The sequence below is a fragment of the Monodelphis domestica genome, chromosome 2, assembly GCF_027887165.1.
Source record: "Monodelphis domestica isolate mMonDom1 chromosome 2, mMonDom1.pri, whole genome shotgun sequence".
NCBI lineage: Eukaryota > Metazoa > Chordata > Mammalia > Didelphimorphia > Didelphidae > Monodelphis > Monodelphis domestica.
The window spans coordinates 70,103,868-70,175,956 of NC_077228.1; the positions used below are offsets into that span (position 1 = coordinate 70,103,868).

Genomic DNA, 72,089 nt, shown 5'->3' on the forward strand with positions numbered 1-72,089 from the left:
ATCGATTGACCTCCCTGCAGAGAAGGCACTCTAAATGCTGCAAGGGACCATTTCTGTATTCCTCCAGAAGATGGTCTTTTTGAGAATGCCTTTTTGTTGTCTTGCCACAAGTTTCTTTCACCAGTGGCTGAAGGTACCATTCTTCTTCCTGTGGAAACTCTTCTTCCTGTTATTTGACTAAGGATGTAGATGTAAGTAAGGATCTACAATGATGTTTAAGGATTGATTAAGGCAAGGACCCTTTTCCCACCCTTAACTCTAAGAATGGATTCTGTGACATTGTTCAACAAGTTAATGCCGAGAAAGTCGCAATAAGATTGTCGAGATAGAAAGATGATTTTTTTTATTTAAATACTTTTTCTCTGTTTGAACTATACAGAAAATAAAATACTGATGTGCAGATATATTAGTCCATTTATACTTCTTTTCAAAAGATAAAAATAAGCCAACAAAATGAACCTATTGAACATTGGGGAAAGGTGGCTTTTGATCTGGCCCTGCTGAATTTCACTGAGCTCTCTCTGACTCCACTTGAAATCTGAAGGAGGAGAAGCCTCTGCCCCAGCTTTCCAGGCCTGTGCTGATTTAGGAATGGCACCCCTCAAGTCAGGGTTGACCCAGGCACTGTAGTCCTTACAGCTTTACATTAGTTTCATCCTCTTAAGACAGGCAATTATTGTGGCCACCCAATGGCAGTGAGGGAGTAAGTGTCACAGAGTGAATTGGTACCAGTGGTGGGTTGGGAAAGAGAGGAAGAAGCAGACCCTGAAGAGTGGTGATGGGAGAAGTGGAAAGCTTTAGAGATGGGAAAAAAGAATGAGAAATTACAGAGAGTGGCGAAGTATGTGGGTCCACCCAGTATCTCCAGGGCCATAGCTTGCCAACTCCAGAGGGGAATTAGTTTCTTCTGGAAAATTTCTGCACAGATATCCTGGGTCAAAGACACATATGAAGAGAGACCTTTGGGCTATTTCTTGCATAAAGCGAGAGAAGGAGACCAACAGACCTACTTGAACACCCAGGGAGACCTGTCCCTGCTTCAGTAGCAACCAGCCACTGCTGCCTTCAACTCGACAGAACAATCAGTTGCCATGGTGACTGGGCTACTTGTGAGGTCTGCAATCCAGGGTGATGTCTCCCCCTCTCTACCCCCACCCCCATCATGCCTGTCACTTACTATTATGTTCCATGTTTACCCTTCTGGTCATCCAATTTTGGAAGAGTGACTGGGGCTATTTGGGGGAGTGGGCAGGGCATCTTATACATGGGAGACCTTGTCAGGGCAACTACTTGTCAATTGTCTTTAACATGGCAGGTTGCTGTGGCAAATCCCCAGCAAAGGTCAGAGGGAATTCTTCTTTAAGGAGTACAGGTTCAGGGTACCAGCAAAATATTAGGGTATTTTCCAAGTTTGGGCCACTTTGCTGGGAAAAAATAAAGGATACTGTGATAGTCAGATCTATAAACACACAAACTATACTTACAAATAGCTTCAGCTGGCAGACTGTCCCCCTACTTCTTAAACTCCTGCAAGGGGCTACCATCATTGGCTTCTCCCTAAGGCAGATAGTAGCTTCCTTTCTTTCATTTTCTATCACTCACACTCTTTAGATCCACTTCTCTGCCTTCCCAACTCTCCACAAGCTGGGATAGAGAACCACACAGCTCTACCCTAGAGAGGGGAAAAAAGTCTTCCTTCAATTCTCAGTATGCTCCTGTAGAACCCTTGACACCCAGGCAGTGCTACTTTTCATGCATCAGAAAACACAGCCTGGGTGGGAGAGCAGAGGGATCAAGTCCCCATGCCCTCTGAAAGGACATTTTTTTTTGGTCTTGCAGCTTAAAGTTTGGAATATATTTTCTCAAAGAAATAATGTTCTAGTTGTATATAACTGAATGGTGAATAGGCTGTAAAGTACAGGATTGCAGTTGAACTAGAGTCCAACTTTATGGAAATTCTGTGTAATTCTAGGAAGGAAGCTAGATTTAGAGTTGTTACAGTTGAGTTTGAAATCTGATTCTGAGCGAAGTAGCCATATGACCTTGGGCAATTACTCATTCATCCTTGGGGAGCCTCAGTTTTCTCATCTACAAAAGGGATACTACATAGATTCTCTATGGTTGCTGTTAAGGTCAGCGCTTTGTAAAACTTAAAGTCCTTTAGAAACTCCCAAATTTTGGAACACATTTCCTGCAGTTCCCTTCACCAACTTTGTATGGCTTGGTATGCAAACTCTAGGGAGTCAGTCACTTGAAGAGTATAGAAGTTAAAGGACTTGTTTTGGGTCACCCAGCTAGTATCGAAGGCAGGTCTTTCCAACAAGATATTTCTGACTCCGAACTTAGCAAAGCTATCTCCTATGGTCTGTTGCCTCTGTGTTATTATAGCATGAAGGGTTAAATATGCTTTTTAAGGGTCTAGGCACTGAACGTCTATTTATAACATTGCTTCTTTGGGGAAATGGGATCCCATTTTCAAAAAAACTGATTTAGAAATCATACTTCTTTTAAATAATCTATTAACTGGGATTGCCTGTTCTTTACATTTTCCATAAGTAGAATAGCCTACCTCCCCCAAATTCTTTGGCTTTCAATGGGCTGGAAATATATTTTGAACATATGTTTACTATGGATATCTGCTTATACAAAGCCATCTTTGCAAATATCTGCACCATTCACTTGCTTCTTTCTTGTACATTACTATCCCAATCCAATATGCAACTCTTATATTCCATTAGAGAAATTGGTGGACTCACTTAGGTAGAGTAGGGACTTTCTTCTAAATGAGTGGGATATTAAAATGTCACCCCTGCAATGATCATCATTGGAAATTTACCAAGCATCGGCTATGAGCAAGGCCCTATGCTAGGTGTGGTGATAAATAGGAAGGAAGAAAAGTCTGCAGGATTCCATTCTGAGGTTTTCCAGCATAGTGGCAGAATTACTGGCCCCTTGGCAGTGTGGACCTTTAGAAAATGCATCTGAGACTTGTCCGCTGGCTTTCATTGATTTCTTTCAGGACCATAATTTCCATTCTTTTATGCCTTTACCTACAAATTCCAACATGATATGTGCCCATTCAACTGACTCCAATCAATCCTAAGGCCATTGGATTCAACATGCAAATTACAGCACTGACTCTTTAGTTCCTTTCATCTTGTATAAAATCATCCAAATTTCCATGTCTATTTGACATTGCTCTCCCTGAACAACTGAGACCACCACGTAGGTATATGACAGCAACAGTACATTCAACCTAACCATTAGTTTTCCATTGCTTCCTGGCCATTAACATCCACCTGGCTTTTGAGGCAGCTCTCTTAGTTATTGCTAGGAGAAAGGCTCTCAGCTGTGGAGCCCTGAGGGCGAGAACTAAACACTAAATGGAGTTTGGAAGTATAACACTTGTATCTCAGGTAAGAAAGACTGAAATGCAATCTGATCCATCCTGTTAACAAGTTTAGCTGTTAACCCAGTGTGAGGGTCAAGAACGCTGGGACATGGCATGTATATGTGAATCAATATTTGTATAATATCTCAGGACCCTAAGAGGCCCTGGACTGCCCAATAAGATGTGTCTTGGGCACCTTCAGGTGAAAGGTTAACTGTCCGTACAGGGATGGAGAGACATAAAAATCTTTCCCACCCCAGAATTGATTTTCTCTATACCAGTTACAACTTGACCTATGTCTAGAAGTTGGAGCAATGGAGACAGTGGTCAGCAAAGCATTCCTGACATTTTTAATATTCTTGTACACATGCACAGAATTGGGCATGTCTTTACGAGAGACTCTACAGATGTGAACTGGTGCAGATAAGTGTGTTATATCCTTGTACACCTGCCTATGTGCCTGGCTGTATGTGTGTGCACGCACTGATTTTTTTTGTCCTTTTTTTCCCTACTGTGTATTACAGCATATTTGTGCCCTTCGGTATGGTAGGATAACTATTTGTCTTTTTAATGCAAGCATGAGCATGTGAATGTACCTATTGCAATAGGTATTATTAAATATTGTTCATTTCTTGAGCACCCACAGTGGTTAAGCTGTGATCAGATTGACTAAAATACCCATTGCATGTGGGTCTCCATGTAGGTCTGTTCACTATGACGGGTCTCAGGCTGTTTTGTTTGCCAGCTTTGGAGTATCTTAGTTTAGAAGTCACTCAGGGTAGCCGCGTTGGGGATTTCTTCTTCCCTGAACAATGGTGGCTGGATCTAAGGTTCGAAGACTCAGGAAGAGGATGCCTTTGCTTCCTTCCTCCTGCTAGACAGGAAATGATGGCCTCTTCTCCAGCTGAAGAAGCTTGGGTTGAGCAGAGATCCATAGGTCCTCTTCATCCTTCTTCTTCTTCTTCTTCTTGTTCCTTTCTGAATGGCCATTGTTTTTGCCTGGCCTGCTCCAGCAGCAATGGCAGCAGATGAATAAGAGTGCTAGAAGGACGAGTACAGGAAGCCCCAAGAGTATCCCCAGGCATATGGTATTGAAGAGACCCTGCTCATGTTTGGTATAGATGAGGTTCCAGAGGGAGCTGAAGAAGGAGCTAATTTTCTCCATTGGAGGTGGCTAGATCAAGGCAGATTAAATCTTCCTGCTCACCACCTTTTCAATGGGTCAGTTTGTCTCTTCTCTCTCTCTCTCTCCCTCCCTCTCTCTCTCTTTCTCTCTCTCTGATGTGTAGTCCTGCCTCTGTCTCTTGTCTTTATGGAAGATGAGGAAGATCCAGAAATCCCAGTAGAGAGCACCTGAGGAGAGAGAAGATGACAGCTGAGGAGAATAAAGCAGTTTACAATCCTATCAAGGTGATCATGGGCTTTTACCCTGGGCAGGCTAGATCTCTTGCTTATCATTATACATTTCAGTCTGGAAAAGGAGGGAGGTTTCATAAATAAGCTCAATGGGATTGTATTGGGGAACAGCTACCATGGAGAAGGCAACTGACTACTCCATGACGGAAAATATCATCACTATAATAAGAAACAGAATGTAAACTCTCAGAGGGCAGAGTCCAATTCATTTTAGTTGTTGTAGCCCTGAACACTTAGCACAGTGACTATTGGCACTTTATAAATAAATGCTTATTGATTGAAAGGTCATTTAGGCAACCTTTATGGTGTGATGATTAAAAATTCTGAGAGACTGGGTTCTGAGTAGGAAACATCCATTTTTTTATTAGGTTAGTGATAACAAATAGATTAATTGGTCTGTGATCTCTCTCAGTGATCACAGACAATTCACCCAGAATCTTGAATAATTTAAATACAATTTTGAAAGCTCATTATTCAGTTCTTCCCTAGACCAGCCCCCAAATCTCTAATTGGTGAACACCTAATGAAGAGATGGGCTAATATGTTCCAGCCCCAATTTGATCCCCAAGCAATAAAGAGGAAAGTCACCTGACTGATCTCAAATTTCCATTATCCTTGCTGATCTAGATGGAGCAATCAAGTTAGGTTTAAGACTGGCTTCCGCTGTTCATCCTAATGGGGAATCAAGGACGCGTGCCTCCTGGACATACTCATTGGTGCCAGATCCATTTATCAGAAAAGATAACTTTTAGATTCTCGATCTTAAATGTCCCAATTTTTGAGAATATTTTAGGGAAAGGAATGCAAGTTGTATTCTCAGGTCTGTCGAGACAAAGGAATGAGGAAAAAAGGCTTGAAAAATACAATGTTACAGAGTAGTATTAGAAATCAAAATGATATTGTATTAAGAATAGAACTTCTCATTCCTCCCTCATCTTGTTGAACACATAAGATCTATTCAGTGAATCAATGGTTACATGGAAGACAGCATGGTTAGAGAGTTACACTATGATCCTTTGATAAGGGGTAAACTAACCCTCACCTTGTTTTCTATTTCTTATTATATTAACTCATTTTTGATTAATGGCACAAGATTGACTGAATCTCACTATTACTGGCTATTCCCCATAATCATTTCCAAATTCTTGGCCCTAGATCCAAGAAGACCTAGATTTAAGTCCTATCTCTAAACACACAATAGTAGCTATGTGTGGTCCTGGACAAGTCATTTAACCTCTGCCATCCCAAGAAGTTCTCCAAAATTATAAATTGTAGATAAGATTCTGAGCTGCACTGTTAGAGGGAATTTCTTCCTCCAGGAATTCTGTTCTTTATCTATGGTTATAAAGAGCTTCACAAACATTATCTCACTTCATTTTTTTTGAAAATAACCCAGATTCCAAGGATGACTCTCAATCTACTATGCCAGGTTACCTATTATACAAATAATTATGAGTTACCAAAACAAGCCCAAATGAATAAATTTAAATAAAAACTGAATAAACAGACAAATAATAATTAAATAAATGTGAGTGTATACATATGTGTATGAGCATGCAAACTCTAATGACCTTGGGTTTCATCAGGGTGGGGTCTGCTAATCAGGTTACATTTCTTTGTGAGTTAGTATTAGACACAGAGTAATTAAGACACTGGCCCAAGGATTCACAGAGAGCACTGAAACCTTCAATTTCTCTGTTCAGGCTGCTTTCTTGAGATCCCACAGGCAGCGACTGGCTCTTCTAGCTCTGAATGATGCCATGATTCTGTGATAGGGGGTGGGTTGGCCCCCACCTTACTTTCTACCCCTTGTGATTATATTTAATTCATTTTTGGATAGGAGCACAAGATTTATAGAATTTCACTATTTCTGACTGTTCCCCATAATCACTTCAAAATTCACACAAGTGTCATGGAAAAGAGGCCAGGAAAAGATTTATTTCCCATCACTCTCCTAGATTCTAAGCATTATAGCAATAGATGCCTCAAAAATGCCCAGAGACACATAAAATAAACAGCAACCCAAGCCCTATTTGAGCATAAGTTTATAAAAACTACGTGACTACTCTAACTTAAAATCAGATTCATCATTCAACAGAGAAAAAAGGTTGTGAAAATCTAACTGCCAAGCTCAGGAGACTCCGTGTGAACACCCTTGGGCCTGGGAAAGAGCAAACACACAAAAGCATCACACAGCCTCTCTTTGCCTTCAACGACTTCTGTTGACTTTAAGGGGGCTCTGATAGTATGTGCAATCTTCTTTCTTTTTTCCCTTCTTTAAAAAAACCCTTTACCTTCCACCTTAGAATTAATAATGTATATTGGTTCCAAGGGGCTAGTAAGGGCTAGACAACAGGAGTTAAGTGACTTGCCCAGGGTCACACAGCTAGGAAGTGTCTGAGGTCAGACTTGAACTCAAGACCTTCCAACTCTAGGCCTAGCACTCTATCCATTGAGCCACCTTACTGTCCCCTCTAAACTTCTTTCAAAGGAAACTCAATACTTACCTTTTCCCAATTAACTCTGTTTCTTCAGAGGCAATGTGGCATAATGGATAGAGAGCTAGCCTAGAAAATCTGGGTTATGTTTTATCTTTGACAGATTCTGGCTGTGGGTCCTTGAGCAATCATTTAACCTCTCTGTGTTTTGGAAAACTCTTTAAAACTATAGAAAACTTTCAGAGAAGATACTGATGGGCATTGGTAGGGGAAATCCTCTCTCTCTCTCTCTCTCTCTTTCTCTCCCCCTACATCCTTCTCTCTCTTTCTCTCTCTCTCTGAAATCACATACTCAGATCTTATCTCATCTTCAAAAGTGAGCAGCACTTCCTTTCTTCTTTCTCATTCATTCGTTTATTCAATTAATTATTTGGCAATACTGATCTATTAAAGTCCTGTTGTGTGCCCTCAAAGTTCAATGATAGATAAGTTCCTAGATCTGCCCCAAGGATCTTACATTTTCAAGCAACTACCATACAACATAAATATAAGATCTAGAGGTGGAAGAAACTTTGAGACCATGTAGTTCAACTTCTCCATGTGACAGATGGAAGACTGAGCCCCAGAGATACATAAGATGGTGCCACATAGATGGGAAGGGGTTAAGTTCAGAGGCAGACCTATCTCTTTAGACCAATCTGCAGCCTTATCACTCTGGAGTCTGGCATCCAGTAACATGGATTAAAGATTCCATCTTGGTGAAGGTTTCTTATTGAATTGGTTGGAATCTTCATGCATGGCAGGAGGCAGCTGAGAATGCAATGGTCTGACCCAGGGAGGAGGCAGGAGATGCAGTTGCTCAGTGGTATGTTATTAAACCCAGTAGCTAACAGTCTTTCTTCCCAGGTCTCCTGAATATAAATCCAGTATATGCCTCTGATTTTTCTTTGTGCCTTTTTTCCTTCTCTCCTGCCAATTTTGCTTCTCACCTAAACCTAAAGTTATTATTTAGCCTGTCTAGTGGCTAAAAGGTCTGTATTCAGGACTGGTCTATCAACATGAGAACTAACTTCTCTCTAAGCTGGCCTCTTCCCAGATATTCTGAGGGTCTCAAAATTCCTCCCCAAGTATTTTAAGTAGGAGGAGATATAAAATCAATTTGATCATACCTTTAAAGGCGCTGCCCAAATAAAAGCAATTATTATCTCAACGGGCAAAGTTCCATGTCAGGGCAAAGAGTTATAAAGTCGATAGCATCAGGAAGACCAAGTTCACATCCTGGCTCTGACACAGATTGATTATATAACTGGGTAAGTTGTTTGATCTCTAAGTATCCTCAGAAAACTCTCTAAGACTAGAAGCGGCAAAGCAGCTGGTGAAGGAAGTGTCCTAAGAGCTCCCTACATAGATGAATTCATAGTTTCATGTGATAAAATGCTCACTTTAAAATGAAAGGAAATTTAAAAGTTAGGATGAAGTTCGGCCGCTCAATAAACTTAAACAGATGAGTGCACCATTGGCATATCCCTGCTTCAATACCTCCCAACCTTGGTCACCAAACATAAGCCCCTTCTTTCTCTTATTTCGAAGATGGCCTTCGTATAAACGCATTTCTTTTTGAGATCACAATGAGTCAATAATTCACTTCGAAGCCAGTGAAGTTACTTATTTGACTGCAAATAGAGCATGCATTAGCATTTATGGGAAAGGTGGCCTATATTTTTATTAGGGCTAATTATTTTCCTTCAGGTCTCTTAAGACCTCTGCTAATCTATAGAACCTCATCACCATTTATAGGCTGCTGCACTATTCTTTCAAGAAAAACACATGAATATCTCCCTAGTGGCACCTGTGAAAATTCCAGGATTTTTCCCAAGAAAGATTTAGCCCAGGGACCTCCCTTCAGTCCAGTGACCCCAAAATGCACCTTGGAACAGGGGGATCTTTCCTGTGGTGACTGATCCAAGGTTGCAGGCTGCTATAAATCTGTGCTGTGACCACAACAGAAGGGAGGCAATTATAGAGAAGTGAATTTATTTTAGATTGATGACAGTAGCAGGTATTAGCTTAAGACTGCTCTCCAAGAGATAGGGGAAGACTGCAGTAGCAAATTTCTACTTTTTACATTTATTTTCCACTTCCTATTTCCACGTTATCTCTTTTTCTGCTTACTCTTGTTCTTTTCTCCATCCCCTCCCTCCAAATAACAAAAAAAAAATCACAGGTCACCTACCTAGTTAAGATGAATTATGACTCCCAAGGGATCTGGCCCTTTAAGAGTAGTCAGCACCCATATGACAGTGACTCTGGATTCTGGCATCCAGTAACACCAACTGAGAATTTCAGCTTGGTGAAGGCTTCTTGCAGAAGATGTTTGGAATCTTGGGGGGGGGGCAGCTAAGAATGCCATGGTCTCACCCAGGGAAGGGAGGGAAGGAGATGCAGTTGCTCAGTGAAAAGTTATTAAGCCTGGCAGCTAAAAGGCTTCCTTCCTTCCTTCCTAGATAAGCCTCTCCTCATCCCCCCCTTGATTTGTCCCAAGTCACAGAATTAATATGCACTGGGATCTGGATTCAGACTCAGGTCTTCTGACTGTGGGACTGCTCTTTAGCATTCAATCCTGGGGGCTTCCAAAGAATACATTCTCTCAGCAGCCCTGGTCCTTCCAGGAGTCACTGCTTGATCTTAGGGGGTTCAGCACAGAGATGTCTAGTCACACACAAATCAGTCTTTTCCTCAGATGTGTATGTGTGTATGTGAATTTCAAAAATCTTATTCAGAAGTAGCCTAGCTAGAAGCTCATCACCAGGAGGCTCTCTGGTAAATTCTTCTGCCATGGCAACCCATGAGACAAAGAAAAATATAAAACAGCTCCCCATACACTTTGGCAGGGACAGGGACAGAATGGTGGCAAAGAGGGCGATGGGGCTAAGAATCACACCATCTTTAAGCCATTTAGAAACATTAGCTTAGCTGATGATGTTCTAAATGTAAGAGATTTATATAGCTGTGAGTCATGAAACACTATAGTTTCTAAAGAACGGACATTGAGGATTCCTCAAAATTCCAGAAGGAGGCATGAGACAGACATGAACAAGCTGCAAGACATTACACATGTAATAGGGGTTTGAGAACTGAATTTTTGGCACACTGTGATTTGTAGTTCCAAGGGTCAAGCATTCCCATTTAGCTCTGAGAGTGATTTGGAACTCTTTTCATCTTTAGAGTGGAAGGCAGCCTTGAGTCACTCATAGGAGTTCTTAAAGTCACAAACACACACACACACACATACAAAACTATCTTTGATGAACAGTCCAAGAGTCCATGAGGACTTCAGAGGCTGAGAAGTTTAAACAGTGAAGATACAACATTAGCAGCCCCACTCAGATACCAGACTGCATAGAATTAAATGCGCAGGGACAAAAATCCGAAAGAGAAAGAAGTACCAAGCTTAAGCAGAAAAGAGCCAGAAAGGAGTGGTCCATTGGAACCTCTAAGCATCTCCGATCAAGACACTTCAATAAAAAACTATTGCTCATACTTGCCTCTTCAAGGACTAAGGAAGTTCCTCAAAATTTTTATTTTTTCCCTAACTTCCCCTTTCCATGCCTATCTAATAATAAACACTATAAAACTCTTTTCACTTTTTTTATCTAAATACTTCCTATACTCTGATTTTGACTCAAACAGAGATGCCAGGAATTATCTAGAGATACCTCAAACTTTCACTAGAACACACAGATAAACTTCTCAGTGGATGTCAAGAATTTTCCCAATTGGGGGCTCTGAGCTAATTGCATTAATTGATTGCAGTAATAACTTTTTTGTCTGATGTAACTCATAAAACTGCAGAGAAAGGTGATCTGAGAGCCACTATATTGGTTTTAAGTTAAAAGTGAGCTATATATTATAATAGTGTATAACTAATAAATTTCCATTCTTACATGTGAGAAAGGAAAGGGGTCAAGTTGGAAACAGGACAGGCCCAAATGAGATGTCTAGGTAAGATTCGACTCTGTCTCTTCTGGAAGAGAGGAGGGAGAAGAATGGATTGAATATTTTCTGCAAGACCTGGCGTTACACAAAGAATTATAAAGAATAAATAGTATAAAGAATGTAATGAAAAAGACATAGGACTGAAAAAAGGAGATGAACTGGCCACAAAGTAAGAATGAGGAATAACTGAAGGAGAGTCTCTGTGTTCCATTAGTGTCTTCTTGATTTCTTATCCATTTTCTATTTTTGATTTCAAAAAGACTTGAGGTCAAACAACTAGCACACTGGGTGGATCCCCATGTGGTGACTTTTGGGAAGACATGAACCGGAGTTGCACAGTATGGACAGACATGGTTAGATTGTTCTAGAGGGAATACCAAAATCAATGAAATCACAGTTTTACTGGAGAACTGGAATATTGGATGTCAGCCCTCTCCACTCTGGGTGCTCAAACCTCACTTCATCTACTGAACTATAGTAGTACAGTGTTAGAAACATCTCTCTGGTTACTAAAATATTCCATAATTTGAAAGCTATGTGTTACTGGAAAGGAGGGCACAGGATAGAACCTGGTTATTAATGGCACTGCACAAGCTACATATTTCTTGATGGTTTTCCCTTTGCTAACATGATATGCTCAGATGCCCTCTAAGAGATATGCAAGTGCTGTCCTGTACATATTGTTAAACCACCAGCAAATATTCGGCTTGTGGAGGATTTCATTGCAATTTAAACATGGCTCAGCTATAATGAAATACTCAACTGCATTTTCCCAAGTTGGTCTATTCATCTATTATTTCATATCTATGGCCTTTATTGTAAAATCCTTATACAACATAAACATTCTGTTTTACTCTGTCCTGGGAAAGACAGGTATATAGGATCCTGAAGCCTACTCCTGAGATCTGGATCACAAAGCCAATTGTGTTTCTATAGAGCACAGAATCTCAGGACTATAAGGAAACTCAAAAGGCCAATTCATGCCTGAATTATTATCCCCTTGATTACTTATCCTTGACTGAAAATATCCTGTAAGGGGAAAATACACTCCTTCCCAGTTGAGGGAGTTCATTCTACTTTTAGATAGGTTAAAGTAAGAGTTTTTCCATATATAAATTCTAAAATTGTTTTTCTACAACCAATCATCATATGTCTTGTGCTGTGCTAGGTGCTGAAATAAAAGGGCAATATATGACGCCTCTCATTGCTCCTACTTCTGTCCTGTGGGGTCAACCACAATGAGTTTAATCCCTCTTCCACATGGCAGTGTTTTAAATACTTGAAGATAGCAGTGTTTTCTGCACAAGTGTTTTCTTCTCCAGACTACCCAACCTCAATTCCACCAGCTGATTCTCATGTCACATGTTTTCTTGGCCCTTCACCATTACAGTTGTCTCTCTTTGGACACTCTAGATTCTCAATGTCTTTTAAAAAATGTGTCCTGAACTCAGTCAGTCATTCAATAAGTATTTATGAAGTACCATGTGCCAAACATAGCACAACAAGCTAGCGATAAAATATAAAGAAAGACAAAACCATTGTCCCTACTTTGGAGGCTTTCTGAATTGAATAAATACTCCAGGTGTTATTACTCCATTTTAGAGAAGAGGAAACTGGGCTAAAAGAAATGAAGCCTCTTGCCCACAAATAGTTAGTATGGAAGATAGAATAGAATTCAGGTCTCTCCTGATTTTTGATCCAACATTCTTTTAAAAAAAAACCCTTATCTGTTATAGAATTGATCTTAAATATTAGTTGTAAGGCAAAAGAGTGGTAAGGGCTAGGCAATTGGGTTAAGTGAATTGATCAGAGTCACACAACTAGGATGTGTCTGAGATCAGATTTGAACCCAAGTCTTTCTGACTCCAGGCCTGGCTCTCTGTCCACTGAACCATCTAGCTGTCCCTCTGCCCAACATTCTTTTCACTATTCCATGTTATGATTTATATATTGATTAGTTTTTGTAGATACTACCTTGGGAAGTGAAGCATGGGATTTTATACACACATGTATATATGTATATGTAAATATATATATATTCTACATATGATTCAATTTACTATATTACATATAATTTATTATATTTTTATAATATGGCACTACATACTATTTCTATAGATTAGATTATTATAATTATATATAATTTATATTTATTATTTGTATACTTTTACTAGATCTATGATCTCATTGGTATAGGCAATCTACCAATGAAGCACTTCCTCTACCACAGAAGATAAGGATCTTCTTTGCAACTTATAGTCCAGGACATTGAGAGGTATCAGATTTGGGACATGAGCCTAGATCTTTGCCTCAAGGTCAGCTTTCTATCCACTAACCTGTTGCCTTTGGGTAGGGATGGTAATTAAATAGTTTTAAATTAGCAAATTAAATTCGAAGCCTCCAAAATCAAGACTTGCTCATATATATCTATATATTTATATATCTATATATATATCTATATCTCAACTTAAATAAATTGAGCATAGGACTAAACAAAATGGATAGCATTCATGCTATGTGGTGATATGCATAATGATGAAATTAAAGCTTCTCTACAGGATTAAGAGGTCCTTGAGGTCAAGAACTATGTTATTTATTTGTATTTCTATTAGAGGTTAGGGTAGTACATACAACATAGTAGGCTCTTAAGAAATGTTTGTTGAATGACATTTATAAAATGCTTTACATGCATTATTTCATTGGAGTTCAAAATGACCCTATGAGGTAAATTACTAGAATATTATATTTTAAATATTTTAAATTTAAATTTACTAATGAGGAAATTGGTTTCAAAGAGCTTTAATCTACATAGCTTGTAATTCAAAGGTGGGAGTTGAACCAAATGAATTCTGACCCATGTTTGGCACTCTATCCTATATATCACTCATATGGAAAAGAGAGGTCATCAAATCATGTATAAGGATCTCTGTGGATCAATCATTTACTAAGAAAACCACATATTAAAATTATCTATGTTTTATTGTATTTTTATACATTTTGTTAGATATCTCCTAATTACATATACTTAATCTTGATTCAGGTTGAAGTCCAGAGGATGGTGGCCTGAGTTTTGACTCCTCTGCATTACATCATGTGGCCTCCAGTAAACAAAGAGGGAATGACTAGAACTGAAAAACTAAGGAGTATTGTTAATAATTCAATGTCCCTGTGGGAGGAAGTCTCCAATGGAGTTTCCTAGGGATCTATATTTGTCTCAATGTTGGTTTCTATTTTTATCAGTTACTTAGAGAATTGTTTTGCAGCATATTTCAGTATGCTGCATGTACCACATAAACCATGTACCACAACATGTTCTGCACACTTTTTTTACCTAACTATTTTTTGTGTTCTGCCAATGACATATACCTGGGAGGGGCAGCTAAAGCACAGGATGATAGGGTTAGGATTTCAGAAGATCTGGACAGACTAGAGCACTGGGCTAAACCTAATAATAGGAATTTGATAGGGATAAATGTTAGGTACAACCTCCCCCTCCCCCCAGTATAAGATAAGGAGATGGTTGGACAGCATCCGTTCTGATCAAGATCTGAGGTTTTTAGTGGACTAGAAGCTGAGTCAGAAGTGTAATGTGGCTGCTAAAAAAGCGAATGGCATCTTTTGTTATTTAGTTGCTTCAGTCACATCTGACTACATTTGGGGTTTTCTTGGCAAAGATCCTGGAGTAGTTTGCCATTTTCCTCTCCAGTTCATTTTACAAATAAGGAATAGAAACAGAGTTAAATGACTTGTCCAAGGTCAGATAGCTAGTAAATGTTTGAGGTCAGTTTTGAACTGAGGAGCATAAGTAGTCTTCCTGACTTTAGACCCGGGACTCTATCTACTAGAAACTGGTGCTGAGATCCAGGGCAGTATCAAGAGAAGTATAGCTTCCTAGGAAACTGGGTAACTATCTTACTTTATTTTGCCCTCGCCAGACCTTTTTCAGAATCCTGTATTCATTTCTGGTTGTCAGAGTTTAAGAAGGGCATTATTAAGCTGGATGATGGCTAGAGAAGGACAAGTAGGAAGGTGAGAGGCCTTGAGTCCATGTCCAATGGGCACTGACTGACAGAATGGAGAATGTTTAGCCTAGACAAGGGAATTAGTGGGGTGGGGGGAGATCTGATAATTGTCTTCAAGTATTTGAAGGACCCTCATATGAAGAATGTATTAGACTTATATTTGACCCCAGAGGACAGAAAAAGGAATAGTGGGGTAGTTCTGTTCTACGTGCAAATTTAAGGTTTATGTCAGGAAAAACAAAAACAAAAACAAAACAAAACACCAAACTTTTTAACAACTAAAGCTGTTCAAAAGTCAAAGCACTATGCTTAGCACTGATGAAATAGAGAAAAGCAAAAGACAGTTGGTCCCTGCCTTCAAAGAGATCACAATGGAATGGGAGGTGGGTGAGTTCCTCCTCCTTGGAGGACTTCAAGCAGAGACCAGAGAATCACTTGTTCATTATATTACGGTAGAGATTCCTTTTGTGTATCTGTTGGACTAGAGACTTGGTAAGGTCTTGTCAAACTTTCAGTTTTCAAATATCATGATTTTGACAGAATACTAGAGCTGGAAAGGACCATAAAGAGTCTTAAACTCAGCTCTGTTTCTTGGCTCAGCCCTATCACTTTCTATATCTCCAGCAGCTAGCTAGTACAATGGATAAACCATTGGACTCATGAAGTTCACAATTCTGCCTCTGACACTTACTTGCTATATGACCCTAAGGAAGGAAGGAAGTCCTCTGATCTTTCTCAGTCTTGGTTTCCTCATCAGCAAGATGGGTTAGTAGATAGAATGTTGGACTTGGAGTCAGGAAGACTTCTTTTCCCAAGTTTAAATGTAACTTTAGACAGTTACTAGCTGTGTGACCCTGGTCAAGTCACTTAACCCTGTTTGCCTTGGTTTTCTCATCTACAAATGAGTTGGAGACGGAAACAGCAAACTGCTTTGCCATCTTTGTCAAGAAAACTTCAAATGGGGTCACAAAGAGACAGACAAAATTGAAAATGACTAAAGGACAAATAAGGATAATAATAGCACTTACCTCCTATGGTGTAAAACATTTTTCAAGTTTTGAAGCAGTATATAAATGAAAGCTATCCTTATTATTGTTTTACAAAACTGCCAGATGAATCTGGCATAAGATTTGCATAGACTTGATTGTGCTAATTTTTTGCTCAGAAATCTATCAGTGGCTTCTCAGTGTCAATAGAATAAAGCTCAGACTCAACCTGACATTTGAGGTCCTCTGCAATCTACCTTCATCTTCATCTTCTCCAAGGGAAGGCGATATGTATTTATATACCACCTACGATGTGCTCTGCACTGTGCTAAGCAGAAATTATAGATAGTATCACCTTTGACCCAAGCTCCAGGCAAACAAAACTACTTGCTGTTCTCTGAATATAGTCTTCACTTTCTCACCTCCATTACTCTTCTTGTCTCTTTGTTCCTCCCAATTTTTTCCTCCAGGTGACAATGAATCCCATTTATAGAGCATTTTGTAGTTTTACAAAGGACTTCTTCACGACAGTCCTATGTAGTGAAAAGTGCAAATACTATCATTCCCATTTTATTGATGAGAAAACTCAAGATCAGTGACTGTAGGTGATAGTCCAGACTTTGACACTGACCAAATGTATCACCTTCAGTGCTTTTAGCAAGAAGCATCACATCTCCCTAAAATCCTCCTAGTCCCTCAAAATCTAACTCAAATTTGACATTGTAGGAGAAACTTGTCACAACTGATCACAACCCTCCTCCTTGTCCTTCTTCCTTTTGCCTCTTTCTGTTTCCTTTCTCTTCTGCTCTTCTATCTATTCATTCCTTTTTGGTCTCTGGTTCTAATAATGGAGCAATTTATTGTCAACAAACTCCTAGCCATTTGTATAAAAATTTCTTTCCTTGACTATCAGAGATTTTAAAGGAACAAACCAGAACTAAGCCAATTTCTCAGATTTATTAATAAATTAGAAAGTTCTCTCTGCTTTGACCTTGTTTGGGAAACTTCATTATATTTGGTAGGATTAACTGGAAACATAAGTTTACATATTCACTGTCCCAAACTAATTGATTAAAACTAGAAAAATTCAGTTGGCCAAGGATTGTTCTGTTCTATACAAAGCTTTTGTCTGAATTTTAACATAATGGAAGCCACAGATTGACTTAACAACTAAAATGACCCAGTGTTTGGGTTCTCTGAAGATACAGTCTCCTTCCTCATACTTTAAAAATTATGTAACTTTTTCCTCTATATCTACTTCTCCTTCATTTACCTGGCCAGGAGTGGAAAGTCAGACTACCCTTACGGAGAATTTAATATTGTTCCCTTCATTTTGTTGTTTAAAAATCTTTTTGTCATTTGCTTTTATATAACCTTCATTTCCAAATAGAATTCTTTTCCTCTTTCTTTCATGACCCAGAGAGCCATCCTTTATCACAAAGGACAAAAAAGAAAGAGGAAAAAAACCAACCTAGCAAGACTAACCAGTGTATCAATCGTATTTGGCAGTACATGAAATATTTTATATTCATGGTCATAGGACCATAGATAAAAATTTGGAAGGGACTTCAGAGGTCATCTAGTATCAACATTCATTTTATAGATGAGGAAACTGATGCACAGAGAAACTTGCCAATGAGCCCATAGGCAATAAGTTTCAAAAGTAGGCTTTGAATCTAGGTGTCTAGAACTGCTGGATGGCACAGTAGAGGGCTGGAATCAGGAAGACTTATCTCCCTGAGTTCAAATCTGACCTCAGACACTGACTAGCTATGTGACCCTGGGTAAGTCACTTAACCCTATTGGCCTGTTTCCTCATCTGTAAAATGAGATGGAGAAGGAAATGGGAAATCACTCCAGTATCTTTGCCAAGAAAATGCCAAATGGGGTCATCAAGAGTTGGATGCAACCAATTAACAAAACAAGTCTAACTCTAAAGCCAGTACTGTTTTCAGTGTACCATAGTTCAGGTTCCTCTGAGAACCTCTCATCATTTTGCCTGAAATATTTATTTTCTTTCCCTCTTGGTTCGGCTACCTCTAGTTGAATTACTTCAGGTATTCACAGTTCCAAAACTGAGAACTTAAGGTCTGCCTGGTTGCTCTTCATAGACAATGGGAAGGAGAAAGTGAAGGAAGGTGACTGGTTTATCTATCTCAGCTCAATGGGATTTTCAGTGGCAATATTATTTGAAGTGGTAGGTTATAAGTTTTGTTGGGGCAGAATTTACATTGGTCTTTTCTATGTACTATAAAATGTCTCTGATATTGCCATGTACCATGTGGGAACTCCATAAATATGATTTGAGGAGTGAAGGAAATAATTGTTTTCCAGCTATCATCTCTGCCTTGATGGATTTCCCCCCGATCCTTTGTTGGTCAGCCTAACTGTACGAATGAAAGATGTTTGTAGGAGGAATTAATATAGGTAAAAATGCCATGAAACACACTCAATCATACTGAATTAGGGCTGGATTTGAAACACCTAAGGCATAGGACATAGACATATAAGCACAAAAAAGTTGCTCCATGATGAATCATAGCCATCTGAATCCCCTGCTTGTCAGAGCTGGGGAACTCTGGGTTTCTACACTCCCACACTGGTTCTCTGTGGCATCATTCAACTATAAAAGCCTGCTTTTCTCTGAACTTTGAATTTATTTATACATAGATACATATGTATATATATATATAATTTACATGAAGAACATTTCCTGGTATTAGTGCTAATAAATGTTGTAGCCAAGACCACAGCTCAAGCTGTTGCTTATAAAGCCTTCATTTTTTACTTTCTTAAACCTTTATGGGGGCCAAATATTTTTAGGTGTGGCTACATAACCAAGGTGAAGTTTTATTTTTGGAAAGTTTGAACTAAGTCTCTTAAGTCATCTGTGAGTTAGAGGAGACGAGGGAAAATGTGCTTTTTCAGCTCTAAAAATAATTGTGAGACTACTCTTGGCTAGCTTTAATAGCTGATGCTTAGAATTTCAAATGTTACATCCTTTAGATGAAAAAAAAGTCCATGATTTGTGTATTTGTGTGTGTGTGTGTGTGTGTGTGTGTGTGTGTGTGTGTGTGTGTGTGTGTGTAAAGATAGAAGACAATTTAAAATGAAGGAGTTTGATGTGATTCAGGTTTTCCATACAGGTGGTGATTTCTCCTTTTCTTTTACTGAATTTCAAGTGGCTTTGTTCTCTTTTGCTCTAGACAAAGGAACCTAGAGTTCTGCAGAATTCTCCAGAGTAATGGAATGATTTCTTTCTTGTTTTTCCCTTTGTTTTTTGATAGTCTAGTCTACTTTAAAACTAATGGACTGGCACAAGAATACAATTATGCAACTCCGAAGCAAAATAGATAAGGACTCTTTTTTTCCCCGTCTTCCTTCTTACTGTTTCCCTCCTCTTTTAGTGTTAACTTAAGCTCAGGGCAATTAAATTCCCAAAGCTACCTCAATGCAACATTAAGGTTTACAATTTAATGGCCAGATTATTGGAGAATGAAAAGCATAGGTCTCCCACACATGCTAACCCAAGCCTTTAGAATGTTCAGCTTAGAATATCTGAAATGAGCCTGGCATTTCACTGCCTGCTTCATCATAACAGAAGGGCTGAATGGGAGAGTTAATGTTGCTAGAAGATGAGATTCTGCTTTCCCACAGTGTATGTGTATATGTGTTTACATTTGTATCCTTAATATTGCATGAGGTTTGGTTCTTACAGTTAAAAAAATGGTAGGCAAGAAACACAGAACTGACTTGTGTTTTAGCAGACTTTTGCCAACCAAATGACTTTTTTACATAGACCACTTGAGGCTCTGGTTCTTGTGACTAATCCTAGAAAACCAGAACCTGCCAGGATGTAGCATTTTGTAACGTCCAACAGATAGATGTTCGTTTTGAAGCTGCTCTCAGCAGCGGTACTGACCTTAGTCCCAGGTCAAATAAGCTTGGGTGGTGTCAGTAGAAATTGCTAAAAGACTCCATTTGATACCCAATATTTCCATCAAAGCCTTCCATGGCACCTGAAATAATCATTAGTCTTTCTTTTTTGGGAACACTTATTGAAGACTCCCATTAAATTCAAAGATGTTATTTGGGAGCAGGGCTAATGCCATATGGAAAAGACCGAGGCTCTCTAATTGTGGCTTCCTCAGCTCTTCTACTCATCAAAACTCAGTATCATCACCCAAATGTCTTGTTATTTTTTTGGAGGATTTTTGTTCTTTCTAAAAATTATTCCAAATGTTTACAAATTCAAACAAAGCACGCATTTCCAAAAGAAAAAGAAGATATTATACAAATGAAAACATAAGTGTCCTATATGTTTAACTTACTTTTCTTCATATCCATATAATAGACCCTATCCACTAGTGTCCCAACCCTTCCCCTCCCTTCCCAGATCACGAAGGATATCATCATTGAGGTCAACGTGTTCATATAAATTGCATCTTTCATGTTTTATATTTCTGTTTGCTTTCTGGAGGTAACATTCTCTGTTTATTCTTCTAGTATTAGTTCTGTGGCTGTGTATAATGTTCTCCTGGTTCTACTCATTTCACTGTTCATTATTTCATATAGTTCTTTCTAGGTTTTTCTAAATGTTTGTTCATTGTTTCTTATAGCATAGAAGTATTCTGTCACAATCATATAACACAATTGATGGGTATTCCCTCAGTTTTCAATTCTTTGCCACCACAAAGAAATCTGCTATGAATATTTTGGAAGACATGAGTTCTTTTCCTCTTTCCCTAATATCCTCGAGAAACAGACCCAATAATGATCTTGCTGGGTCTAAAGATATATACCATTATATAACTTTCTGGATATAATTCCAAATTGTTCTTCAAAATGAAAACTTCTTTAAAAGTAGTCTAAACCTGATACCTCTGTTTTCCGATTCTCCTCAGATACTTGCTATCTTATTTCTCAGAGGGCTCCTGGGACCCTCTTAATAAACAAATCCAAGGTCAGTTTTCAATCATCTTCCTTGACCTTTGATACTGTTCACCATTCCATCATTCTGAATCCTGATTCTTCCCTTACCTTCAGAGACACCATATTCTCCTGGTTATCCTACTACTTCTCCATCGCCCTCTCTGTCTTCTTCACCAGATCCTAGACCTTTTTCTAATTCCTTACAAGACATTTTCTCCAAGATTCTGTCCTTGTTCATATTCCTATTCTATACTTGACAATCTCATCAACCTCCATGCTACCAATATATAGATAATTCCCAAAACTGTATCTCTAGCCTCAAACCTTTCTCCTGAGCTTCAAATCCAGTACCTAGAGGATATTTTCTCTTGATTGTTCCATCACCATTTCAGATTTAACACTGATGGCAGCATGGTCAAAACAGAAAGAGTGGTGGCTGTGGATTTGGATAACCTGGGCTCAAATCCTGTTTTCAAAGTATACCATCCATAAGTTATTTATTCTCTCTGGTCTTTAGTTTCCTTATCTGTTAAAAGAGGGTGGTTAGGGTAGGGTTGGACAGGATACCTTATAGCTTTAGAGGTAAGATCTTATGTCTAAAACTGTGTTTATTATTTCTTCTCTAAATTAGATTCTCTTTTTGTTTTCATTATTTTTGTCTTTGACAGCACTATTCAGGTTCCAAAACTCAACACCTTCATGATATCTATTCTCTCTCTCTCTCTCTCTCTCTCTCTCTCTCTCTCTCTCTCTCTCTCTCTCTCTCTCTCTCTCTCTCTCTCTCTCTCTCGTTTTACTCAGTAGTTACTGAGGTTATTCAATTCAACCTCTGAAATCTTGCTCATCTCTCTTTCTTTCTCTCTATTCGGACTACAAATACTCTTTCTACTTTCATTTCTCTCTTCTTTCCTCCTTGCTTTTCTTCAAGCTATTCACTAAACCTAGAGCATCATCTTTTTTTCTCTTCACCTTTTGATTACCTTTCTTTTAAAAGCCAACTTGATGATGCCTTCTTCATTAAATCTTCCTTCATTCCTGCCTCCTAGTTGGTAGTGACTTTCCTCTATGAAAAGGTGAGGCTTTAATTTAGCCTTGAAGCTCTATTTGAGATCAAGTTTTGGTTGGAAGACAAATTCAAGTTAGGTCAATGAGCATCATTTAAGGATTTATTTTGTGTCAGGCACTGCGCTAAACCTTAGGAACATAAATACATACAGAAAAAAAGAACAAAATAAGGAATTTCTGGTATTTGAGGAATTAGATTTATTCTGTTTAACCACAGAGATCAAGCATAGAAGTAAATGGGTGATTGTTACAAGAGGATGATTTTAGTTCAATATAAGGAAGACCATGCTAGCATTGTCCAATTTTTTGGGCTGTCTAATGACCACTTTTCAGTGATGTGATATGGTTTGGACTAGATGAACTTTCCAAAGTCCCATCCAACCTTGAAAATTTATAAATTTTTAGGTTTCATGAAGACAGCATGGGTATCTTATTTTTCTTTGTGTCTCTTACAGTGCTATGTGCTCCATATGTAGAAAACACTTAATTAATGTTGACTTAAAGAATGATTTAATGATTCTGTGGGAAGGGAGAGATGGCATATTACCAATGGTAGTGAAGAACGAAGAAGCTGGTATACTTATTTGTTAAAATGTAGTTCTTTCATTGGGGTGGGAAAAGTTAGTGGATGATGATAAAGATATAACCAAAAAAGAAATAAAAGACCATCAACCGACATTAAAAATTCATCAGAAACAAACCAAAAGGAAGCTCAGAAGGGAACAACAAACAAGGCAATTTTGTTACCTCCTTGTTAAATTTAATGTTCACTATATACTTTAATAAGGTGATGAACTTAAAATGCAGAAAGAGACATACATTTTTGGACATGACCAATGTGGGAATTTGTTTTGCAGTGCTATGCATGTATATATCAAGGGCTTTATTTTTTAAGGGTTTTTTTTTCATTTGTTCAATTGGGAAGCTAGAAAATAATAAAATAAAATTTAAAAAAATCTATCCAAGTAGGAAAAAACAAAACCTTCCTGCACTATGAAGGTTCACACTTTAACATACAATCTTTTTTTGTTCTTTGTCTGTTGAAAATATCAGTGATTGATTAATTAATGATTTTTTAAAAATAGTGTAATCCTTAAAAAAAAAAAAGGACTGGAAAGTGAGTTGAGCTAGGAGACTAATTTTCTGCCTCTTTTACACAATTTTGAATAGGCTTGAGCTGACAAGGAGAGACCCATTAGCAATCCAGCAGAAATTAATTCATCAGACAAGTTTTGGCAGAGAATTAGGGCTTGGGGGACTCAGATATGGGGTAGAAGAGGTGAGTTACTTGCAGAGGGATGGGAATATCTGGAGGGAGGGCCCTATCCTTATTTAATGAGGCAGTATCAAAGCACATTATTGGATGGGGATAAAAATGGGGCCATGGCACCAAAATAAAGAAGCAAAATCCTCATATTGGGAAGGGAGAGCAGTTCTAAAGGGCAAATTCCACCTACTTCAAAATATTGCTGAAGCCTGGACCTGCTGACTGTTAAAGAAGCCTGAGTACCTGTGGAATTTCCCCTCACTTTGAGGATTTCTTTCCCTTTCTCCTTGTGCCCTCCATCTACAATGCATCAGGGTCTGTCCTCTTCACCTTGCTGAAGCAGGGCAGTCTGGTTAGGGATCCAATCATCTGGATCCTGTCTGCCCCAGTGACCTCACTTGGTTTTTCAAGGGTTGGCCAAGCATGTCTGTCCTGCTGGGCAAGTTCTGAAAAGCACATTCCTCCCATTGTTAGGAGGCAGTGGGGCCAGGCCACAGGCTGGTTAGAGTTAGGGGCCATTATCCCCTCAGTGACCTAGAATGGGCTGTTGACAGCATGCAGGTATCTGCTCTAGGCTGTTTTCTGAATTACAAAAATAAAAAAGTCGCTCAAATAATATGGTGTCCTTCATATATAAAGGGGGCATTCCTGAGCCACCAGCAAAAGAACCTTCAGTTTAATATTAATACTGGAGTGGTGGGGGGAGATGTAAGAATAGATTTGAGGCCATTAGAATGAGAACTTTGGTTCCCCCATTAAAATATTCATTCCTTGAAGGCAGAGACAGTTTTTTTCCCCTTTGTATTTCCAATGCTTGGCACTACCTAGCACAGAGTGACTGCTTTTATAAATGCCCTTTGAGTGCCTGGGCATCATATTTCCCTTCTAGACTGTGAACCCCTTGAAGATAAGGAACCATGTTTTATATAAAATTTGTATTTTCCTGAGCAGGTACCATGCTCTCTTCTTTAGGGAAAGGACTTTGTAACTAAATTTCCTAAACTGAAAATGGAATTGAACTCAGGTAAAAATATGCATGGAATGTTTCAGAGGTCAGAGAGCCTGCCTAAACAAGGGGTGTGTGCTGTAGAAATCCTATCCTTTCTTTCAGGTTCAGTTTAAATCAGGGAATCTTTCTAAATGCTCCCACAGAGACTTGATACCAAGGATTCAATTATCACCTCCATGCCGAAGATTCTCAGATTTACTTAACCTTTCTGCTGACCTGCACTTTGCAAGACCTACATATTGGACATCTTGAAATGTGAGGCGACACCTTAAGCTCAACATGTCCTAAACTGAACTGATCATCTTTCCCTCCAAACTCTCCTTTCTTCCTAGCTTCCCTTTTACTTTCAAGCATCCCACTATTCTTTCAGTCACCAAGACTCCCAACAGAGGTGTCACCCTTGACTCTTCATTCTGTCTCATCATCTCCTTCTATATCCAATCTATGGCCAAGAACTATGGGTTTTCCTTTGTAAAAAGTCTTTTAACTTCTCTCCTCTCTACTTTGACATGGCCACCACTATAGAAGTATGTCCTTATCACCTCACATACAAACTATTAAAATAGCCTGATGGTTGGTCTCCTCTCAAGTGCCCCCATTCTGGTGCATCTTCCACTCAGCTGTCAAACTCATAAAAAGCAGACCTGACCATTTCAACTCCCCCAAACTCTAGTAAACTCCAGTGCTTGTCTATCATCTCTAGGATCAAATATAAAATCTTCTTGATGTTCAAAGACATTTGTAATCTTCCTCCCTCCCCTAATCTTTGTGGTCTTCTTATATCTTATATCTACCCTCCAACTAATTTATGCTTTGGTGACATTGGGCTCTTCATGCAAGATCCTCTATCTTTGAACTCTGGACTTGTTACTGGTATTTCCCATTTCTAGAATACCCTCCTTCTTCATCTCTGCCTCTAGGCTTCCTCAAATCCAGCTAAAATCCCACTTTCTCCAGGAAGTCTTTCCTGATACACCTTAGTGTTCAATTTATCCTGTACATAAATTGTTTGTTCATAGCTGTTTACATGTTGTCTACCATTAGAATAATGGACTGTCATTTGTCTTTCTTTGTATTCATGTCACTTGGCATAGTGTTTGGCACTTAAATGTTTATTGATTGACTGGTCTTTCTCTAATCTTAGAAAAGTGGAAAGAGGAACATTTCTGGAGTCAGAACATCTGAGTTCTAATCCTGCCTTTTATTTACTGTCTTCATGGCCTTGGAAAGATCACTGAATTTCTGGACCTCAGTTTCTACATCTGTAAACTGATGGGATTGGACTAGATAGCCTCTACAGTTCTATTCCTATGATTTCAAAACACTGTGTTTATGCCTCTCATGTCATTTATCATTTTTTGCATTGTATTTTGCTCAATACTCAACCTGAATCCCAGAGAAATGATTTCTTGATCTCTCTCTCTCTCTCTCTCTCTCTCTCTCTCTCTCTCTCTCTCTCTCTCTCTCTCTCTCTCTCTCTCTCTCCTTTTTCTGGTGCAGAAAGAATGTCTATCTTAATATCAAATATTCTACTTTATAGAATTTTATTTTCATAGGACTTTCTGATGCATGATCTCATTAGATGAAGGATAAAGACAAATTATATAAGGGAGGTTGGATCCGTATTGACCAGTATTTTTTCATTACTGCTTCTAACTAGTGGGATGACTTTGGGCAAATTGATGGCATAAGCCCTCAGAGCCTCAGTTTACAAATTCATAAAATGAGGAAGATCATCTCTACAGTTCTTCCTAAGCATAAAATTTCATGATCTATTTCAATTGTCACTTTTTAGATGGAAAAAATGGGAAACCAGAGAAGTTTAAGTAGATTATTCCTAGTCACTTGACTAATTATAAGCAGAGTCATTCCTAGAAATCCAGTCTCCTAGACTACTTTTCTATCCACTATACTGTCTCCTAAAATGACTTCTTACTTTGTGTAAGTGCAGGACATATTATGGAAATTATTTGACATAGAGGGGCAGAGTATGTAGGCATTGACCATAAGAAGGAGGGCAAATGAGGGGAAGTCTACTTTAATTCCTTGAATTGCAGGACATTGAAAAATCTTCTTGTATCATATGTCCAATGGTGATTTGAAAACTGATCCATTGCCATTCTGTTTAGGCAGCATGCTTTTCCTAGTATGAGAGAACTAGATAATTATGGATTTATAGCTAGAAGAGGACTTAGAGATCATCTAGACCAAACTCTTTGATTTACTGATGAGGAAATGAAAGTTAAGAAGGAAATAAATAAGCATTTATTAAGCAACTACTATATGCCAGGTACTATGTACAGTACTTGCAAAATTTTATCTCATTTGATCCTCATAGAAAACCCAAGGGGCATGTGCTATTATTTTTATTATTCCTTCTTTACAGTTGAGGTAAGACTGAAGTGAAGTGACTTGTTCAAGGCCACACAGCTAGTATTTAATGTTGGATTTGAATTCAGATCTTTCTGACTATAGGCCCAGTGCCACCTAAGGTCTCAGTTAAAAAGTGGCAGAACTGGGATTTAAGCTTAGTTCTCTTTAATTTCAAGTTCAGCATCATTTCTGCTCTACTATGCAAGATGTCATCTTTGACTTGGTGTACCTAGCTACAGTGAGAGTGGGAATTGGGTCTTGGGTTCCTGCCCATCTACATGCATGTTTGAGGTTCTCTAGAGCTTTGATCTCCCTTGGGAGAATGGGATTAGGGAATGTCCTTAGCTGTATCTGTCGGGGCTGCAGGACTGATTGGTCAGCACACAGATTGCAGTAGTAAAATCAATAGAAGAAATGTTAGTCCTGGAATTAGGTATCTTCAGGCTCAGCCACACATTGTATTCCTGATTGATACCATTGAGGCCACCTCCCTCGCTAAGGGAAAAAAAAAAAAGAAATGTGAGCCTATAGCTTCTGACAGAAACTCCCAATAATAAGATAATAAAATCTTAGGCAAGACCTTAAAAGAGTCTCTTTTCTTGTATAACAATGGAAAGACCCTGGGGAAGTATGGACAAGATCTTTGGTGTTTTAAAGCATAATTTCTTATAACATAGAATAAAGTACAACACATTCTCCTGCATGAGCTATGGTGGTGGGATAGACAAATGGTACCACTGGCCAAAAATAGAGCACTGAATGAGGGACATGTTGGCTTAAAGATGATCTCATCTTGGGTCAACATTTTGACTTGGAAGCCCAAGAGGCTGATACTATCCTCAGCTACACAGTGTCAAAAAAAGGGGGAAGTGATAGTCTTGCTCCATTCTGTCCTAGTCACTTCCCCTGTTTCAATTTTGGGCAACACATTTTAGGAAAGAAAAGCTATGGTATGTATGGAAGAAGATGCCCAAGATGGCAAAAGGACCAAAGAACATGCCTTATAAGGACTGGATAAAGGAACTGAAGAAGAATAACTTGAAGAAGAGAACTCCCAATTGGGGGCAGTAGGGAATATGATAACTGTATACATCTTTTTTTAATGGTGGCCACATGGACTAAAGATTAGTCTTGTTTTGGTTGTTCCCAATGGGCAGATTAGGAGCAGTGGATGAGTGGGAGTTGTATTGTATTGAGTCAGATTTCACCTTGATATAAAGAAAAACATTCTTGGCCATTAGAGTTAGTCAGAGGAAGTATAGGCTGCCACTGGAGGAATTGGGCCCATCACTGGAAGTCATTAAGTAGAGAATGGATAACCAGTTGTGGAAAATGTTACTGTGCTGAGGGATTCTTGATCAGGTACTGGTTGGAGTCAATGGCCTCATTGGTGCCTTCCAGCTTTTAGATTCTGTTCTTCCAGAATAAATATGAGTGACCATCTCTCAGGATGAAAACATGAAGGCTATTTTCACCTTACAAGACATATGTCACCACAATATAAAACCCTGATTAACCATGAGGAGAAATAGCCCTAAAACTTTACTTATGCTGAAGCTGTTTCATTTCAGCAACCTGCAGACTGAGTTTAGCATTTATGCATGTGGTACCTAATATCCCACTAGCCAATTGTCATTGTTAGAAAATTTCATGAAAGAAATCTCTCTTTTTTTAATAAGGTAGAAGATTTCTGCACTGAGAAGGCCACTTTCTCCTTTTTGCTCTTTCACAGGCTTGGGTCACACATGCCAAAGGAATGGAGGTTTGGGAGTCTTGTGGTTCACAGGACAGTCCTGGGTTTTCAAAAAGGTCTAGTTGGCTAGAGGAGAAGTTGACCCAGCCTGGTCTTTAAATCCCATGGCTTCCAACCTCACGCAGTTACTAAGCAGACAAGATTTACAGTTGTCTTAGCAACATTCAAATAAATTACACAACCTCATCTCTCAGCCTTCTTCCTCTCAGAGTACAGCTGTTCTAATCTCTGCTGCATTCCAATGAAGAGCCCTTCACAATGGCAGGAATTCACTTGAGGTTATGGCCTAGAGGAAGGCAGTTACATGTGAAAATGTGATCTCATTCCCAGTCCTACTGTCTCTGCTTTCCACACTTCTAACCAAATCAAACTATGGCAGTATGACCTGAGTGATGGGGTACCGGCCATGAAGGCAACATTCCCAAACTATAGACTTGGTTGTGGGGTAACTGATGTTATCAGAGAGCCCAGGATACTGGGTGATGTGTTTAATGTCTGACTCCATCCAACATGGTGGAGCTAATGGTAGAGTTTTGTGGATCCAATAGGGTTTCTTACAAGACATCTCATTCTTCACCTGGTTAAACAATTTTGTGACTTCTCTGACTGACTTTCCCATCATGCCCAGAAAGCTCATTATAAGGTGAACCTCAATATCCTGTAAGATCTCATCAGCTTTGGTAATCCATCTCATTACTACCTTCTCCTGTCTGATTGGAAAATGGGGCCATGAATTCCAAATCTCCTTTTAAGGAGAGAGTTCAACTTGGATATCTCCTCATTTCTCAACTGGATGAACTCCTTTGGGACCTCTCTGACTGATTTCTCCATGATGCCCCAAGGCCATACTTTCTCTTTCTCCTCCTCTTTTCCTATTTCCTCAGTTTCCTTTCATGCACTGTTTTCTCCCATTAGATTGGAAGCTCCTTTTGGGAATAGATTTTCTATTTGTATCCCCAGTTTAGCACAGTGCCTTGAACTTACCAGGCTCTTAATAAATGTTTATTGATTGACTGACTGCTTGACTCTCAATGCAGAGGGAATGAATGGGCCAGGATTATTGGAGTGGATGATCAAGGTCAAAATGAGGAAGAGTATTGCTTAAGATTTGTTTTACCAGGGTGTTCATCCAGAGAATCAGTACTTCTATTTTGTAACATAGCCTCACAAGTTACTAGGGTTCGGAAGCTGGAAGCCAATGATAGTATTTTAAGTAGACAAATGTGTACAGGCAAGCCCACTTGTTTTACTCCTATCCGAAGGCAATTAACTTCTTACTGGAACTTGGGAGGGCAGTATGGAGTAGTGGAAAAAGTACTAAATTTGGGGTCAGAGGACTTGACTTAATATCCCCATTCTGCTAATTACTACCTGTGTGACTTCGGGGAGGGAAGGAAGGAAAGAAGGAAAGAGGAAGAAAAAGGAAAATGGAAGGAAAGAATGAAGGACGAAAACAAGTATTATTAAGCATTTTAAACAAACATAATTAATAATAATAATTACAGTTATTACTCTGTGCTGGGCACTTAAGCTCTCTAAACTTTTTCCATGTATAAAATGAGGAAGTCAGAATAGATGATCTCTAAAATCCCTTCCAATACTAAATCAATAATTCTTTGACTAAAAGAAACAACAAACATCCAATAAATAAGGCAGGCAATGTAGAGCTGGGGATGGAGAACCATCCTCTGAGTAGGAAGGTCTGACTTCAGATCCTGCCCTGAGATCATCTGTTCAGGCTTTAGTCACACTGAGGCACAGCTTGTCCAGGGCAGTGTTAGGTGAATGGAGGAAGATCAGGAGAATGGCTAGGCACAAAAGATTTTGTCACAGGGCAGGCAGGCAATAGGAAGGCAGGAATGTTAACTGATCACTGATGAAGGGTGAGACAGGCAAGGTCTAAAGTTTTGAGACCTGAAGTATTGACAGCAGCAAGCTTGAAGAACCCAAACTGTTTGATCTCTCTATGTGGGGAGTGGGGGAGGCTGGGGCTTGCAGGTGTCGGCTTGAAACAAGCCTCCCAATGGCCCATGTTGGTTCTGACTAAGGCAGGGGCAGGGAAAGTGTGAGGCTTCTCAAAAGGCTTTCTATAGCCTTCTTGGTTCCTTTTGCAGATGGGAATCAAAACTTATCAAATAAGAGGTAAATAGGTAAATGATCCAATCTAGGACATACAATCTTTAGAGGAGTTAAGAACTCAAGCCATTAAGATTTTGGTGTTTTCCTTGAAGCTCCATTTCTTCTTGGACCTGCCACAAATACTGTATAATCATAAGCTAAGAGGCATCGAGGTATCTATCTGGAGGAGAGCTAGGAAAAATTCTTTGCCACTGGATGCCCTGTTAGTGCTCTTTCTTCTTTAAGGTCTCTTCTTATTCTAAAATGCTAGGATCCTCTGAGTCTGAGGATGTGAAAGTCACCCCAGATTCCCCATAGGCCAAATGAATGATTTTTAGAGAGTGCTTCAAAGTTTGCAAATTACTTTATACAATCTTAGCAAAGCTTTCAGTTTTAGTAGCTTAAAGACTACACTGAGACTTTGGGGACACCATTATATGCTATTTCATTTAAGCCTCCCAATAAGTGAAGCAGGCACTATAAATATTATAAGTCCCATTTTATGGACAATTGAGGTCCACAAAAGTTAATTGATTTGCCTGTGGTCATGCAATAAGTGCCAGAGGCAGGGCTTGAACTCAGGTCTTTCTTATTTTAAGCCTAAAGCTTTTTCTGTTTCTTTTTATTTTCCCTTTCATATTCTGGGAGGGGACTTAGAGGTAGAGAGGAATAAAATAACCATTCCATTTCTTCCCCTCCTACCCATCTTTTCCCTACCGAGGCCATCAACATTAATTGAATTATCTTGCTAGAGAAATATGTGTGAGATGATTTGCAAATGTTAGAGCATTATATAAATGCCAGCTATATTATTATTATTATTATGGGAAAATCTGTGGCTTCTCCAAGATTGAGGTCAGTTTTTAGGAAGAGATTCAGAAGGTCAGTCTACTGAGAATCACATGGCTATTAACTGGAAACGAAATCTGGCTTGATAGTTTTCTCATGTCTTCCAAAAGGATGTGATTTCCTCTTTCCCCCCTTCTCTTGGAATCAGAACTTTTAAGTTCCAGAAATCTTATTCCTAGAAAATATTGGTCAGCGCCATCGGACCTTTCCCTCCTCATATCATGGCTCACTGACACATGTAGAATGACTCAATATCTCCTTTTTCTCAGATGGCTCTTGAGAAAACGGCAAAGTGTCTGCTGTCTCCTCCTGATTCTGATTTGGAAAATGAGAAATTCTCTCCACTGATTGTTTTGGGTAATCTCATTCCCATAATTCATTGAAAAAATGCTTTCCTTATAATAACTATCCAAGGCAAGGAATAAAAACATTCTTATACTCATTTGTAGGAAAATGCAGCTCCAGGCTTGGAAAGATGGCTGGTTTCCTGAGGTCATTGTCTAGCTAGAACTACAGTTGGAAATCAACTAGTCTACAAGCATCCAGAACCATTTGGTCCTTTATTGCTTTTATTTATTACTCCCCCCACCCCTAGAATCTATCACAACCCCAGGCAACATCCAACAGCCCTGAGGATTATATTTGAGTTTCTAGCCAGGAATTGCAGAAGGCTGGAGAGTGAATAAAGTGTAGGTGTATATAAAGAAACTCACCTTTCACTCTGTAGGTTTCATGTTGAAATGGTTGGGTCATGAATGAAACTGGACATTTTAATCCAAGCCACCAGCTCTTTCTGACCACTTCTGCCCCTCAGAAATCCAGCAGGCAGAAAGGACTCTAGTAAGAAGGCAAGGAGATGGCCAGGGAAGAAGAACCTGAAAGGAAGATTAATGGTTGGGTCAGGAATCTGGGAAGCTGTGTTCTCTTCCCTGTCTTGTCTGCTTCTCTGATAATTTTGCAAAGTCTATCAATTTCTAGCATGACATAGTGGAAAGGACTTGGAGGAAGCAGACTATCTCTTTGAACCATATTTTTTTTGATTTAAAAATTTTTATTTTTATTTTATTCCAGTAACAAATTTACCCATGACATTTACTAGCTGTTTGACCTTTGATTTCCAACACTAATCAGCTGTATGGCCTTGGGTGAGTCATTTAAACTCCGGTTGCCTCAATTTCCTCAATTGTAAAATGGGGATGCTAATAATAATAATATAAAAGTATCTATCTCCCAAGGTTCTATGAGGATTAAATGGGATCCTAGTTGTAAAGTGCTTAGCACAGAGCCTGGCACATAGCAGGCATTATATAAATAAATGCAATTGTTATTGTGATTACATTATATAAACCTCTCTGAGCCTTAGTTTTTTTCTGTAAAATAGGAATAATAATTCTTTCATTCTCTCTTTTTTTTGTTTTGTTGTAAGAAAAGTGTCTTATAAAACCTAAAGTTCTCTATAAATGCAAATTGCTATTGCTATCAATCTGTGTTTGTAAGCTTGGTGGGGAGTGAGGGGGAGCATAGACCATGCCTTTGTGATGATGATGATGATGATGATGATGATAATAACAATAGCTAGAATTTTCGTAGCTTGCTAAGATTTATGCAGAGTGCTCTCTCTATATATTATATCATTTAGTATTCATACAGCCAAGGGAGGCAGGTGCTATTATTGTCCTCATTTTTTCAGATGAAGAATCTGAGGCAGCCAGGGATGCAGTCACATAGCTATGGAGCATCTGAGGCAGGACTGGAACTCAGGTCTTCTGACTCTGAGTCTAGCACTCTTTCCATGGAGCCACCTATATGATTCATCTTTCATAGTGCTGGCCTTGATAGCAAGAGTAGCAACTCATTTAGGTAAGGATAAATATATATATATATATATATATATATTTAAAACCCTTATCTACCATCTTGGAATCAATATTGTATATTAGTCCCAAGGCAGAAGAGCATTAAGAGCTAGGCAAAGGGGGCTAAGTGACTTGTCCAGGGTCACACAACTACGAAGTATCTGAGACTAGATTCGAACCCAGGCACCTCCGGTCTCTAGATTTGGTTCTCAATCCACAGAGCTGCCCAGCTACCCCCAAGTAAGTGATTTCTATACTAATAATGAAGTATGGGTTGGTGGATAGAGAGGTAGACTTGCAGTTTCCTCATTTGTAAAATGAAGATGACTTCTCAGGTTCCATTCCAGCTTTAAATCTATTCTTCATGCTATGAGCTACTTCTATGATCATTAATACAAGCTTCTCTAAAAGTCTTATAGCAATTTAATAATAATATAATATATAAAATATCATAATATATGATTATATATCATAATATAATAAGTAACCTATACAAGTATACAGAATTATATATTTACTTATGTAACATATAATAAATGACAATTTAAAAGTGGGTATAATAAATAAAAATGTAAATATAAAAAGTATAAATATGTAAAAAATAGCAATTTTAAGCGATTAAGGTATAAGACTAATACTTGTACTAGGAATGAAAGACCATCACTCAGTCAACAACAAGTGTTTTTTAACACCTACTATACGGTCCAGGTCTGGGCAGCTAGGTGGTACAATGGATAGAGTGCCAGACTTGGAGTCAAGAAGGCTCATCTTTGTGAGTTCAAATCTATCCTCAGCCACTTACTAGGTAAATGATCTGGGAGAAATCACTTAACCCTGTTTGCCTCAATTTCCTCATCTGTAAAATAAGTTGGAGAAGGAAATGGCAAACTGCTCCAAGATCTTTGCCAAGAAAACCCTAAAAGGGGTCCCAAAGGGTTGGGCATAACTGAACAAAAACAACATGGGCTAAGTCCTATGTTAACTTCCTTGCTTGTATTCCCCAGTACCTAAACAAGTAGAATGTAGAATCTCTTTAATAAACTAATTATGTTGTTAATATTAATATTAAAATATATTAATAGTGATTATATGATATATAATATATATTATTTATTAATCCCTTCTCTTGATCTAAGTCCTACAGTCACCCCCATTTTATAGAGGAGAAAACTAAGGCTCAGAGATCTTAAGTGACTACACCACAATCCCATATCTGATAAATCCAGGTCTCTTGGCTCTAGCCAGCAAGATGGTGCCTTCCTAGGTACATTGGGTTTGCAAATGGAATTAGGTCTGAGCTGGATAGATGGGGAGCTCCTAGGGCTCAGGGATGTCTACTGAAGTAACCCTGGTTGGTTATAAGGACAAGTCTGGTGACCCACAAACCCCAAGTGTCCTTTCGGTTTTGTATTGGTCAGGCTATTATTCTGCCTCTCCTTTTGCTTCTGACTAACTCTGCAAAGCAGCCTGCTCCATTGTGAGGGCATCCATTTAACTGAGACTCTCCAGAGTGACTCCAGGGTCCTCTGAGAATTGCCCCTGGAGAAAGGAATCTCTTGTTTGTGCATGGTTCATTTTGGAGTTCAGCTACTCTTTCTGTACTGAGCATTCCCACACTGATGTTGCATTTTAATGGGTCAAATGCTATATTTGTGTTGTTGTTCGGTCATTTTAGTGGCGTCCAATTCTTTATGACTCCACATGAGGTTTTCTTGCAGAGATACTGGAGTGGTTTTCCGTTTTCTTCTGCAGCTCATTTTCCCAGCATCACCCAGCTAGTAAGTGTGTCTGAGGCTGGATTTGAACTCATGAAAATGAGTCTTCCTGACTTCAGACCCAACCTTCTATTGACTGCTCCATCCTAGCTGCCAGGGGATGAAACAATAAGCTTATAAATGAAAGAAGAGTGAAATGGGGGGTGTAATCCTGGGGACTGTCCTTCAGAGAATGTTGCTGGTAGGTTTCCTCCTCTGCCTAGAAGGAAGGGGGAAAAACTCCCATTTTTCACACTCTTTATCACCCTCCCTGTGCCGTGGATGAACATGATGATTCTATGATTCACCTGGTGCCCTTTGGGTTCATCAGGAGAGTTATGCATCAATATTGCATGGATCCTCCTGACAGTTTCCCTGGTCTGGAACACACATTGAGACCTCTCGAGGGGTATCTCTAAAGCCAGGAGTTTTCATGGCAGAAATGATGAAGCAGAAAAAAGTCTTCATTCAATTAAGTCTCCTAGTGCTTCCCTTGTTTTGGGCTCCTTGGGAGTCCTGTTTGCAGAAAGCAGTTTAAGGGTCAGGGTTAAGGAAAGAGACTTGGTGATTGTATAACATGCATCTCAGCAGGGTTTTTCCCCCGAGTGTCACTCATGATTTAGAAAACTGCCTCGGAGAGCCTTAGCGTTGTAAGGGTCCAGAGAGGTCATCCAATTCAACCCCCTCATTTTAGTTTATTTTATTTTTTGGAATGAGAAACTGAATCCTAGAGGAGAAGGATTTATCCAGGATCTGAATTGATTTCTGAATTTCAGCTTAGTTCTCTTTCCACTAGGCTGACCTCTTCAACATAGTAGAATTTTATAGGGGCAGCTGGGTAGCTCAGTGGATTAAGAGTCAGACCCAGAGATGGGAGGTCCTGGGTTCAAATTTGACCTCAGACACTTCCCAGCTGTGTGACCCTAGGCAAGTCACTTAACCCCAATTACCTAGCCCTTACCACTCTTCTACCTTAGAACCAATACACAGTATTGATTCTAAGAGGGAAGGTAAGGGTTTTTTTAAAAAAAAAAAAGAATTTTATAGTGAGCATATTTTCATTTGTTCCACATAAAAGGATATATGGACCAAAGGCCCTTTGCTAGCCTAAAAAGCCTTATTAACCCCCCCCCCCTCCTCCTTGACTTCTTGCCTCTTTTTTTGGATAGATTCACAGATTTGCCTCACTGATATGTGCAGAGATCTTAAGTGACTGGATACTGGACACCATTGATAACCTCCTGGGGCTACTTCTGGTAAATTACCAGAAAGGGGTACCAAGTGAATGCTGGGAAGTCCAGGCTGACCCAGAAGACTCAGAAGGCCAGGTCTCAAAAACACCGATGAAAAGCAACTGCTTGACTACAGGGGTTGAGGGAATATGACTGAGGAGACTCTAAATGAACACTCTAATGCAAATACCAACAACATGGAAATGGGTTTGAATCAAGAACACATGTGATACCCAGTGGAATCATGCGTCAGCTATGGGAGAGGTGGTGGGAGGGAGGGGAGGGAGGAAAAGAAAATTATCTTTGTTTCCAATGAATAATGTTTGGAAATGACCAAATAAAAAGTAAAAAAAAAAAGAGAGATAAAAAAAAAGAAGGCCAGGTCTCTCTGAGTTTGGGCTAGGGTAATGGTCACTTGGGCTATAAGGGCTGGGAGTAGTGGAGAAACACTCTAAAATCCTCACTGAGGGGATTTCAAAGAAGTAACCAAATGCCCAAAGCCTGTGTAAATGTCTTTTGGTTCTAGTTTTATTGAAAAGGTCAAGGAAGAGAGAATGGAAAAGAAATACTCATCAGATATGAAAGGAATGGTCTCCTCTGCCTAATTCAATCCAATAAATGTATTAAAATATTTATTAAATTAAAATAAATTTAATTTAAATAAAATTAAAATATTTATTAAAATGCCTACTATATATAAGACATGGTGCTAGGTACCTGGAGACAAGGACAAAATAATATCTGTTTTCAAGGCACTTACTTCTACTAGAATAAAAGGAGTATAAGAAAGCACTCCTAGTCTCAACAATTTAAAATTATTTCAAACCATTAAAAATCTATACTAATATATTTAAGATGCTGCCTCTTCTTACATCTCTGATTCCCTTAATATTGGGGGCAATACCATTTTTCATCTTAGTCAGTGCTCCAACATATTGTCCTTGACCCAGGAGATTTTTAATAAATATTTTAAAATTTTATTTAATTTAATAATTTTACTGGTCTCAGGTTGCAAAATTTTAGTTCACAAATTAGCAGCTTCCACCAAAGGATTAACCCTTTAGGTTCTAGGTATTGCTTGAACTAGATCTGTCTTCTTGATTCAATAAAGGTAGGATTCTCTGCCTGGAGCACTATAACTAATGCCAGAGTTGTATTGAGTAAGGGATAGATGTCTTGGTGTGTTTTATTACTTTACTAAAGTATTTATTGATTTCTGACATCGAAGCATGTGCCTCATAATTTCTAGGCCTTCACGAGGTTCCCCTTCAGCTGAGACCCACTTTTAGTGTCTTGGGTAATGGCTTTATAAATTTAGATAAAAGATTCTCAACTTTTGTGTGTGTGATGGACCCTTTTGGCAGTCTGGTAAACCTTAAAAGACCCCTTCTCAGGCCTATAAATTGCTTTTTTAGGTATAAAATGAAATATATAGAATTTCAAATGAAACCAAATATACTGAAATACAATGATCACATATATCTATTTAAATGAAACCAGGTTCACAAATCCTAGTAATTCTGACATTTATTTAGCACCTACTCTATGGCAGGCAGTGTATTAAGTGTCTTACAAATATTATCTCATTTGGTTGTCACAACAACCCTGAAAGATTGGTACTATTATTACCCCCATTCTACAGATGAGGAAACTGAGCTAAACAGAGGTTAAATGATTTGCCCAAGGTCACGTAGATAGTAACTGTCTGAGATTTGATTTGAACTCAGGACTTCATGACTGCATGCTGAGCCCTCTGTTCACTGTGCCACCAAAGTTACTAATTAATTTATGGGAAGACATTGAGAGCTGGGGGGGAAGGGAAGTTAGGTAGCTCAATGTGGGACCTGTGTGGGACCTGAAGTCAAGAGAATTCATCTTCCTGAGTTAAAATCTGACCCCAGATATTAGTGGTGTGACCCTGTGCAAGTCATTTAACTGTATTTCAGTTTCTTTATCTGTAAAATGAGCTGGAAAAGGAAATGTCAAACCACCCAAGTATGTTTGCCAAAAAAAATCCCAAATGGGGTCACACAGAATTGGACACAACTGAAATAACTGAACAACAATTAGGAAGTAGGGGATGGTGGGTGAGCAAGCCCAGGAATGTCCTCCTGCCATAGGTACTACTTAAACTGAGTCTAGATGACCGGGAATTCTAAGATGCAGAGAGGTGGGAAGGCAATGGGCTTGTGCAAAGGCATGGAGATGATAGACTGCCATGTAGGAGGAAGGACAAGGAAGTCTGTTTAGGAGAACATGGTGGAACCCATGGAACAAGGCTGGAAAGACAGAAAGGGCAGAAGGTTGTAAAAATGTCAAGCAGAGGAGTTTTATGCAATTCTAGAGGGAATAGGGAGTCACTGGAACTTACCTAGTGGTGGGATGGCAGAGAATTACCCTGAAGGCAAATCACTTTGCAGCTATTTGGAGGATTGTTTGAATGGGGAAAGGTGAGCTAGAGCTGGAGGTTACTGAGGTAATGCAGGTGGTTGTGTGAGTGAAGAGAAAGGGAGAGAACTATTGTGAGGGCAAGGTGACAAGATATCATGACTGATTGGATATGGGCACAGACAATTCAAGAATCTTCTCAGTTACCCCCAAATATTTATAGAATCTTATCATATAACTGTAAAGTTGAATAAAGATTAGTTTATAGACATTTGCCAGGTGAGCTAAACTCTAAATCTGCCAAAGGTACTCACTTGCCAAAGATGAGCTATTCATTCTTTTATTATCTTGAATATGAGGGGATAGGGCAAAAATTCTCCTTATTTTAGTTCCAGAAGCTAAATGTATCAATTTATTTTTCAAAATGTGGATGGGTAAGAGTATTTTTGAACTTTTTAATTTTGGAGATAAATTTTGGACCCAAAACTTCTAGGGAGAAATCAGCAATTAGGTTTAACAAGAGTCTCCTTCACTGAACAGATTTTTATTGCTCTTTCCTAGTAAGAGTATGGATAATAATATAATAATATCATTGTTATTAAGTAATAAGTAAAAGTAAGGTATATACACATTGAATTAACTCATATTGCTGTTGTTCAGTTATGTCCACCTATTTGTGACCTCATTTGGAGTTTTCTTGGCAGAAATACTGGAGTCATTTGCCATTTCTTCACCAGATCATCTTACAGATGAGGAAACTAAGGCAAACAGGGTTAAATGACTTGGCTAGAGTCATATAGCTAGTAAGTGTCTGAGGTCAGATTTGAACTCAGTAAGATGAGTCTCCCTTACTTACTCTGTCCTCTGTGCCATCTAGCTGCCACTTAAGTTATATTAAATATAGACTAAAATAGGTTGTTGTCAGAAGGCAGGTGGCATCCTAGATAAATTCATGATATGTGTATGTGTGTGACCCAGAGACTATTAATGAAAAGATATAGTTAAAATGTTTATTAAATTATTAATTAAAGCCACCTTGTTTTCTAATCCTTCAAAAATGGTTTGGCTTAAAAACAGTTAACCTTTTCCAGTGTTCAGATAATTGTGCTAAGTTTAACCAGGTGAATGAGAAGCAGCAACTTTGGAGAGGGAGATAATGCTTCTAAGAGTCTAAGGTGACCTCTCTTCTCCTCCCTTGACCTCTTCCATTCAATAAAATAATAGCCACAGTACCAGGATTCAATTTTCTGCCAATTTGCACTGCAAAATTAGGGCAAGTGTCTGTCTCTGTTTCAGTTTCTCTATTTGTAAAACAGGAGTGCTATTTGCACTAACTACTGTATTCATCATGGTCATTACAGACTCAGTGACTCAATGATGCTCTGTGCTTTGTGCTAGGCAGATAGATCCTGGCTCCATCCATTACAATCCCACCCCCACCAGTGAAGGGTTGCGGGGAAGAGGCTGAAGGAAAACAAAAGATGTCCCCAAAAGCTCAGAGAAGTTTGGAAACAGTCTGGGTCCCAGGGTATCCCTAGGTGGTGTAGGCAAAAGAAAAGAAAACTCCTTCTTGTTCCCTTCTATCTTTTGGCCACATTCCTGCTTCAGAAAGTCTATTAATTCCAGCGCAAAGTTTGTTTCATCCACAGTGACCCGGGACATCCAAGCCAATGGCATTTTATGGAGGACCTCAGTGCTTGAATTCCAAAGCAAATAGAATCTCCATCTGTTTCCTTGAGAGCCTAGGATGGTGGGAGTGGGGGTAGGGCAGGGGGAACGCAGCTACTGGCGATTGGAGTAAGCAATTCTGTGTCCCCATCTCCCAAGTATCCCACGTGCGCCTTCCGCACACCTTAGAATGTCAGCGCTAGAAGGGATCATGGAGATCCTCTAATTTGCCTTTCACTTTTACAGGTGAGGAAACGGAGGTTTAGAAGAGTCGAGTCACTTGCGCCAGGAGGTCGAGCTGTCTCAGATGCTGATATAGGGAAGGACAGACTCAGAACCCACCTAAAGGGAGAATAACGTGTGTTTGTGTGTTGGCGGGGGTTGGGGGGGGGGGAAGGAGAGGCGCGGAAAATTAAAAGTCATTATACCCCACTTTAATTGAGTACTCACTTTCATTCCTCAAAGGTACGAAATAGATCAGAGAGTCTTTTCTCATCTTATTAACTTTACACAGCTTAGAAAGTTCACAAAAAAACAAACAAGGTAACACCACTAGCCCTTCAAAACTCACCTCCAAGTCCACGAGTCGGCTTTCTTAGGTTCCCTCCACGATCTCAATAGAACTCAAGCCCAGCTGCGTCACCACAGCTTAATGTTTTGAAAGGAAGTTCATAGTTTCTTTTCTTCTTTCTTTCCCCCTCCCTCAGTTTGCCCCCACCCAAGTTGATATGTTTTAAGCATCTAAAGGAAATGGTGAGAAACTGTTTTTTCTGGTCTTAGGCTGTCAGATAAGTAACACAAAGTCCTTCCTCCCTCTGCCTCCTCCCCTCCCCTCCCTTCTCCCCCCGCCCCTTCCCCCAAACTCCTCCCTCTTCTCTTTTTCTTGTGTACCTGGACAGTTCATTTCGGAGTCTGGGCTGCCTTGTCTGCACTCTGTAAGAAAAGCTCCCTCTGTTTTCCCTCCCCTCAAGCTGGCTCACGCCCTGCATTTTTGAGGTTTCACTCTAACAGTCACTGATGTCAGAGACACGACTTCCTGAATTGGTGAATTGGACTCTCTCTCTCTCTCTCTCTCTCTCTCTCTCTCTCTCTCTCTCTCTCTCTCTCTCTCTCTCTCTCTCTCTCTCTCTCTCTCTCTCTCTCTCTCTCTCTCTCTCTCTCTCTCTCTCTCTCTCTCTCTCTCTCTCTCTCTCTCTCCCTCCCTCCCTCCCTCCCTCCCTCCTTTCTCTCTGTCTCCTTCGTCTCTGTCTCATTCTATCTCTTGCCCTCCTCTCTCTTTCAGTCTGTCTTCTTTCTCTCTTTTTCTGGTGTTGATCCATCCTTAACTTTTTGTGCTAAGGGAAACAAGAGCTACTAGCGGCGCCTCCCCTTCCCTCTCCCCCTTCCCCCCCCCCCCCCCCAGTTTCTCTAGATCCGTTACTATTCCTCGGTTGCTTTGGCAGTTGTGTACATACACACACACACTTACACACACGCACGCATACCCAGAGCCACCCCTCACCCCTCTTTTGGTAGGTACACTGCCTCGTACATAATAACTTCTCTTCAACACCCAGCTTCGTCTCTCATTCCTATAGGAGAGTGCCAACAGTTTCTTTCATGCCCCTGGTTCCCGAGAACAAAACATTCACTCTGGGGAAACCCAACTTCACTGAAAATAGCCCGGTTCCGCTTAATAGAGCAAACTTCCTGGACCTAGGAGGGGAGGTGGGACTGGAGGCGGGGCGGGGCGGGGCGGGGTCGGGCGAGGCTTCCCAATGCCTTATCAGGACAAACACAAACCCCAAGCGGCTACGCTAAGGCTGACTTGGCGTGCCCTGTCCGATCCTAAATATATATTTTAATTAAAATCGTTGCGTTTCAGAGCTTCATTAATTAATGAAAACTACGCATCTAAATGGTGAGTTTTCAGAAGCAGAGATAGAAAAGGACAGCTTTCCCCAAAATCAAAACAAAAAACGAGACCCCAGTAACCTTTCAGGAAAAAAAAAAGTTACACATTTATCCCGACCAGGAATCCCTCCCTCTTCCCTATCTACTATTCGTTTTTGCCACAAGAGACTCTAGATACACGGAATCCCAGAGATAAATCTTGATCTAAAGGGCTGGCACTGTGTAGATTAAGGACCAAATCAAGTGTCAGGCTTCAGGATCTTGGAACAGCCAGTTCTGAGAAATCCAAGGAAGGAAGCTTTTTTAAAGGGGGTGTGGTGGGTGGGAGAGTAACCTAACAACTGACATTTATATAACATTTTATGGTTACCAAGCACTTTATATACATTATCTCATTTTCCCTCAAAACAACTCTTTGGGGACAGGACTACTCTAAGGGTCTATTTTTTCTTCTGGTCTAGACTCTAGACCTATGATTTCATTGGGATAAGCAATTTGACTATATTGGAATATTCCCAGTGAGGAAACATTTTGTATCCATGCAGAATATCACCTGCTTTTCAATTTAGTTTCATTTGACAGCCTCTACTCCTAGATGCTTTCACTTGTATGGGTTTTTGTGATACAGTTCACTCTTGGTTCTCTTGCTAGTTCCAGTCACTCTTGCCTCCTCTCATCCATGTTATTATCCCCTGAACTTAAGACTTTGACCTTATTCACTTTTCTCACTCTACATTCACTGACTGATCTCATAAACTGAAACGGACTCTATTAACATCTTTCTACAGCATCACCAAGTATTTGATGTTCCAAAGTGGATGTCCCATAGGCCACTCAAACTCAACTTGCCAAGAAAAAATGGATTATCTTGGAAAAAATGGATGTCCCCTCCATCACTTCCGAGCTTTTCAATCATATCAACGACCCTACCATTCTCCTTGTCATTCAATGATATCCTTTTTAATTTTAAATTTTACACACTCTCATCCCACAGATCCAATCAGTAGTGAAATCTGCTCATACTGGTCTCCACAACATTTTCCCCATTTCTCCCCCACATCTAGCTACCATCTTTGTTCAGCTATTCATGATTTCTCACCAGGTTTTTCATAATAGTTTCATTTTTAGTTGCTCTGTCTTAAGCATTTCTCTACTCTTATCTAATCTTCACACAGTTGCCAAAATCATTTAGAGATCATTTTCATACTTGGGGGAGCTGGGGAAAACATCATAGGGGAAATTTGAAGGAAGGCAAGACTTCAACAGATGGGGAAGAGGGTGGAGTGATAGGCTGAGAGTGGAAGAAGTATGTGACTCAGGAGGAGAATATAAGCTTTTTTGGGGAGGAGAATATAAGCTTTTTGGGAAAGCCAGCAAAAGAGAATTTGAGGTAGGGTGTTTGGATGTAAGTGCCTAGAAGGAGGTATGTTAGAGTGAGGGATCTTAGTTTGACATCTTAGAAGGGCCAAAGCTGAACTCTGTAACAATGTTCAACACTACCATCCCTGGTTCATCTCATTTCCTGTTTATAGTTAAGTAGTTTTAAAAAAAATGCTATATTTATTTAGCACCCACCATTGTGCACTGAGCTAAGTGCTTTATAGATATCCCATTTTATCATCATAACAACCCTGGGAGGTTGGTGCTATTTTTTTACACTTGTAGAAATTGAGGCAGAAATTAAGCAACCTGTCCAGGATCACATACATAGCTAACAAGTCTGAAGCCAGATTTGAAATAAGATCTTCCTGACTCCAGACAAAGCCCTGTATGCATCGTGATGCCTAGCTTCTCAGGAACACTGGTTTGACAGTGGGTTCCTGCCATAATTATTTCTAAATCAAGTCAACCAATATTTATTAAGTCCCTATTATGTAGCAGGCAGTATAAGTGCTGAGCTTTGAATGGTGGTCTAAGTCATTCCAATCTGATAATAACTGTTCAAATCTAGTAAAGTAGTCATTTTTATTATCTGATCAAGAAATAAATAACTGTTCCATGGAAGGAATATTAATTTGGTCATGGCCTAGTTTTTTTCCCCTTTAATTTTTGCTCATACTTATTTAGGGGTTTGACTGGTATTTAATAAGAGGAATACTATAGAAAATCTTTCCCTGAATGTGATTAATAGCATGACAGAATCTTACCAGGATGAGTTTAGGTTTGTTTCTGCCTGGCAGTCAGGGCCTGTACCAGATTATAGGAATACCAGAAATCTATAAAGGCAACATGATTTAGTAGAAATGGTATCAGAATTTGAGCTAGAAAGCCCATATTTGAATCCTAGTTTTTGCCCATTTCTAATTATGTGATCAGGAAAAAGTCATTTAGCCTCCTTAAGACTCAGTGTGCTCATTTGTAAAATAGAAATAATACTCCAGTTACAGGGTTGCTGGGGGGAATTGCTTTTTAAATAATAATAATTATTCTTATGCTACAGTTTGAGCTTACATCTCTATGTTGGGCTTCAATAACACTATAAAATGGATGTCACATCTAGAAACAAGATGCACAGTGCCAAGCTAAGAGATGTTGCCCAAACGATAGCTTCATTGCTTACCTTTAGAGAAAGAGTAAAAATATTTTACAACAACTTTTTTGGCAGAGCCACCAATGACTTCTTTGTAGCTAACATGAAATCTCCATAGGATGCTAAAGTCTTGGGAAAGAATAAAACAGGGGGGAAGATTCCATCTTGGCTGAAAGAGAGTGAGTGGGTCTTTTGCTATGGACAGGAATGAATAAAGAGCTAGGGAAGAAGTCTACAAAAGATAGACTTTGATTTAGTGGAAAAACTTTTGAATGGTCAAAATGATCCCAAAGAATGTGTTGCCTTGGGAGCTCATAGGCTCCTCCTGATCTGAGGTCTTTAAGCAGAGGCTAGATGACCAGTTATTGGGGAAACCAAATAAAATAACATTAGTAAAGTGCTTTGCAAACTTTAAAGCAATAGACATAGGTCAACTATCAATATTGACTTTTCTAGAGGGAATTTCTAAATAGGTTTCACTAGAAGGCTTCAGGTGGCCTTGCCAACTCTGAGATTCTGGGATTCTTTGATATATTTTCTATAAAAAAGCAAGATGGAAAACCCAATTCCTTTTCCTTCTTTCAAGTTATCTATTCTACTGAGAATTATTTATATTTCAAGGACATGGCAAATCACCAGGATGGTGAAGGGCTTGGACATTTCATTCTGTGTGGGATCTATTGAAAGGAACCAATACATTTACCCCAGAGAAGTGAAGTTTTAGTGGATATGGGGAGAAGGCACAACAGTAGGCTTGAATGATTATAAGGTTTACCTGTGGAAGAAGGAAAATTTATTCCGCTTGGCCTCAGAGAGTGAAATTGGCAGGTAAATACAAGTTGCAAAGAGGCAAATTTAGCCTTGATTTACAAACTTCCTAACAATTTTGAGTGTCTAAAAGCATAATAGAAGGCAGTGGTTTTGCCAAGTTCAAATCCTAGCTCAGTAACTTACTGTTTTGTGACCTTGAATAAGTCAAGTTAAATCAAGTATTTATTAGGAGCTTACTATGTGCCTGATTCTGGGCTAAGCATTGAGGATATAAATCAGAGCAAAACTGTCCCTGTCCTCAAGGAGTTCAAAATTTGATGGGGCGAGGGGAAGACATTAAAACAACCAAATGGGTAAATAAGACATATACAAGTCAAATGAGAAATACTCTTAGAGGGAAGGCTTTAATATTAAGAAAGACCAGGAAAGTCTTCTTGCAGAATGAAGAATTTTAGCTTTTACTTGAAGGAATCCAGGGAAGCCAAGAGGAGGGAGAGAATTCTAGGAACAGGAGCATCCCAGAGGAAAATCATGGAATTCAGAGATAGTTGAAAGAGGAACATCAAAGAAGTCAGTGTTGCTGGATTACTGAGTGAATGGATGAGAATAAGGTGTAAGAAAACTGGAAAGGCAGAAAGGAGTCATGTTATGAAGGGCTTTAAAATACAAGCAAAAGGTGTCCTATTTAATCCTGGAGATTATAGGAAACCACTGGGGTTTATTAAGTAAATACTTGATGTTAACTCCAACTTGGTCAAAGATGTGATGTAGGAAGACCACTTTGACAGAATAGAGAATGGAACATTATTGTAATGGTCCAAATCTGAGATGATGATGCCTGGCCCCAAGATGATGGTAGTGTCAGAGAAGAAAAGTGGACATATTTGAAAGATATCGAGGAGGCAGAATTGCCAGGGCTTGAAAATAAATTAAATATGGCAAGTGAGAGTGAGGAGTTGAGGATGATAACTAAGTTTGGAACCAAGAGGAAGATGGTACCCCTCAACAGTACTAGGGAGATTAGAGGAGAGGAGGACTTGGTGGGGAAAGATAATACGTTTGGTTTTGGACATGTTGAATTTAAGATATCTATGAGTTATGATCCAAGTTTGAGATCTTCAATAGGCAGTTGGAGGTACAAACTTGAAGGATCTGGAGAGACATTAGGGTTGGGTAAGCAGATATGGTTCATTTGTATAGAAATGATCATTAAATCCAAGGGAGTTGATTAGAGAGAAGAGGACCCAGGGTAGAGTCTTGGAGGACAACTATGGTTAATGGTAATGGATTGGATAAAGACCCAGTAAAGGAGAATGAAGAACTGCTAGATAAGGAAAATAACTTAATCTCTCTGGGTCTTAATATCTTCATGTGTAAACTGAGGATGTTGTACTAGATAGTTCTAATTGTTTTTCCTATAGATCTTTGCTGCTACAATCTCAATGGAGATTTTTGAGCAGAACTTAGATGACCACTTTGCTGGTGTGCTGTAGAGGGGAGACCCTTTTCAGTCATGGATTGGGGTAGATGGGCTCTGTGGTCTCCTTAAATACTGAAATTCTGGGGATTCTAGGTTTTTCAACTAGTGTCAACTTTTTTGTGGCTGGGTGAATCTTTGTCTCTTCATTAGTACTGTTGTCTGTGGCTGGAATTCTGCTCACCTTTACTTCTAATCATCTCCTTCTGTCCCAAAATCTAGTTTTAAAATCTTATTTATACTTTAAGACCTAGTTCGAATTCTACCTCTTTCATGAAAGTCTTCCTTGAGCCCTGTAGTCAAAAAAATGTCTTTCATTCCTTATATTCCAGAACAACGCTTTGTAGGTCTCGAGACTTGTCATTTTCCTATTATAGTAATTCTGTGTAATTGTCTTAATTCTATTACCAAATTTTGACTTTTCCCTTCTTGTCATGCACAGTGGAATGAACACTGAATCAGCTATCAGGAGATGTGTGTTCTAGTTCCTATCTAACAGTACCTGGATGACTTTGGATAAAGCCACTTCTCAGTTTCCTCCACCATAAAATGAGGAAGTTGGACTAGGTGACCTTAAAAGCCCTTTCTATCTCTAAAAGGCCATGATACCAAGAAATATTTATTGACTTAGTTGCAAATATTCCTAGTAGTTGGAGCTGGAAGAGACATATAACAGTGGGGTCCTCTGAGTGTTCATGGGTATGGAGGCAAACTTTTGTATATTGTTAGGAATCCAGTTATCAGTCTATTGCAGCTAGACACAGAACACATCCAATGGCCAACCTCTCCAGAGTAAACTAACAAAAGGTTTTTTGAACCTAATAGAAAAAAAATGGAAAGTTGTTATAGTCACCCCACCACTCTCCACTTCCAAGTCCTAGCTTATTAATGGCTAATGTTTGTTGCAAACAATTTACGCACATTATCACATTTAGTAGCTTGCATTCATATTGTGCTCTTAAGTCTGCAGAATATTTTTACATATATTATCTTATTTGATTGTTACAATAACACTGAGAAGTTGATGCTATTATCTGTAATAATAATAATAATAACTAACATTTATAATAATGCTTACTGTGTGCCAGGCATTGTGCTAAATGCTTTACAATTATGCTCTCATCTGATCCTCACAATAAATCTGGGAGGTAGTTACAATTATTGTCTTGAACAAAGGCAACAGCACTAATAACTAACATTTATATGACATGTACTTTGTGCCAGCTAAGTGCTTTATAACAACTCAGGGAGATAGGTACTATTATTAACCCCATTTTACAGATGAGAAAACTGAGGCATCAGAAACTAAGTGACTTGTCCATGGTCCCACAGCTAGTAAGTGTGTAAGGCAAGATTTGTACGCAGGTCTTCCTGACTCTAAATTCAGCATTCTAACCCCTATGGCAGCTGTGTCCTTTTCTGTGCTGTATTTTTTTAAGGTGGTTTGTTTTTCTTTACTGTTGATGGAATGTGGGATATTTGAGGTGAATAAGAGGACAGGAGTGAAAGAGTGACCCCTGGAGTTACTTGGAGGTGACATTTGAAGGCAGCTAGTGAGCCATCGCACAGAACACTGGAATCAGTAAGACCTGAGTTCATATCTGGCCTTAGACACTAGCTGTGTGACTTTGAGCAAAGTCACTTAACCTCTCGTTTTTTTCAATTGCAAAGATGGAGATAATAGCCCCTTCTTTGCAGGGTTATTATGAGGATAAAATAAGAAAATTTGTAAAGCACTTAGTAGCATGCCTGGCACATAGTGGGTGTTATATAAATGTTTATTCCCTTCCCTTTTCCCCTTCCCCTTCCTGCCAAATGGCAAGTAAAAACTCTTCTCTCTTCACCTTGTTATCATTGGGCACTTTTGAGTAATTGATGCATTTGAGATATCTATTACTTGGGTTTTTTATTCTAGAGTAATATATCAACAATGGAATGTTATAATGGGCTATTTGCCAAAATAGGTAAATGAATTTCAACAGACAAAACATTTTGTTGTTATGATAATGTTCTGTATGATAGGATTTTATTTGTTGTGACAATTATGTAAAAATACAACAATTATAAAACCAACTAGTCCATATAATTAAGGTGGTACCACCTCAATACAATTTCAGAAATTGGCAAAAATGATCAAGATACAAGTAATCATGGATCTGGGATTATGGATAGAAACTGAGACCTGGGTTCTAGTCCCATTTGGCTGTGTGACCTTAACTCAATTTAGGAATTGATCGTTGAAGGAATAGCAAAGGAAATGGTGGTTTACAAAGAGCCAACATATGGTGGATCCCTTGAATTCCAGAGTTCTTAGCTGACAATGATAAGGCTGACACTGATTTAGCAATATGGTGGCCCTCTAGGTGCAAGAGGACACCAGACTACCTAAGAAGGAGTGAACCACTCCATTTCAGGAATGGAGAGTCTTTCTGATCTATCAGTAGTGGAATTGGACCTATGAGTGGCCATTTCACTTCCATCTTGGGGGAAAAAGGGAGACAGTCTCAAAAAGAAAAGAATAAAAGCCTTAAAACAAAAACAAAGATCCAGCATTAGTTTGTCAAAGAAGGCTATTATAGATCAAGAGAATGCTGTGCATGTAATTTAACTAGACTTTAGCAAAACATTTGATAAAATATCTTAATTTTTCAGGTGAGGGGAAAGATGTAAAGATGTGAATGAGGAGTTAGATGGATTCAATGAGATGGATTCAAAATTGACTGAATATTTGGAGACAAAGAGTTATTGTTAATAGTTCAGTGTCAACTTGGCAGGAGTTCTTCCATGCAGTGCCCCAGGGTTATGTGCTTGGCTCTTGGCTGTTTAACATTTTTATCAATGTCTTGGATGAAGGTTTGTTTGACACACTCAGCAAGTTTGCAGATGAGACAATGTGGTGAAGAATAACTAACAAACTGGGTGACACTGATGTGTCAGGATTCAGAAAGACCTTGACAGGGCAGAGCATTGAGTCAAATCAAATAAGATGAAATTCAAAAGGGAAAATTTTAAAGTCTTAGACATGTATTTTTAAAAATTGCAGATAAAAATTTGTATTTCACATGAAGGTAGAATGGCAGAGGCAAGGTCATCAAGAAGTTTTGCCTAATAAAGACCTTGATATTTTAGTGTGCTGTAAGCTCAACACAAATCATGTCAGTGGGATGTGGTCACCAAAAGAGCTTGTGGACCTTGGGTTGTGTTGAGAGTCATAACTTCCTGAAATGAGGGGTGATAATCCTTCTGTACTCTGCTATGGTCATACTGTATTTGGAGTCTTATTTTCTGTTTTGGACATCATCATTTAAAAAGGAAACAAATAAGAGGGAAAATGCCTAGAGGTTTATATCCAGGATGGTGAAGGGACTTGAATCCATTTCATATGAAAATCAGTTAACGAAACTGGGAGAGTTTTGTCTAGAGAAGAGAACACTGATGGGGGAATATGAAAGTAGTTTCCATGTGTCTGAAGGGCTGCCCTTTAGAAAGGGGGATTAAGACTTGTTTTATTTGGTCCCAGAGAAAAACCAAGAGCCAGGAATGGAACCTGAAAAGAGGTCAATTTGATATTATGTCAGGAATGTCAGGAAAAAAACTTCCTAACAATTAGGGCTGTGTTGAACCAGCTAGGTGACACAATGGGTAGATTGCCAGGCTTGGAGTCAGGAAACCCCATCTTTTTGAGTTCAAATCTGGCTCAAGACACTAGCTGTGTGACCTTGGACAAATCACTTAATCCTGTTTGTCTCAGTTTCCTCATTTGTAAAATAAGCTGAAGAAGGAAATGGAAAACCAGTTCAATATTCTTGCCCTCAAAACTCCCCAAATGGAGTCATAAAGAGTTGGACAACTGAACAGCAAAAATGGATGCTTTGGGAGGTGTGGTCTCCTTCATTGGACATCTTCAAGTAGAGGCTAGATATCCAGGCCACTTGTTAGACATGCTATAGTAGAAATTCCTTTTAGATACTGCTTGGACTAGACAGCCACTGAGACACTAGACAGCCTTTCTAACTTTAAAATTCTATGAATCTGTGACAGGGTTGTTTGAACTTACTATGTTTTTCTAAAGCAATGAGACCTCCAGGTTGATTATAGGAATTCCCAGAGGTATTTCCTATTTCCTGCCACCCTCATTCCCTCACCCTGAAACCCTCAGCCACCAGCACCAATTTAAATTCATTGCTTTTCAATTTTGGCTTCCTACTTGTAAACAAATTGTGTCAGCCTCTATGCTAGCTATTATATTTATTCTCTAACTATTAGATTTCTGTTTAGACTTTCCTTTCTTAAACTTTCCATTCCTACAGAAATCACTCTAATTATGAAAACATCCTTTACTTGAAATAAAAGCAGGAATAACTTACCCTTCTCAGAAACAGTTTTTAATGTAACTTTCACAATGTCTTCTGGCAGTATCCATGATGCTACTAAATTGTTATTTTTATGGATGAAAGTCTAAAATATGAAAGAGGTGACAGTGGAGTCTCAGAAATCCTTAGACTTCTGGTTAAGTAATCAACATGCTTCTTTTCCTCTTTCTTTCTGTCCTCATCACAAATGTACTAACCCTGTCTTTAGAACTTTTGTAAGTTTCAGAGACCCAATAAGCAAACTCCAAAGCAGCTTAATATTAAAGCAAACACATCTTTGAGAACTAGTTGGTAAGAGATGGAAGGAAGTCTGGGTAGGTACTCTTTATACCATCTGAGAAAGAAATGTCTCAGTTTTCAGTCTTTCTGTTTGGCTAACATCCAGTTCCAAATTTTGCTCTTAAAGCCTTTTTTTCTTCTGTGATATCAATAGCAATTATAAACTGAGGAGTTTTAATGTTCAGGGTGCCTTAGGGGTTCTTCCACTATTGGCTCTGCTCTCTTGTAAACAATGAATCTGGATTCCATTTTTTTCTGGCATAGTTTTGTGGGCAGGAGGCACCTCAGTGGTTTCAGTTGTCTGCTTGGATGGGGATGGGCTTATAGAACAAGTCTATTGCATACACCTCATTGTACAGTCACATCGAATATGGAAGTGCATATTTTGACACTTTGTAAGTGGAACTCCCGGGAAATGCCAGATCATCCCACTTAGCATATCCACCCTTGGCAAAAAACCTCTGTGAATAATGTAGGTGGTTCATGTCTCATGCCCTGAATGTCCACACACTAACTCTGAAGTGTTTCCTCTACCAGTTCAATGAGTCAGAACACCATCTCTGCCACAATTTCCTAAGCCCCAGGTAAACAACACCTTCCTGGGGAAAGAAGGCTCCTGCCAAAATTTGATGATGATGATACAAAGAGGACTACTAACCTGAGATCCTTATGTGTGTATCCTAGGACACTCTCTAATAGACTAGGAAATTGCAAATTGTCTTTTATCTCCTATCTTTTTGGCATGGGGTCAGCTGCTTTTTTTTCCATTTCAGACCTTCAGATATCTAATTTCCAGTGGAGGAAATGGGACCTGGAAGGTAATTATGAATTGGATAGGTGGAGGGGAGCTGGGAAGACATGCCAGGTTGAGGAATGATAGGCAAAACCCACAGATTTACACTATAAAGACAGAGTACAGACTGGTCTGTCCAAAAAAGAGGTTTCAAGTTGAGGGAGATTTTTTTGGGGGGGGGCAGTGGTGATGGACTGGACTAATGATTTCATTGGTCTGGTCCAGATGAGGAAACTCCCTGTACTTGTGCAGAAGGGCATTCATCCTGCTACTTGTACAGGGTGAAAAAATCAGTATGTTTCAGAGGCAGGACTTAAACACATGTTCCTGATTCCCAGGATAGTTCCCAAGCCTCTATGGTGAAACTAACTGCCTCTCTGGAGGAATAATGGGAAATAACTTAGGACAGGCAAGAGGATATCAGTTATGGAAAGTCATAGAAGCCAAGAAGACAGATTTAGATGGATCATTTTGGGCAATTCCAGGTGTTTAAGTTTAGCGAAGTTGTGCTAGATAAAATTTTGAAGGAGAAGAGACTAGAGTCAAAGAAGAAATATAAAAGAACACAACAAAAAACAGTAAGCATATGAAAAAATGTTCTAGATCATTATTTATTAGACATGAAAATCAGAACAACTCTGAGATTGGCTAAAATGATAAAAAGACAAAATGACAAATTTTGGAGATGTGGAAAAAGAGGGACATTAATACATTGTTGGTGGAACTGTGAACTGATCTAACCATGAAGAGTTCCAGCCTCTCTAAAGATCTGCATGGGTACTACTGACCTAGGAGGGTACCATATTAGAGTTATAAAACTGTATATAATTTTTGGCCCAGTTTATTTCCTAAGGAAATCAAGGAAAAAGGAAAAGGAATTATATATTCTAAAATATTTATGGCAGCTCTTTTTGTGGTGGCAAAGAACTGGAAAATGAAAGGATGTCCATCAATTTGGGAATAGCTGAACAAGTTGTGGTATATTGTTGTAATGGCATTCTATTATGCCATATGAAATGACAAACAAGATGATCACAAAAGACTTATATGAAGTGATACAAAGTGAAGTGAGAGGAAGCAGGAGAATGTCATACAGTTACAATAATAACATATGATCAACTATGAATAGCTTAACTATTATTAAGGCAAGAATCCATAACAACTCCAAGGGACTCATGACCAAAAAGGATATCGACCATATAGGATTGAAGGATTGAAACACACCATTCTTAACTTTATTTCCTCTGTGAATTGTTCTCTAATGTAAGCAACATGTATCTTGTTTCACAACATGATGAATAGGGGAATATGTATTATATAATAATATATATACAACCCATGTTATATTATCTATTCTATATATTTATCTATATATTATCCTTCTTGTGGAGGAGCAAAGGGAAGGGGAGAAAATTTTTTGGCAGAGCTAATGTGAGAGTTTTAAAATTTATTTATTATATTTATTCATTAAGCATATTTATTATAATTTATTACATTTAAGCATAAGCATATTTATTATAATTTATTTTATATTTATAACAAATCATATATTATATTATATTATATAATGTGTTATAAATACATAAATGAATAGTAATTAAAAATAAAGGTGTAAAGAGTTGAAGGGGACATCCAGAAAGCTGTTGCAATAAACAGTGTGAATGAACATATCTTCCTAAGCCCTCTTTTCTTTCCTTTCTATACTCTCAATGATCTCATCTACTTCAATCAATTCAGTGATCATCTCAAAGTAGATTACTCCTTGATCTATATATATATATACAGTCCTAAAGTGTTTCCTGAGCTCTACTACTCCACAATTGATGATCTTCTATATACCGTCACTTGAATGCTTCATTGTAATCTCAGTTTGGCCAAAACAGACTTTCTTAGCATTCTTCATCATTCCATCTGACTGCTAAAAGTCTTTATTTCATTTCTTCATTATCATTCATCCAAGATTCACAACCCTGAAGTCACTCTTGACTCCTCACTCTCCATTGCTCTCTATAGCTATACAGATGCCAAGTCCTGTGGATACAAACCTTGCAACACCTCTTGACTCTATAGCCTCTCCATCTACCCACATAGCTGCTACCCTTATTCCAGTCCTTACCCCCTCTCACCTGGATTATTGCAATGGTTTTCTAATTGGTATTCCAGTTTCAAGTGTCTCTCCTCCCTAATCTATTCATGAAATTCCCAAGGTAGGGATCTGACTATGTCCCTCCATTGCTCAAGAAGGTTAAATAATTTCCTTTAGCCTCTAAGAAAAAAAATATAAACTCCTTTTTATTTTTTTGACTTTTCAAGAGCACCACAGTCTATCTACAGTCTGTTTTTCCAGATTTATTTCATATGCTTCCCTGAAGCCACTCTATATGCTAGCCAAATTGGCTTACTTCCTATTTTAAGAAGAACATTTATAATGTGGAGAACAGTGATAGAATCAGAGTTCTAGAATTAGAAGAGACTTTTATTTTTAATACAAAAAACTGAGTTTAAGTGACTTGCTCAAGGTCACAAAGGCAGTTAGCTTCAGAGGAGATTTGGAGAGACACCATTCTTTCTCCTATACCAATTTGCCTTCCCACCAGAGGAGAGTAACAATGATACTGGTATATGAGGATTGGTTAAAGAAACTGGGGCTTTTTAAACTGAAAATGGTAGACAGTATTTGAAGGGCTCTTCAAATGGAAGAAGGATCAAACTTTTGGTTTGCCCTAGAAGGTAGAAGCAGGAACAATATTTAGAAGTGGAAAGAGCCAAATTTAGATTGTTGTAGAATTATTTATCTGCTCTCTTGTTCTATACCTCTGACTGCATTCCATGAGACATCCTCTTGATCCTTTCAGGTCTTCCCCACAAATCCAACATGCCTCAAAACTAATTCATTATTGTCCCCTCTTGTATAGGTTTTCATTCAAACTTCTTGTCTGTCAACAGTACTAATAGAATTCTCAAGAAGTGAAAAGGGTTTGCTACAAGAGGATTTAGTAAAAAAAAAAACATTTAGTTCCTGTTAAGTGCTGGATGCTGTGCCAAGTGCTGGAATGGGGGGGTTGGCATAAAGAAAGGTAAAAGTAGTCCCTACTCTCAAGGAACTTACTGTCTAATGAGGGAAATAACATCTTCACAAACAACTGTGTTGAAACAAGATATATACAGGATAAATTGGAGATAATCAACAGAGGAAGGGGACTGACATTAAGGAGTACTGAGAAAGTCTTTTTGCAGAAAGCATTGTTCTGGTTGAGATTTACAGTAAGCCCAGGAAGCTGAGATGTGGAGAGAAAAAATAATTCTAGATATGGGAGACAGCCAGTGAAAGTACCTGGTGGTAGGAGATAGAGTGTCTTGTCTGAGGAAGCCAGTATCACTGGATTAAAGATTTCATGGAGGAGGTGAGAGTAGTGTGATAGTAAGAGAGCGCCTAGCACATCTTGATGAATTCAAGTTATCTGGCCAGGAAATTCCAACTCTGAGTACTTAGAGAACTGGCAGATTATTTGAAAGATCATGGAAAACATTAAGGAAAGATAAAAGAAATTAGGCAAAATTAAAGAAAGATAAATGTCTAAATTTAAAAAAAAAAGGAAGAGTAGTCATCAAATGATAAGCCATCAAGGTTAATTTTGGTTCCTAGGAAAATTCATGAATCCTGAAGAGAAGGCTGATAAATATTAGGAAGGAATGCAGGAATTATTATTGTTGTTGTGTAAATTCCTTACCCTCCATCTTAGAATTAATATTGTGTTTTGGTTACAAGATAGAAGAGCAGTAAGGGTTATGCAATAGGGGTTAAGTGGCTTTCCCAAGTATTTGAGTCCAAATTTGAATCCAGGACCTACTGTTTCTAGGCCTGGTTTTTTATTCTCTGAGTCACCTCACTGTCCCTCCAAAGCAGCAATTAAGAGCCATTTTGAACAAGTCATGCCAAGCCCTCACCTGATTTCCTATTCTGACAGAATTATTTAATTAGCAGACAAGGGTAATGCTGTGCATAGAGTTCACCTCGATTTTTGTAGAGCTTTTGATAAAGTACATCTTACTATTCTTTTGGAGATAGATGTAGATTAGGCAATAATATAATTACATATATTCAGAAATAGTTGGATTGTCAGACTCAAAAAATAGTTGCTAATGGTTCAGAGTCAGCATAGCAGGAGGTTGTCAGTGGAGTACAACAGGAATTTGTGTTTGATCCTGAACTTTTTTCAAAAAAATTAAGTTCATCTATTTAATTTATTAATATAGAGTATTTTTCCATAGTTACATTATTCATGTTATTTGCCTCCCTTCTTCCTATCCCCTCCCGTAGCCAATGAGCAATTTCACTGGGCTTTATGTGTGTCATTGATCAAGACCTATTTCTAGGTTGTTGATGTTTACACTGGGTGATCCCTTAGAGTCAATATCCCCAATCATATCCCCATCGAACCATGTGACCAAGCAGTTGTTTTTCTTCTGTGTTTCTGCTCCCACAGTACTTTCTCTGGATATGGATAACATTCTCTCTCCCAAGTCCCTCAGAATTGTCCTGTGATCCTGAGCTTTTAAAAGCACTTTAAAAAGGTCTTGGGCAGCAAGGAGGGGTGAGGGGACATAGATGGCATGCTCATCAAATTTACAGATTACACAAAACTGGGAAGAAGACCTATCACAATGGATGACAGAATTACCTTCCCAAAAAAGTTTTCACAGGTTAAGACATTGGGCTGAACCTACTAAAATGAAATTCATTATGGGATAAATGTAAAGTCTTATACTTAGCCATTCAGTCAGTAAATATGTATTAGTCTCCTACTATGTGTCATATATTAAATGCTCTTTATACAAAGGCAAAAAACAACCCTGGTTCTCAAGGGTCTTACAGTCTAAGGGGGGGATCATATGCAAAAAGCTGTGTTCAACAAGCTCATTATAGGATAATTAAAAAAATAATCAATAGAAGGAAGGACCTAGAATTAAGGGGGATAGAGAAAGGTGTCTTGGAGAAGGTAAGATTTTAGCTGGAATTTGAAAAAAATCCAGAGAAGTCAGGAGACAGAGATGAAGAGGGGGAAGATTCCAGACATGGGGGAACAGCCAGAGAATATGCCCAGAGTTGGAGATGATGTATCTTGTGTGAAGAATGAGGAGGCCAGGGTCATTGGACTGCAGAGGACATGGGAGACCAGGGAGGCATGGAAGGAGTGAGAAATCTGGAAAGATTGAAAAGGGCAGTTTAAGGAGGGCTTTGAATGCCAAATAGTGGCTTTTATATTTGATCCTGGAGGTAATAAGGAGCCACTGGAAGATCACTGAGAGCTGAGTGACTGATATGGAGAGAGACTTGTGGCAGGGGGACCTACCAGAAGGCTATTGCCATAGTCCAGGCATGAATAGATGGGGTCTTGAACCAAGATGGTGGCAGTTTTAGAGACTGGAAGAGGATGTATCTGAGAAATGTCATGAAGGTAAAATTGATAGTCCCTTGGTAATAGATTATTTAAATATAGGGAATAAGAGTGAGAAGTAGAGGATGACACTTAGGTTTTTAGCTTGGGTGACTGAGAGGATGCTAATGCCCTCAAAAGTTACAAAAAGTCACCATTACAAGTATAAGATTGAGGAGATAGAGTTGGATAGTTCTAAAAATAACAACAACAAAATCTGGGTTTTTTTAGTAAACTAAATACTCTATAAATCAGTAATAATAAATAAATCATTAATATGGCAGCTAAAAAAGCACATAGGATTATGAGTTATAGGGAGAAGGGCATAGTTCTCAGGAATATAGTATAGAGATTAGATTTCTACTATATTCTGCCCTTAGATTTTGTCTAGAGTTTTGTGTTTAAAGAGCTAGGTGGCACAATGGATAGTGCTGGTCTTCGAAAGAGGAAGACTTGTATTCAATTCCTGCTATAAACACTTAGTAGCTATATGATCCTAGGTGAATCACTCAAGCCCTCTTAGCCTCAGTTCCTTCATCTGTATAATTAATATATTCACTTACCTCAGTAGCTACTTTACTGGGTTATTAAGAAAAGCAAATTGAATATGTATGTAAAGCATTTTGCAAACCGTAAAAACTTATACAAATGCTCAATTATTTTTCTGGGAACTGAAAAGCTGGAGAACATTTGTAGGTGGGCAGGGAGGATGGTAAATGGTCTTGAGTTCATATCACAAGAGGATTGGTTGGAACTGGAGATGCTTAGCTTGGAGAATAGAAGATGGGCATGAGAGCTATTATCAAGAATTTTAAGCGCTTTCACTTGGAGGAGAGATTAGAATTATCCTCTTTGGTCCCAGTAGTCAGAATCATGAGCAATGGGTGGAATTTGTATTGAGACTAATTTAAGTTTGCTGTCAAGAGAAGTTTCCTAATGATAAGAATTCTCTAAAGTGGAATTGTGACTTGGAGAATTGGTTGATTTCATTTCCAGGATGTGTTCAAGGAGAAAAGAGATGACCACTCAATGGGAATTTTATGGAGGGGATTCCTTCCCATATGGCTTAGGTTAGATGGATGCCAAGGTTCTTTCTAACTCAGATTAGGTGCTTCTGTGACCTTTGAGGTCCCTTCCCACTCAAAGATTCTGTTCAAAGTAGAACCGAGACAACAGTTTTCAATCCATTCTTGGACCTTGGCCATGTCATAGGTTTCATTATTGATTACCTTAGTAGCCTCCAGTGGCATGTGCCTATTGTTAGACTTTACTAGTGCTCTGTAATTGGGTCTGTTCCAGGAGAATTTTTATAAAGTTTTAAAACTCATTATCAGATAATTGGAAAACATCTACTAATCCTCTGCCCATTGTTTGACAAAGGGCATGTTAATATTTCTGTAGCTACTAAGGGTCATTATTACCAGACATTACAGAAAGACCATCCCTAATGAGTCTAGATTTATTGTCCAATGCAGATTTGGCAAAGAATCAATAGAAACAGCACAACAGTTCACTGCAATTTGCAAAAATTTAGCACCTACTTTTAATGCCCAGAAAGACACAGCCAAGGAGCTGGAACTGTACACAAGAAGCTTGATATAATTTCAAAAACTCCATTCTTATTATCCCTAGATGATCTAAATGGGGATAGTGGGCTGGAGCAAGGCAGATTTAGACTCAAAGTGAGGAAAATCTAAGAATTTAGAATTATCCTCAATAGGCAGCTAGATGGTGCAATGGATGGAGCAATAGGCTTGAAATTAGAAAGACTCATCTTCCTGAGTTCAAATCTGGCCTCAGATGCTTATTGGCTGTGTGACTCTAGGCAGGTCATTGCACCCTGTTTGCCTCAGTTTCCTTATCTGTAAAATGAGCTGGGGAAGGAAATGTCAACTCATTCCAGTATCTTTGCTGAGAAAACCTCATATGAGGTTAGGAAGAGTCAGGTGTGATTAAAATGACTGAACAACAACAGCCTCAGAAAGCTGTGACTTCCTTATCAAGAAACATCTTCAAGTGGAAAGCAATTAGCCAGAAGTTGGGGGTTTTTGCTTCAGTTTTGCATCAAACTGGATATTCTTTGAGGGCCTGTCTAATTCTGAATTCCAAGAAAGCAGGGACTGAAGACAAATAAGCCATGTGGGCAAGGGGCACCGTAGAGGCTACTGTGATGTGTTTTTAGTTGCTAATGTGCTATAGGGAGTCTTCATGGAAGGCTCTCCTTTAAGAAGGGTCCCTAGAAACCCAAATGACTGATGGTTCCCATTTCATCCTAGTCTTTTCTCCTGCTGAAGTCTTGGGTCTGCAATTCTCCTTCCTTCTTATGATGCGAACGCTCGCTATTGCTCTTGTAAGTTGAGTGTTAAACACTTGGCAGTTGCATAAACATTTCTGGAAACAGGTCAAGAGAATAAATAGCTTGGGGCCTGAAGTCCTGAGAGATTCTGCCCAAATTTCAACCTGGAATAAAGTTGAGAGTGAAGGAGAGAAAGAGAAGAACCCCCCACCCCCAACAACAATTAAAAAACCAAACCAACCTTGCTGACTATCTCCCAGTGCTTCAGTGTGGCAGAGTGCCATACACTGATGGGCAGCATTCTAACATTTTGCACACGATCTGATTTGGGGAATATATTATCTACTTCTATATATGGCAAAAAAAGAGCTCGGCTCTAGGCGAGAATCCTAGTGGCTATTTTTTTTCCCCAGACCTGTAGACTCCTGAGACTCTCAGGCCGGACGCTGCTTTCTGTGGCCTGTCGGTGATTCAGCTCAGCGATGGAAAATCGGCCTCCAGCTGGGCAGTCCCCTGGTTTTACTTATTGATGTCCTCTTGCACCCGCCTCTCCTTCCCCTCCTTCTAGAGCTGTATCCAAAGAGCAGAGATCCCAGGGCCCAGCAGCTGCAGCCTGGGCTAAAAATAGAAGTTTGTTTATTTTTATGTGAGTATGAGCCTTTTTCCTGCTGCTGCTGCTGTCTGTGAGTTTTAACTCTATCGGGATGGGTGACTGGTAGGAGAAATCCTCACACCCACATCAGGGAGCCCAGATGAGGCACATCAGGACTCAGAATTGTTAGCCTGCCTAATTTTTCCTTCCTTATATTTCTCAGGTGACACCTGCTCCGTAGAATTTCAGAAAAACTTAGATTCGATAGAGTAAGATAATCTTGTACCTGGAATCAACTTCAAGGTTGTCTTTGTTCAATCTCCTACCCAGATTGTGAATATTATCCCCCAAATTCCTGGGGATGGGGGTCATTTGCCTCCTCTTCTCTAGAACCTTTCCAGGGATGGGGATCTGACTACCATCTGAAACATTCTGGGGCATTTCTGGGCACTCTCAGGGCTTAGGAAATTTTTCCTTATGCAGCTCTGAAATATACTCTTCTGTAATTTCTGCTCCCAGTTCTGCCCTCTGAGACCAAATAGAGTAAGTTTTATCCCTTTAAGCTCTTCAAATATTTGAAGACAGGAGTCATGTCCTGCCAAAGTCTCCTTTCGCCATTAAAAACACCCCCCCAATCTTTTAAAACCACTCCTCCTTTCTACACTCTAAAACCCTATATAAATGTCATGGTTATTATTGATATTATTTTATTTCAAACTTTATATTTGATGGAACTCATCTAGAAACAATTCTAGGATAAGTTTCTTCCCTTCTATTTTTAGAATGCTTAGCAAAGTTCTGACACATAGTGGGAGCTTATTGCATATTGATTGATTGATAGTGCCCAGGCAAATAAAATGAATGATTTTTATATTTAAATAAAAGCCTTGGGATGTGATGCAAGCTCATATTCATTAAATCTGAAACAAGTATATTGAGGACTATTCCATTAGGTAATAGGACAATAGGGAACATATGTACTTCCTCCTGATTCCATGTGGTTTTGATTTTTTTTCCCAGCTAGAGCTTCCTATTTGGAGAACATTGAATTCCACATAGCTTGGAGGTTATTGAGTATTCAGTAAGGCAACATTTATTAAAAATGCTGTTCATAAATTTTTGTGGGTTGGTATTGTGTCTGGGCAATTATGGGAGATAATTTTATCTGCGATGATGTTCTAGTTGGTTGGATTCTCAAGGATATTTTAAGGCTTGTGTTTCTAACATGAGGATTTGTTTTTTCAGTTCATAAAGAAAAGCAAGATTCTGGTGTATAATTTTGGCCACTTAATTTTGTCTTAATAATATTAGATAGGTGCTAAATTTTTGCAACCCACAGTGACCCATGGAACAATTCCTATTTTTTCCTTGAAATTCTTCATTGGACTATAAGTCTGGGCTCCTTGTAAAAATTATTTGTTGTAGCTGATCACTTGGTCTTACATTATTAGCATAAACTCCAGAATTTCTGTAAACAGTTCCTCATTATTTAGTCACTTGTGCAATGTTTCTTTGTCAAGAGAATATCATTGGAGTCTGTGTTGAGATTGCCTTTGGAGGACCTTTCTGATTCCATTCTGGGATCGGAGCCATTTTATAGGCTCTATCTGGAGATAAACCAACATTGGTTACATTCAATAACTTCAGTAGTGTGAGGCAGTTAGGTAATCCAGTGGGTAGAGCAGTGGACCTGAAGTCAGGAAGACTGGAGTCTAAATCTTGCCTCAGACACTAATTAGTTGTGTGACTCTGGGCAAGTCACTGCTAAGACTGTGATGATAACATGATTTTGAGTCTCTTCACCATCTTGGTCACCCTCCTATGGTGTCTTCTAGTTTGTCAGTGTCTGTAGTTCAGAACTGAACCCAATTCTCCAGGTTGTCCTAGTCAGTGTGAGTATGGACGGACTACTTCCTCTTTTCTCTCTGTACAGCCTGAAATTGTCTATTTTTTAGATTGTCACAAAACACTGACTCATACTGAGGATATAGTTCATCATGAGTACCGAGTAGATTTCACATCCACCAGTGTGTAGCAATATCTCCACTATCCTCTAGATTTCAAGTCAATTTTTAAAATTTCAAGTGTAGGATTTTATATTTATTCCCATTTGCTCACATTGGCTTCAAACTTGTTGAAATTCTTCTGATTCTCATTTCTTTCATCTAAATGCATTCACTATTTCCCAAAATTTATAGTCAAAGATCAATGCAATCCCATTTGTATAAATATTCCATTCAATTGCATCTCATCCACACTTGCCTATCCTATGTGAAGCCTGTTAATCTCTTGTAAGTTTGCCAAAGGCTGACCATCTATTCTATCAGGGACTTTCCTGACTTTCTTTGGACATCAGGAGGATGGTAGTGGAACAAACAGGCTACCCGGTGGTTGCCCTTTCCTCTTGATTTATGATATATTTTTTAATGCCATATTGTTTTGCAGTTCATCCTCCATTTTGAAAGATGACCAATGGCATTATGAGGTGTTGTCTTGACTTAGTAGTGAGTTGGATTTAAATGAGAGTTGTACAAAGTGGTCAGTCTTACTTTTTCTTACAGAATCATGATATCCAATGGTAAGACAAAAGTTGGGATGACTGACAATGGTCTGAGATGCAATGGATGACTTCAGTGTCTTCAATGTTTTATCAAACTCTAAGCACTCCACAGCACCTGCTTCAGCTGCATTCATGATTGTTGGAACAAATTACTCTTATTAGCCCATTGTGCTGGGGAAAGTCTTCACGGGTTTGGGGTAGACATTCCCCCTACTTCACTGATGAATTTGAGGTTTGTCAGTTAGTTCCCCTCACCCTGGTTTAGCCCATCTGCAATGATGGTTGTTCTGGAGTATGGCCACTGTGCAACTTACAGCTTCTCAGAGTCCAAGTGGGAGTTGGGTGAGAGGTGGGCACCAAACGTGGATGAGTAGCCTTGAAAAGGACTTGGCGAGCCCTCACATCACAGGGGCTAATTTTCCCCAAGCATTCCATACACAACATTACATTTCTTTAGTTATATCCTCAACTCCTATATACTTTGCTGTGTGTTCACTCCAACACCCTTGGTTGCAACTATGATAATAAAAAAAATTCTGAGAGGCAGAGTTCCAGGTATTTAATTTATTAATAGACCAGTTAATACAAAGTAATTTAGTCAAATGATTCTCTTGGTAACCATAGATAAATCAATTTAGTCTCATGGATTATTAAATACAATTTTAAAAGCTCATTATTTAGTCCTCCTTTTGACATCCCAAGACATTTCTCATTGGTGAATAGCCAATGAGGAGGTGGTCCATCATTCTCTCAGGGCCTTCCCGATTTCTTGGTTGATGGTAGAAAATTAAGAGTGACATTTTCCATTCTCCTCAGTGGAGTCAAAGACTCTGTCTTATTGCTTGCAGACACACCTGACCTAAGCTTGTTTTTATTTAAGAGGCAAGATAGGGCCCATAATTTCACTTTTCTATCACCGTAAAATGGGAAATTTTCTAGGGTGGGAGCATTCCTTGAATTTATTAGGAACAAAGAAATGAGTTAAAAAGATGTGAGGGATAAACCTGAGCCTCAATTCAGAACCCAGAAATAGAAATAATTCAATACATGAGAAATAAATTTCATAATAGCACAAGAGTTGCCCTTCTATAGTCTAGAAATGGAATTCCTCTCTCTACTCATCACCTCTTGTTTTTTCCTTTCCCCCTGTTTTCCCCTTCCTAAACCCATGTATTTTTGATTTTCAATCCAATCTCTGTTCACTCCACACTTTTTCCTCACTATTTTTTTCTCCTATGAAATCTTGGCCCTGTAATGAACAAGTGCCACCTTATACTGTTGTCTACCTTTGGTTCCCTTGTTCTCTTGCCGCTCTCATCTCCTTTAAGCCCTGATTCTGAATTTATAGCATTTGCCCTAGTACTCACATGCAGTTGAGTGATGATGGAGACTGACTGCATCTACTACAAAGGTATGGAAGCTAGTCTCTACTGGTCCCTCCCTGCTACATTCCAAACCTTTTACTCTTGCCTGACTGAACTTTCTATTATTCTTTCATAGCATCTATTCTTAACCTCTTTCCTCATCAAACCACCTACACCACTTCCCCTCACCTTCCTTTCAACAGATGACATCACCTCATACTTTACTGAAAAAAAACTTACAGTCCCCCCTTCCCTTCTACACTTTACACTTCCTCAACATTATCTTCTTCCTCCCATTCTCTATTCCATTGCTACCATAAAGCTGCCAAACTGACATTCTAAAAGCATTCTTTTGACCCTATTGGCTCTACTGAGCCCCAAGATCTTCAATAGCTCCCTATTTCTTCTGTGATAAGAAACACTTAGAAACTCTGCTTGGTATTTAATGACCTTCATGAACAGTCTGCCTCCAGACCACCTTTCTTTCTTTCTTTTAAAACTTATTTTAAGTATTTGCTAATTACATGTAAAAAAATAATTCATTTTTTAAAAAAAGTTATATTTTCTCTCTCTTTCCATTCCTTTATTTCTTCTTGAGAAGGCAAGTAATTTGATATACCTATGAAATATATTAATTTGATTATTTATGTGACATCATACAAACATATTTCCTTATTGTTGTTCAGTCATATCCAACTCTTTGTGTTCCCATTTGGTTTTTCTTGGCAAAGATACTAGAATAGTTCACCATTTCCTTCTCAACTCATTTAACAGATAAAGAAATCGAGGCAAACAGGGTTAAGTGATTTGCTCAGAGTCACACAACTAAGTGTTGGAGGCTAGATTTGAACTCCAGTCTTCCTGATTCCTGGCCAGAATTCTATCCATTGTTCCACCTACCTGCCCCCGACTATTGATTAGAGAAATACAAATTAAGGCAATGCTGAGGTACTACCTCTCATCCATCAGATTGGCTAACTTGACAGAAAAAGAAAATGGCAAATGTTGGAAGGGATGTGGAAAAGTAAGGATAGTAATGCATTGTTGGGCAGCTAGGTAGCACAGTGGATAAATCATGGTCCTAGAGCCAGGAAGATGAGTTCAAGTCCAGTTTCAGACACTTACTAGATATGGGACCCTGGGTAAGTCACTTCACTCCATTTGCTTCAGTTTCCTCATCTGTAAAATAAACCACTCTAGTTTCTTTTCCAAGAAAACTCAAATGGGGTTACAAAGAGTTGGACATAACTGAAAAGACTGATCAATAACAATGTACTGTTGGTGGATCTGTGAACTTATTTAACCATACAGGGGAAATATTTGGAACTATGCCCAAAGGGCTATAAAACAATGCATATCCCTTGACCCCATAATACCATTACTAGGTCCATTTCCCCCAAAAAATCAAAGAAAAAGAAAAAGGATACACATGTAATTATATATATATATATATTATATTTTATAGTAACTGTGGAGGTAAAATTTTTTGGAAATTGTGGGGATGCTCAGCAATTGGGGAATGACTAACAAGTTGTGGTTTTTGTGATGGAATGCCATTGTCTTATAAGAAAGATAAGCAGTATGATTTCTAAAAAATCTGGGAAGACTTACATGAGTTGATAAATGAACTGATGAAAAGTGAAGTGAGCAGAACCAGAACATTGTATACAGTAATGGTGTTGTGGTAATAATGATCAACTGTGAAAGACTTAGATGCTCTGATCAATACAATGATCTAAGAAAATTCCAAAGGATTTATGATGGAAAATGCTATCCATCCCCAGAGAGAGAACTGATTGGAGTCTGAGTGTGGGCTGAAGCATACTTTTTAAATTTTCTTTTTCTTTTGTGTATAGTGTGTATGTTGTCACAATCTGGTAATATTTTGTATAATTTCACATGTAAAATTGATATCACCTTTCTTGACTTCTCAATGGATGGAGGAAGAGCAGGAGGGAAAGAGAATTTTGAATTCAAAAATGAAAAAAATACCAAAACAAAATGCATGGCAGCTTAGTGACTAAGTAGATAGAGAGCCAAGCCTAAAGATGGGAGATCCTGTGTTCAAATTTGACTAGAGATATTTCCAAGCTTTGTGATCCTGGGCAAGTCACTTAACTCCTGCTGCCTAGCACTTCTCTTCTGCCTTGGAACCAATACTTATTATTGACTCTAAGATGGAAGATAAGGGTTTAAAAAGAAGAATGCTAAAAATAAGCAAATGATACATTTATTTATTTAAAAAAAGCTTAAATGCCACTTCCTCCAAGAGACCTTTCTTAGTTCCCCAATTGTTACTGCTCCTCCTTCATAATTGCTTTGCATTTGTTTTGTATTTATTTATCTGTTCATATACTGTCTCCCCAGTAGAACATAAACTTAAAAAAATTTTTATTTAGAATATTTTCCATGGTTCATACCCCCCTCCCACTCTTTTCTTCCCCCTCCCAAAGCTGACAAGCAGTTCCACAAGGTTATACATGTATCTTTAGAACATAAACTTTTTGATGGCAGGAATTACCTTATTGTGTCTCAAATTCTAGTGGTATCTTGGCAAATGTTTAACAATTCACTCTCTGGAAAAAAGAATATGCACAACACACTTTCAAGTTTAATCTACATTATTAACAGTTTCTTATGTGAAGATAATTAACAAAACAATTAATAAAGTCTTGATTTATAGCATTTATCCATTTCTGAGGTTTAAATATTCAGAAAGAAAATTTTAAATCTGACTCTCATGAACTTATTGAGCTGGCTTCAGCATACCTCAGCCCTCTAGCACACTTGTAGGTAGAGTGTTTGGTAGATAGTAGATAGTTAATAAATGCTTAATGAATTGCATTTAATTGGATTTTGTTCCATGACATCTAATCCCCCAAGGGACACTAGCCTGTGTCCACATAGATTAGTCCATACATGATGTAGGCACACACTACAAAGTCTACAGTGTCCACACATAGGGTGCCATCTTAGGCTCATTGGCTTCTCTGTGGTAATGTCTTCTAAGTCTTGCATGGGCCTTGTCTCTACTGTGATCATCTTTGCTAGCCTTCTCTGTACTATCAATTTCCCTTTCTGAGCAGGAAATGAAACTACCGACAAGAAAGATCTGAACTTCCTGAAGTAGATATTATTTTAGTAGCAATATGTATGACAAACACCCTCACCCTGGCTGGGAGGCAATAGATAAATTCACAAACTTTTAAGTGCCTGCTCCATAGGGGGAACTCATCTAGATCTCCCCCGATGCAAGGACAAAAAACAATTATTCCCATTTCTGCGAGGACTATTTAGATTGTGAAATCCTTAAGGGCAGGGATGATTTTTGCTTTTCTTTAGGTTCCCAGCATTTAGTTCAGTGCTAGGCACGTAGTAGGTACTTAATAAGTACTCCTTGTTGGCTTTACTCAAGGTGTTTATAGTCTGTTGGAGGAGAAACCACACTTGGAAATAAGTATTTTTGTTCGGTCATTTTCAGTCCTGTCTGATTCTTTGAACTCCATTTAGAGTTTTCTCTAAATTCCCTAAAAATATGGGAGTGGTTTGCTATTTCCTTTTCCTGATCATTTTATAAATTTTTTTATAAATCATTTTATAAATGAGGAAACTGAGGCAAACAGGGTGAAATATCTTTCTGAGATTTGAGACCAGATTTGAACTCAGAAAGATGAATCTTCCTGAATCCAAACCTGGTGCTCTATCCATTGTGTTCCTTAGCTGTTCAGTAAATAAGCTGTATAAAAAAGAAAGCAGGTAATTTTTTGTGGGATGGTCATTAGCTGCTGGGCAGGGGATCAAGAAAGGTTTCATGTAGAAAGTCATACTTGGGTTGAGTTTTGGAGGAGATGAGTCGTCATTCTAAGAGGTGGGGGCGAGGAATGAGTCCATTCTAGGCATGGGGCCAGCTAATGCAAAGGCACCAAGATAGAAGATGGGAGTGTTATCATAAACATTGTGATGACCATAGCTGGACCACACAGCAGAAATGAGGGTAGAAAGGCAAGTTGAAGCCAGTAGGGTTTGGATTCAGTCTTAAAGGCATTGAAACATTTTAAGTAATGGGGTGACACACTTAGGAAAATCACTATAGCAGTTAGGTGGAGGAAAGATGGAGTTGGCAGCACAAATAATCTACAGCTAAATAGGGTTCTTTAAATTGGACTTTTGATCCAAAAAGTATTTCAAATAGAAGCTTCTTGGGGTTGAATCAGGGTCTGAATGACTTTTCTGGAATTAAAGACCCAAACAGTTGGTCCTTCAGGGTAGATAGGACCCAGAGAATCTGGAATGGGGTGGAAAGGTTCTAGAGTATCTAGAATCTCCTTCCACCCATCCATATGTAACATCTTCAAGTGTCATATTTTGAAAATATTGGACTTTGACTGAAGAATAAGTGGAAATGGAGGGTCTCATGGAATTTTAGAATTGGAAGGGACTTCAGGAGGCATCCAGGCTAACCCATAGTTGAAAACAAATTCCTTCTCTCACAGGTCTAAGCAGTAATCTGCTCTGCTCTGATACAGCCCATTTTCCATCTGGATAGCACTAATTTTCAGTTTTCCCTTAAGTCAAACTTAAATATTGCTCTTCACAACTGCTACCCATTCAGTGCTCTTGGTCCTTCCTTCTTTGTGGACGAACAGAACAAACTGAATCCTTCTTGAACATGGCAGCCCTTCAAATATTTGAAAAATATTCCTGATATATGCCTTTCTGAACTCTACTACTTCCCCCCACTTCAAATTCTTTCTTTTTCAGGCAAAACAACTCTATTTTCTTCAACATGTGATCTTGATATGGCATTGATTTAAGGCCCTCCACTGCACTGGTTGTGTTTCTCTGGGCATTTTCTATCTTCTCAATGACCCTTCTAGAAATGTTGCACCCAGAACTGAATGTTATACTGTTGATGTGGTCTGATTAAATCAAAGTGAACTTGTCTATCATTTCCTTAGAGCATCAAGGAAGAGCAGGAGTCAAGAAAACCTGAGTTCACATCAAGCCTTAGACATTTACTAGCCAGGCAAGTCATTTAACCTTTTAAGCCTCAGTTTTGTCATCTGTAAAATAAGGAACCTATCTCCTAAGGTGGCTGTTGTCATGAGCATAAAATGAAATAATGTTTATAAAGTGTTTTGTAATCCTTAAAATATATGTAAATTATTATTATTCCTGAAACCCACACTTCTCAATGTAGTCCAAGATCACATTAACTTTGTTGGCTCTCTTAGCACTACTGATTCGTACTGGACTTGCAGTCTACTATAACTCCTGGGTCTTAGCCAGACGGGTCTTAAGCATTTACTTCCCACCTTAAAATCAATACTGAGTATTGGTTCCAAGACAGAAGAGCTGTAAGAGCTAGGCAATGGGGGTTAATTGACTTGCTGGTCACACAGCTAGGAAGAATCTGAAGCTAGATTTGACTCTTAGTCCAGAGCCACTTAGATTCCCCTGAGAAGGTGTTGTCTAACCAACTTGTATTTGTAGAGTTGATTTTTTGTATCCAAGTGTAAGCCTTTCTACTTATTTCTATCAAGTGTTATTTTATTAGATTCTGCTCAGTGTTTTTGAGATCTTTCATCCAGTGTGTCAGTGAGACTGTCCAACTTTGTTTTTCTCTAAACAAGCCTCAAAAGCCCCTGAAAAAAGTTGTATTAAAATTATAGTCAGAGAAGCTGAGGTCGAATAGCACATACATAGTTCAGGGGTTTTCAGAACTCTAATCTCATTTTAGCACCAATTTATCATATAAATCTGTTCCCCACAAGAACTAGAGCAGTCTCCCTGGGAACCATTGGAGAGCCATAGAGCATTGAAGAAGTCTTGAGAAATGGGCTCTAATCTTGGCACCATTGTTTTCTACCATGGACTTCGCGCCTACTATTTAGCAGTAATCCAGTGTCTCTGAGCTTGTTTCCTCACTTGTAAGATGGTGATGATGTCACCTCTTCTGTTCAGTAAGAAGCTTTGCTACCAGCATTGAATGAAGTAGAGACTTGGGGTATGCTTTGTAAATAGCAACAACTCTCCAAGTCTTTCTAAGCCTTTAACACTCAGCATTAAACTGTTCTGTGTTTGAAGAGATACACAGGGATCACTCCTTCCCTCCCCTCCCCACCACTTCCCTTCCCTTCCCTTCCCTTCCCTTCCCTTCCCTTCCCTTCCCTTCCCTTCCCTTCCCTTCCCTTCCCTTCCCTTCCCTTCCCTTCCCTTCCCTTCCCTTCCCTTCCCTTCCCTTCCCTTCCCTTCCCTTCCCTTCCCTTCCCTTCCCTTTCATTCCCTTCCCTTCTTCCCTTCCCTTCTCTTCCCTTCCTTCCTTCCTCTCTCCCCTCTCTCTTCCTTCCTCTCCCTCTCTGTCTCTCCCTCCCCCTCTCCCTTCCCCCCTCTCTCCTCTAACAGTGAAAGCTAAGGGCTAGGCAAACAGTGTTAAAGTGATTTTCTCAGTATCCCTGCCTTTTCATATGTATAGAGATGGTCCCAATTCTCATGGGCATGTTTATTGCCATCCCATATCTAGAGAAATAGTGGGATGTAGTGATTAGAGCTTGGATAAGAATTAAGGAAACTTGGGTTTGGACACTATCTCAAATATTGTGACCTTGGATTAAGTGACAACCACTGTGGGCCTCAGCTTTCTTCTCTGTATAATGGGAATAAATCAAAAGGGTTGCTGTAAAGTGTTTAGATGGAGCAATGTATGTAAAATATTTTGAAAGCCTTAAAGTGAAGAAAGCTAGGCATGGCATGGTGGTAGGACTTGGGTTGGGTAGACCTGAGTTTGAATTATGTCTCAGATACTTCTTAACTTAAAGATCTTACAAATCATTTAACTTCTTTCACCTCAGTTTTCTCATCTTTAAAATGGAGACAATAATAACAACTATCTCCCAGAGTTGTGAGGATCAATGAGTTATAAAATCTAAAGCACTTTGGAAACTCTAAAGCTCTTTCTATATAAATTTTAGCATTTATTTTTAGCCATTATAGAAATGTGAGTTATTATTATTGTTTTTGCAGGAAGGGGGCCCAGAGCACCCAACTCAGCTCCTTGGGGAATGAGACAACAACAAGATTACTCTGATTATAGTCCATCAGTCTTTGCCCTTGGGGCTTGCTTATGGCAGAAGCAAGGCTGATTTCCTTCTTCAAACTTCTTCCAGATTGAATAGCCTGTTAGAGGTCTCCATCCTCTTCCTTTTTTAAA

General features: G+C 38.9%; 1 protein-coding gene across 2 annotated transcripts; it reads right to left on the reverse strand.

The window, feature by feature from the left end:
* Positions 1 to 327: 327 nt before the first annotated feature.
* KIAA0040 (KIAA0040 ortholog) lies at positions 328 to 41,570 on the reverse strand. 2 transcript variants are annotated; one of them, XM_016429951.2, is made up of 3 exons: positions 41,085 to 41,570; positions 32,329 to 32,490; positions 328 to 4,744 (listed from the first exon to the last, which is right to left on the reverse strand). In XM_016429951.2, the coding sequence occupies exon 3, from the start codon at positions 4,554 to 4,556 to the stop codon at positions 4,266 to 4,268; it is 291 nt and encodes a 96-aa protein (XP_016285437.1). In that variant the 5' UTR covers positions 4,557 to 4,744; positions 32,329 to 32,490; positions 41,085 to 41,570; the 3' UTR covers positions 328 to 4,265. The 2 variants fall into 2 exon arrangements, with proteins under 2 accessions (XP_016285437.1, XP_016285438.1); XM_016429952.2 differs by lacking the exon at positions 41,085 to 41,570 and adding an exon at positions 35,534 to 35,825.
* Positions 41,571 to 72,089: the final 30,519 nt, after the last annotated feature.

What these genes read in the sequence shown, in the direction of transcription:
- KIAA0040 (XM_016429951.2), bottom strand. Translation starts at nt 4,556, where the DNA reads ATGGAGAAAATTAGCTCCTTCTTCAGCTCCCTCTGGAACCTCATCTAT.